General features: G+C 44.2%; 1 protein-coding gene across 1 annotated transcript; it reads right to left on the bottom strand.

Annotated features, from left to right (window-relative positions):
* Positions 1 to 15,291: 15,291 nt before the first annotated feature.
* FNDC1 (fibronectin type III domain containing 1) lies at positions 15,292 to 69,246 on the bottom strand. Its single transcript, XM_075147913.1, has 18 exons — positions 69,108 to 69,246; positions 55,490 to 55,604; positions 54,073 to 54,260; positions 53,308 to 53,415; positions 49,781 to 49,969; positions 46,615 to 48,975; positions 44,761 to 44,888; positions 42,859 to 42,970; positions 41,547 to 41,927; positions 36,730 to 36,795; positions 34,722 to 34,883; positions 32,458 to 32,688; positions 30,955 to 31,063; positions 22,770 to 22,849; positions 20,658 to 20,687; positions 18,215 to 18,376; positions 17,020 to 17,142; positions 15,292 to 15,544 (listed from the first exon to the last, which is right to left on the bottom strand). Exons 1-18 carry the CDS (start codon positions 69,244 to 69,246, stop codon positions 15,429 to 15,431), a joined length of 4,800 nt encoding a protein of 1,599 aa, XP_075004014.1. The 3' UTR covers positions 15,292 to 15,428.
* Between the last annotated feature and the right edge of the window lie 2,843 nt (positions 69,247 to 72,089).

Raw genomic sequence — 72,089 nt, 5'->3', positions numbered from 1 at the left:
GAAGCTTTTTCACCCTGAGGACAGTCTGGGAGATGAACAGGTTGCCCAGAGATGCTGTGCAGTCCAAAGCAGGTTGAGGACAGAGTGCATTCCATCAATGGACCGACAGACTGACAGACAGGCATATTGATAAAGGCTTGGACACAGATGGACCACGTCTGTGCAGTGCCTGTACACTGAGGCAATGCTCATCTCAGGTACAGCAGCAAAACCTTTATTAGCACTGCTTTTGTTATCACTATTTTTTGGGGGAATCATTCTGAATTAGGCTGGATAATTAATTAATTATTATGAAAAGCCAGCTGCTTTCACTGTTCCTTTAATAAGCTGAGTAAATAAGCAAACACCGTCCAACTCTGTGTCTACACCAATTTCAGATCTGTGCAACTTCACTTAAGCTTCAGTGGAAGGGGAAAGGAAGGTACCATGAGCCATTTGCATCTGATCGTGTGCCCATAGTTGACATATGGCACATACATACATCACATACATCCATTGTTTTGTTGCTCCTTTTGCAAATACTTCTCAACTGGTGCTTGCATGATACGTGCCTTCTTTCCCCATGGGGACAAAGTCTTCTGACACAGACCTGAGTGCGGAGTAACACAAGCTTTGGGCCAGCAAATACTTACAGAGTGAATAAAATGTTGCCTTCTGTTCACAAAAGAGTTTTTTTCCCCTATTAATTTAATATAATTACATATCAGAAAATACTTTATAGACTAAGCTTTTAAAATTATCCCTGGGAAGCAGGGATAATATTGGTTGCTAGGGGAACAATGACAGCAGAATCTTCTGCTCTAATTTGTGAAGGAGGGGATGGGTGACCAGGCTGGCCGGGGAACAGCTACAACCTGTGATGTCATTCTTATGGTCCCCAGCCATCTGGCTTCCCTCCATGCTCATGTTATTACATTACTCGATATTGTTAAGGGACCTGGCCTGCCAAAGTGCCTGGGCCCATTCGGCTCTCAGCAAGGAAAATGTTCCTCACTGCTGCTCTGAAGGAAACATTAAATTTCAAAAGTTTTCAGACAGTTCAGCATTTCCCTGTCAGAAAATGCTGAACTCGGATCATGTCTTTGGTAACCAGTTGATTCATGGTGAGACTTAACAGAGATGGGGGAGGTGGGGCTCTGCTGATGGTCGCTGTGCTCCATGAAGGTCTAAAGGGCTTGTTATGGTACCTCAAAGTGCCAAACAGGGTATTTAATGTGGGTCTACGTTTCAATGGGATTCTAGTTTCTGCATTGTATTTATAAAGTGGAAAATGAGCTACGGTTGTAGAAACCGCTTACTTCAGAAAACTTAGCTGTGGCTTCCAGGAGGCAAGGGAGACCTGAACCTGGAATAGCATGTCTCAATCGTGAAGGGGAGTGATTGGCCTTGAAAGCACAGTGTTAGAGATGTCCCGTACCAGTCTGTGTTGTACTGGCAGTACAGAGCAGACACAAACTCATCCTGGCCAGCCATGGTCTGGACGCAACCTGTAGATACCTGCCTTGGAAATGTTCTGGCTCTGTTAGGTCTTCAGACTTTCCACTCTTGGCCCTTTCTTCTACTTCATATGTTTGAGAAGACTCCTTAAAAATGTGGGTGAGGGAGCAGTGCTCTGGCAGTGACCTTAGTAGGAGCTGTGTATTTTGGAATGCCTTCTCAGCACAGGCCAAACAGCTGAAACCGCTGAAACCCCAAACCAAGCTGATGACTTTTCACTTCTTGAGGGATTTCTGTCCCTGTCCCCAACATCCCGGAAATGGCAGGGCTTAGGAATGTAAAATATTTTTTCAGATTAATATTTCCAGGGACTTTTTGCAGTGTTCTTTAGAAAAAAATTGTTCTGAGACTTCAGCGCTTTGAAAGCTTTATTGGTGGGGGGGAAGAGCAAATACTGGCATATCAATAATGTGTGGATTACAAAAAGGGTAAATATAAAGTCAGTTAAGCATTTTTTCTTATCTCCAGCTCACTGTACTTTTGTCTTCTTTCCAGCTCAGCAGAACTTTTAGCTAGCTCAGATGTTTCCTCAGAGACCCATAAAAGTTCTACAGACCAGAGCAAGCCCCATAAAATAAGTAAAACCTCCCAGTGTGAAGTTCTGCCTCCCTCCCACTCAGCAATTAACTCTTATTCTTCCCACTTACATACAAGTCGGCTTCCCACACACTGAATGCCAAGTTTTCTGCTACTCTTCTTTCACACCAACCTCAGGAGAAGGGCAAGGGATTTTTAACCATCTTGTCCTTGGGCTTTGCTGAGTCCTTCTCATCTCCAGGTCTCTCCTGGGAGAGCTGCAGTCTGCTATGGGCCTGTCTCAATTTTCTTGGCCATCGAAGGACACTCAAATCTACTTGCTTTCAACCATTTTCTCGTACGGGAACATGTCTTACCCATACCTATATGCTTTCATATCTCTTACTACCACCTATGCTACCGACTTAGAAAGAAACAAACACTCTGGCTCCTGAAAGCAGAGTTCCGGTGAAGGTCTTGGCATTTGGCAGCTCTTTTACCTTGCTCCAGGAGCACAGAGAGGTTACAGTAAAACAAAGCCCCGTGGTCTCAGGTAACTCCCACATCTCCCTGCGACACAACCACAGCACTGTCCTAGCTCACATCCCTCCTTCTCTGTTGATGGCAGCCTGCAAAACGTCTCTTTGAACATCCACATTAGCTGCCTTAATTTGTTTTTTGCCCCTTTTATTTCCTGGAGGATGAGAAATCACTTCTACTCTCCGTTTTCTTCTCCTTCAACTCTAGATTATACTTACTTACTGTCTGAGCCTGTTTGCTCAGAAACTCTGGAAGTACAGTGCAGTTTGTTTTAAAGACCATTTGCAAGAGCAAAATATCAGATATTGGTAACCGTGCCAACGTTTATTACATGGAGTTCCCCCTGTAGCTAGTTCATATGAAGTATTCATCATAGGACATCATTGCAAAAAGCATGTGACTAATTGTTTGACTGTTTTCAGAAACAGCAAAGTCTCTTCTATAGCTGGCTTCCAGCCCCTCTATAGCTGGCTAGCTCCTGCTAGTTTCACAAACTGGATAAGCAAACACATGTGTCAATGTGGCCTATTTAAGCTCTATATAAAAAGCTGAAAGCACTGGAAGACAAGTCTAAGCAAGCAAGACACGTTCAGATGTGGATGCACCATTCTTTGAGATGCTTTCTGGAGTTCAAGAGTGGGTTAAGCTGTCCATGTCGCCACATTCAACAACTGGAGCATCCGCACAGCAAGGGAGTCAAATGTAAACCTGGCACTGCTCTGTTGGCTTCTATGTGGTTATTCCAGATATTAAGATCCCCATTTCCTACCTAAGTGGAAGAATTTCAATTCATCTGGGGCTTGACTCTCTCTGTCAAACCACGTCTGCGTGTTCTGGTGTGTATTCTTTCCCATTAGATCTACTCAGATCTTGGAGGAGAACCACTTCCCAGTTCAACATCATAAAACACAAAGCAACGTAACAGTAGCCAAATAAACATTTCTCATAAAATAGGGAAACACAGCGATAATATGCATGTAAAGAAAGCCACATTTGCTGTGTGACTAGAACAGACTCCTAGAATCAGTCAGGAATGGGGGAAATGGCAAACAAGCCCTTACATGGCACTGTTCACTCTTTCTAAAATACTAAGTTTTCTATAGTCACTTCCAAACCTAAAAGTAATGAGCCTCATAGGTAAGGCACAACCGAGACATCTCTGCTGACACACCGCATGGGTATATTGTCATGGCTGCTCTCCCCTCCTGGCAGCACACGGAGGCAGAAACTGCAACGTGAGCCCAAACACAAACATTTAGTTTATTGCATCTGCAAACAGTTAGTTGTCCAATTTTATATACCAGTTCAAATTCAAGACCACTAAACGTTCTTCTCCTGAGGCTGACAACTGATGTGAAACCATAATGTGTCCCCAACCCAGTACTGAGGCAACCAACTACTGCTAATTAATGCCTTTTTTTTATAGGAAACCTCAGCTTTCAGAAGGCCGATTTTGCATTTTCAAGAAGTGAAAAGGTTTTCTACTGCAGTCTAGGGAAGGAGGTGGGGATTCATCAGCTGGTCTGAAGCCTCCAGCTCTAGCCTGTTTCCTTGCAGCTGTTAGCAGCTGGCTAACCCACGCCCTGGGTATCCAAATGACAGAGGGACCTGCCATTCTGGCTGTTAGTTGAGGCCCTGAAAAAGGACTACAGACCCATGTGTGTGAAAAGTGTGGACCCTGTACCAAAGTGGCTTTTCACAAAGTTTTTCAGGCTCAGTGACAACGACAGAAACAAAAGGTGGTGGAAAAGACACAAGGCTGAAAACAAGGTCCCATACTGAGGAGCTTTCCCTGTAACTGGGCTTCCTAAACAATGCACAAGTCCCCCATGAGCAGTGAAACTTGGAGAAACCCATGGCTATATTTTGACCCATGCTGAGAAACCCCCAAGATATCTGAGTCCCAGCCCTGTGAAGCATCAGGAGTCAGTGGGGATTCCAGAAGTTACCTTTTATACTTCTGTAATTACATAAAGCAACATTAAGACAAAGATAATATTTATCAGGGGATTCTCTTATACAGGAAAACCCTCAGAGATGGCTCCATTGACACTCTTGCAATCTCCTTCCCTGTTATTCCTTGGTAGGGTGAGATCCAAGAGGACCAAAGCAGCCTTTGTTTGGTGTACTGCTGTTGAATGAAATGCCAGGTGTTGAACATAAGAAGACCTCAGGTTTAGTTGCATGCCAAAGACATATATTTTCATCACAAGGGGACGAACGAGGGAGACATGGCAAAGTCAGCAAAAATCCAGAGAACAACCTGCTATGATACCTATTCTTGCCTTTTTTTCTGTTTGGAAAACAAACGTGTTTTGTTTGGTGTGGCTGACAGCAGCTGATAGCTAAGGAAAAATGAATGCATACCGTGCAGAAGCACACTCCCCTCCCCAATAACGGAGACAACAAATAAAGTCTTGAATGAAAAGAGGCGAATTAGGCAATCTCGCTTGTTTTACACAACAGCTATAAAAATCCCAATATTCTATATGCTCCAGAGATTAACCCACATTTCAATATTTTTACCTCCAAACTGATACATTACACAATTATTTCAAGAAATAGTTTTTCACAAGCCTGAAGCTCTTCTTTGGAGCTGTGACCCCTCAGGTGCACAGAATGTTTGTATGAATGAAAATTTGGATGACAAGAATGGAAAACTGCAGTTAGACACCAGGATTGATAGGAACGCCCCTCAACATGGAGAAACTAGATACCTGTCTTCAGCAGCTTGCTTTTGCTGATGACAGAGCAAAGATCTCTGAATCAAACATGATTGCCTTGGCAGACCATGGTTCAGCCCTCCATTTTTGCAAAGAAAGCCAAGGCCTGGGAATCTCAGAAGTTTGAAGGATCACAAGAAGTGCATCACATTTTGATCACTCCGCTGAACTGACCCCAAGATGTTTGGGATCACTGGCAGTAGTAAGGGACATTGTGCAACCTCTTGAGAGTGTCATGGCAGGTGGACCAGTGAAAGTTTTCCAAATGTTTTCAGAATTTTCCAAGTTCTTGCAACTTGCACATGGGTTTCACATGCACTAAGTCACTCTCCCGCTGTTGGCACTTAGCATATCTTTCCCTTGTCTAAGGAGGTTATTTTTCCTCCCGTTGCTGGGATTCTAAAGCAGGTCCAATAACCTTGCAAAGTCTGCAGAAGTGCATTGTGGTGGGTCTTCAGCATGACAGCAACCCTGTGTCTTCACTCTGTCCTGGGACACAAACTCAGTCTTGGGCAAAAGGTGTAAGCATCATAACTCTTCTAATATATACATAATCCACTTGTTAGAAACATTAGCGTATCACTAAGACTCACGAAGAATTTGCTGTGTAGTACCATGGGTTGTACATCCACTCTATACTTCAGCGCTATATATTTTTCTCCTCAGATGCTATTCAAACCACCCTTATAAAGCTTTTTGTCTCTATATCTTATATGATGGCTTTTTGAAGCAATCCTGTTTTCAGTACCGGTTAATCAAATGCAATGTGATATAACATAGCGATTGATGTATACATTATTATAATATACTCCAGATATACACAAGAATTCAATAACTGTATGAATAAATGGCAGTTGTTACTCTGAGCAATGTGTTTTTTCTTGTTTATGAACCCTTGGACTTTTAAAGAAAAACAGTCCAAGCAGATTTTTCCGCACATGTGATTCCAGAACAATTTTCGAAAGAAAATTTCAGAAGGAAGAAACCAAAGCAGATTTTTGTTTGGAACAAAAGATCTTAAAGCATATTTCTAGCAGGAGAGCTGAAAATCCAGAAAAATAGGATAACTTGAAATGTAAAATGATAGCTGCAGCAGCAGTAAAGGCAACTGGGAAATGGCTGGTCAGTTATAAGAAGCTCCAACCTAACCTAGACCACTTCTGTGCAAAAAGCAAGTGGGAAAGCTGGGAATCACCAGAGGAAGGTTCCCCATCACTTTGAAAGTCATGCCGCATTTGTCGGAACGATCAGTTTTGAGCCTGTGCAGTCAGAGGACTGGTAGAGTACCTGGCAGAAGACCTGGTGGGCTGCAGCATGACCACAGATGCTCTGTGCAGGACCTCAGCTTATCAGTGGCAGCTCTGAAAGGTAAACATTCAGAGCAGGAAAGTACCAAAAAATGAACTGCAGAGATAATAATAACCCACAGTGCTACTCGAAATTAAGGGATGAGTCCTCATTCTGGTTAGTAACTTCTCTGTTTCGGTTAGGTTACACTGCCTAAAGCCAGTGTTGACAATACTATTCATTTTGTAGGTCTTGTATTTTCTCACATTTGGGGAGAGGAAATGGTAACATATTCACAGCTTGGAACCGTCTTCTCTTGTTTGTTCACTGCTGATTAGCAGCATAAACTAAACACGACCTCAGCTGACTTGTATTTACATGCTCTGCTGTTTGGGTAGAGAACACAAAACCACAGAGTGTATCTGCTTTTTGCAGCCTGTGGACCTCTCTCATCTGTATGCTGGTGCCTTTAGGCAGCTCTGCCTGTACGGGTGACCATGTCACACGGGTTTTGGCTCTCACCCTGCCCCTTCCTGGGGGATGGGACTTGCAGAGTGTGCCCAAGGAGGTCTGATGGGATGAGGGGTGCAGCTCTGCGGATGGCCTCTGCCTTTCTCAAGGCTGTCCCAACCAAAAAGCAGGGCAGCCAGGACCCTCTGAGGAGCCATCTGGAGCAGCCCCTTCCCGCCTCTCTGCAGCTGATCTATGAATACCAACCTTCCAAGGCTGCCCAAAATGATCCTCACCACTTAGTTTGATGGCACGTGTGGCCTGGGGAAAGTAGGTGACTCAGTAGTGCCTGAATTCAGCCCATGATCTTGCCGCAAGCAAGAGACGTGATGCCAGCACTCCTGCTCAGGAGGGACACCCATGGGCAGCATAAGAAGGGCTCATACAGGAGAATTTTTGCAGCCTGGGCCAGGCAGGACAGGGGTAAGCATGAAGACAGAAATGCCGGGTGAGCTGGAGGACCAGAGAAGTTTCGATCTCAGGTCCTCTCCTGTCCTTTATTGCCTCCATTTCATTCCCTCATGATGCTACTGACTATAGGGAAGGGGGAAATGCTGCTACTGGGTGGTTTTGGGGAACTTAGAGAGTTGTGGCATCAACATCTGCTCTGTTTATGCAGGAGAGAAATGTGTGGGCAAGGCAGGTTAAGCATCTGCTGGACGACATCGAGTGGGACAAGACGGATCACACTGATGGGTGCCGGGAGGGAACACCAACCTCTGAGTGCATTGTGAAGCATTTTTGGACATAACTTAGACCATACTTTCAGGACAGAGTCAGTGCTTCACTCAGCTCCAAGAAAGAATTTCCAATTACAGAAAGGAGAAGGTCAATGAAGGGAAAAATGGAGGTTAATGATGGAGAATCAGTGAAAGCTAATGGGGATTTTATTAGCAGTTTAAATAAACACAGCCCATATTTTTAATGGATGAAGAGGACCTGCAGCTCACAGAACAAAGACCTTCAGAAGGATGAAGTGTGGAAAGCAATTAGGTGGGCAGAAACCCTATTGCAATTACATTCAAGAAGAGTTTGAAAGCCTCCTGGAAGTAGTCTGTAATGCTTTTACTCCTACTGCAAGATAAACTGGTTCTTGCTGCCCACAGTACTCCAGGGAAAATTACAGTGCCTGCAATTTTAGGAAAAGTGTCTCCTGAGAAAGAACAGCAGGAGCACATTGTGTATTTGCACTTTGTCTCTTTCTACTTACAATCTTCCAAAGCTTTAGACATAACAGACTGCAAGTTTTGCCTTGTGAAAAATGGGTTCTTTCTTAAAGATTCTCTCGAAGACCTGGGAATGCTGCTCCTGAACCAAAACAGTGTTCTCATTAAAACAATTTTCTTGCTCTGTGTGTGCAACGCTGAATGTGCATGCCATCTGCACTCCTGCCACTCGTCCCCTGCTGTAGGGGCCTGCTGCAAGGCCTGGCCAAATAGCATCTCCTGCCATCTAGAGGCTTTTTGCATAACCATGAGGGTATCTCCAGCGCTCACGTTTGACCTGATCCCCCGATGCAGCTGTGAGCTTCCACAAGTCACATTCGGAAAGCATATACAGGAACTACTCACAGCAAGAAACCAAGGTCAGAAATTCTTGACAGGAGCCTAGGAGACTACGCTCCTTCCCTCTCTTGCCCCCACAGCCTCCCTCACTCCCTCACAAACGGTTACGCTTTCCTCTGGAAGCCAGCTTGCAACATCCATTTAGAAAAAAAAAAAGGCATTTTTTTTTTAATGAAGGTGTTTATTTCCAAAAAAGGTGATCCTTCCCCTTTATTCAGCGCTAGTGAGGCCACACCTGGAGTATTCTGTGTTCAGTTCTGGGCTCTCCAGTACAAAAGAGATAATGGAGAGAGTCCAACAAAGGGCCACGAAGATGATGAAGGGACTGGAGCACCTCTGACATAAGGAAAGGCTAGGAGAGCTGGGATTTTTCAGCCTGGAGAAGCGAAGGATCACTGGGATTTATCCCTGATGCAGGGAGTAAAGAAGATGGAGCCAGGCTCATCTCAGTGGTGTCCAGTGACAGCACAGAAGTCAATTGGCACAAACTGAAATACAGGAAATCCCATTTAAACAAAAGAAAAATACTTTTTATTGTGTGATGGTGGTTAAACATTGGCACAGGTTGAGAGACAAGAGAGACTGTGGAGTTTCCATCCTCAGAGATATTTAAAACTTGAGAGGACACAGTCCTGAGTAACCTGCCATAGCTGACCCTGCTTTCAGCAGAGGGGATTGGACTAGATACTCCTCAGAGGTCCCTTTCCACCTCAGCCATCCTCTGAGTCCTTGATCATTTTTGTCCCATAAATAAACCCACTGTGAAAATTTCCTGGAGTTTGCTCTTTGCCTCTGTGAAATTTTGGTTATGGTTTTGTCTGGCTGCATGACGTGGTGGTTGATATTATTCATAGACCTGTACACTTCTTCAGGTTAGAAGGAACCTTTGGAAGTCAGGTCCAACACACTCAAAGCAAGGACAACATCAAAGCTAGATCAGGTTACTCATGGGCCTCTCCAGGCTGATTATGAGCACCTTCAGGGATGGAGTTTTCCCCACCTTTCTGGGCTGCTGTGCTTGATCACCCTCATGATAACAATATTTTCCTAATACTTCATTGGAATTTCCCATGTTGCAGTTTGTGTTCATTGCCCTTCATCCTTTCACTGTGTGTGTCTCCGAAAAGCGTGGTTGCATCTTCTTTACAATCCCATTAGGCTGTTGAAGATCAATTCGAAGCACCACCGCCAGCCAAGCCTTCCCTCCACGAGGTTGAACAAACCTAGTGCTCAGCCTCTCCTTGTATGTCCTGTGCACCAGCCACCTAACCATTGTGGTCACCCTCTCCTTGATCCACTCGTTTGCGTGTACTGGAGAGCCAACAGTACTCCACGTGCAGGCTCACCCGTGCTAAAGAGAGGAGAAGTACCTCACTGAGCCACTGACTGTGACCTTGCTAACGCAGCTCAGTCTGTGGTTGACCTTCATTGCCACAAGTATGTGCTTCCTTGGCGTGTGCCAAGTGGAGGTTCCCCCAGCCCTTCTTCTGCTGGTCAGGCTGTGTTTGGAGCTGGGTGACACAACTGGCACTGAGGAGCAACACAACTGGCACTGAGGAGTTATGGCAACTGTCAGCACCTGAGGACCTGGCCCCCAGGCTGTTGCCATAGCCTTTGACACTTGACATCCCGATGTTGACACCACAATTCTCACACTCGGCTACAATTCTGGCGTTATTCTGCTCCGAGTGCTCACTCCCACCTGGGCCATACTTTTAACCGACTGTTGTGGTGCAGCTGGCACAGCGGTGTGGCACGGGTCCTGCGGGAGTGCTTCCTGCTTTATGGGACACAGAAGCATGATGAGAAAGGCAGCAGCAGCAGAAGGCATGGCTTTGATTTCAAATGTTACCAGCTAAGGGCCCTCAGGCAGACTGGCAGTTCTCCAGGGGTGGGATTTTTTAGACATCCATGGATGTCTCGGGAAGCAGAGCTGGGCTGCTGCAGCATTGACCTCATTCCCTTCTGCGTTTACCTCATTCTCCTCTGCGTTTACCTCATTCTCCTCTGCTGGAGGAAGACAGCTCTTCACATGAGTAACATCTATCTGCCTGGCGAGAAAAAAGGACATGGGTTTTGGGGACAGAAAACCGTATAGTCTCTTGAAGAGCAGAACCACAAGGAGCGTTTCACATTGTTCAGTGGGTTGGGTTACCTCCCGGGAAGGCCTTCAATTATCTTTCCAAGTGACGCCCAATGCTTCCTTCATCACCAAAGAGCTCTTCTGTTCACATCCCGGGTCCACATGCTGGGCTTTGGCTGCCCCCGAGAGCCCCTGGCATTTCTCACATGCTGGATGCTGGCAGTTGTTCCTGCTGCCTTTGAGGCAGAAACCCCAATTCTCACAAAAATATGGTACAGTGATCAGAGATTAGCATCTGGAACTGACCAGGGCCAGACAATGCTTCCAGCGACTTTTTTGCCTGTCTTTTCCTCCCCACCCCTTCCCCCGTTGTGTTTTTCTCCCTTTCTTTTCCAGCTCTACACAATTCCCCACCGGGCAGGGCCCTGGCGTCTCTCTGCCCCGGAGAGACTTGGACCAGAGGCGACGCAGGCACAAGCTGTGTGAATTTTCTCTCTGTGGGGATCCTCCCACTTCTCCATCCCATTCCCTCAAGGATTGCTCAGACAAGATGGGGTTGGTGCAACACCCCTCAGAGCCTCTGACGGGACACGGCATTCTCCGAGCTGGCGCCAAGGGCTTGGAGACGAGATGCAGACGTGGCTTTGCCAGCAAGGGGGGCATCGGAGGAGACCTGATGGAGGGAAAGACCTGTCCCTCTCCCATTAGCACCATCCGGAGCCATGTGATGTCCCCTGACACGCAGCGCCGCCACAAAGCTGTACAGCCGTTTCGATGGGGACAGGGTTTACCTCCGAGCAGGCATGCTGCTTCTCCGACGGTGGCACAGCAGGATTAGTGTGTCGCGGGGACAGCGGGAAGGGGGGAAGGAAAGAGGAAAGGGGGGAAGAGGAGGGTGGCCTGGTGGTCAGGGCACTGCCAGGGCCTTGGACAGAGGATCTGGATGGGGAGTGGCTTTCCTGACCCACATGGCTTTAGTTGCCTCTTTAGTAACACCACCTCTTAGATAAAGAAACAGCAGTGTGGAACAATAATACAATCTCTTTGAGAAAATACCTACTATCACACCAATGTGTTACGCTATGCATGGGGCAAAGGATGCAAATCGGTGTCGATCAGATCACCTTATACAGCACAGAAGACTTATCCAGACCCCAAAGCGAAGGGAACAGACTGCATACCACTGCATTTCACGTATTTCCCTGTTGCGTCCTACTGCTGACTCTGCCTCAGCTGGTTTAGCCTCAGAGGAGATTTACTCTGGAAGGGAACAGTGCGCAGTGCCCTCCACCCTGCCCCCAGAAGCCCCCCAGCTCCTCCCCACTGAGGCTGCAAAAAAAATGATGGCCTCAGCTCCTCACCCGTGATGACATCCCTGAATGGGACTGTCCCACCCCAAGGGTATTTCTAGCAGGGAATGAAGGAACCATATCTCTGCAGATGAACAAATCAAAATCCACCTGTGGTCTCTGCAGGTGAAAATGCAGAATGCATTGGCTGTGGGGAGGTGTCCCGGTTTCGGCTGGGATAGGGTTAAATTTCTTCCTAGTGCTGTGTTTTGGATTTAGTATGAGGAGAATGTTGATAACACACTGATGTTTTCAGTTGTTGCTAAGTGCCCTCCTAGTCCAAGGACAGCTCCCGTGCCTACTGACTGAGCTAGGTACACAAGGTGGGAGGGAACATAATCAGGACAGCCAGCCCAGCTGGCCAATGGGGTATTCCATACCGTGTGACGTCATGCTCAGTATATGAATGGTAGGCGTGATCCAGGAAGTACCGATTGCTACTTGGTTATCGGTCAGCGTGGGTGGTGAGCAATTGCATTGTGCATCACTCATTTTGTATATTCTATCATTATTTATTATCATTATTCTCCCTTTTCTGTTCTATTAAACTGTCTTTATCTTAACCCACAAGTTTTTCTCACTCTTACCCTTCCGATTCTCTCCCCGTCCCACTGTGGGCGGGGGGAGTGAGCAAGCAGCTGCGTGGTATTTGGCTGCCTGCCAGGTTAAACCACAACAGGAGGGAACATCCATCTTCAAACACTAAGCCAAACCATGACTGGTGAAACCAGGCCCTGCTCTTTAGAGTCAGTGGCACAAGTCTCACTCACATGTGCTGAAGGCTGGGCTCTGGGCCAAGTCATGACTTCGATTCAATAAAAGAAAAAGATACATTTTGTTATTGGATGCCTCCTCTAGAATAATAGAAAGTCACTGAATAATTTAGGTTGGGATGGGTCTCTGGAGTGCTCACATTCAATCTCATGCCCACAAGGACTCCCAAGTCCTCTTCTGCAAAGCTGCTTTCTAGACAGTCACCCCAGCCTGTATTGCTGCAAGGGGCTATTCCATCCCACCTGCGGGACTTCTCGCTTCCCTTTGCTGAACTGCATGAGGGTCCCGACAGGTCATTTCTCCAGCCCATCAAAGTCCCTCTGATCGGCAGCTCTGCCTTCCAGCACATCCCCAGCCCCAGTTTAGTATCAGCCACCAGCTTGCTGTCAGTGCACTCCATCCGTGCACTCCATCCACGCGCTACATCCCGTCGCCCAGGTCGTTAGACAATATTGGCCCCAGTACTGGCCCCCGGGGGTGGCACTTGCAACCAGCTGTCATTTGGACTTTGCGCTTTTTTTGATCACAACACTTTGAGGCTCGTGTCTCAGCTAATTTTACATCCACCTTAAAGTCCAACTACCCAAGCCATACCCCACTAGTCTGCCTACAAGCGCACTGTGGGAGACCATGCCAAGCGCCTTACAAAAGCCAAAGTCAATGACATCCACTTTTCTCCCCTTGTGCACAGAACCAGTCATCTCAACAAAGAATATGATCAGGCTGGTCAGGCATGATTTGCCCTTGTTAACTCCACTTCCCTTCGTAGGGGAACAACACACCCCCAACGCTTCCAGTCCCTTAGAAAAAATTGACATCTACTCTCTCCCAAGGCAGACTTTTGAAAGCTAACAATTTGTCACTTTGTCAACTTACTTGACACAGATGACCAGAAAGGATGAAATAGAAATGTATCATAGGTTTATTAGGGAAAAAAGTTATACTTCAAGACCATATATTTGGCACTGTACTGAAGCAAAAGTACGTGAGAACAATTAAAATGTTAAAACCCAAATCACCATGAAAAATAAAATGCTTTTTTAATCACTTTAGTTCCTTCTTTTTGTCCCCATACAATTTACAATAACTACAGGAAGCAACTGAAAAGGTGTTAGACCTACACTCTATGTAAGCTGCAATGAGAGTGAGAGATGGACCAGAGACCAGATCCGTCCCCCAGGTATGCTGCTACTCTCCCAGGCTGTCAGAATGATGGAGTCTTATTAACATGAGCAAAGGCTGTTGAGATGTTACCGTGAAATGGTAAGACCATGAAAGTTACTGAGTAAACCATTAATGCTAGATTGCCCAGAAGGACGACTAAAATCCTACGTTATTGCAAGCTTCCAAATGCCTGCTAAAAAAAACATCATTATACCTTTCATCCATGTCAGCTTTTTCTTTCTGATCTGAATGGAAGAGATTTTGGTAGTATTTCAAATGAACTGTACCCCAATTTGTCCCCAGGATGGATCAAAGTCAAAGGAATTTCCTGCTAGTTGACTCTTGTATTAGTGGCTTGGGCTTCTTTTTGGAGGGCGAATAAGTTAAAAGCGGTTTTCTAATTTGCAAGTTACTCATCCCATGCCTCTGCACAATGAAGTGAAAGATACTGACAAGGAATAAATAACATCCCAAATAAGATGAGAATGGATTGAAGAAAAGTTACACTAAAACTTTTAAATAGTAAAGGATAGAAAGTTTAAATCATGCTGATAAACTGCTGAATATGTGATTTTGCTGGACTATACAGTGCCACTCTAACATGAATAGAGGGATAGATTCCCATTGAACGTCCAGTCCAAAGGCTGCCAAGGAAGTGGGACATAGGTCTTTGATCAGTAATTCAAATGTTAGATCAACAGTACTCAAAAGAAGAATACAGCTCTTTCCTTGGTTAATGTATTGTGCATAGCAATATCTCAAAGAATTAACAGCACCTTTTACATAAAAATTCCAAACATATTTATCTAGTGAACAAGAAAAACTCAGCATCTCTAAGCAGTACTTCTGCAAACGTACAGTACTGTATTTATATAGATGTAGATATATATATCTCAAAGTGAATTTACACTGTGACCTGGTGATTAGTCCAGCAGCGGGCAAACCCACAGAGTAAGTCTTCAGGAGAATATATTGCCTTTAGTGGGCAGCCGGTTATGTGGCACGATTGCATAGGGGAGCCCCGGCGGGCAGCAAAGGACAGTTTAGCATCCCATCAAGCAAGCACAGCATGCTTAGGTCGTTCCTGCAAGATATAAGAAACTTCCAAATTTTCATGGCTAATACAGTTCTAGTTTTCACAGGTCGCGCACATGGCAACCGCCTCTCCGTGCCTTAAAGACCCAGAGGAGGAAGGTAGGACACCAAACTTCTGCTTCCAAGCAGAAATCAAGCAGCACCATAGATTTAGGCTGGTAAAGCGGGGACCATGTTTGGCTTCACGGGGGTTTCTTGAGCAGCTGGTCTTCACTGGTTTGCCTCATTTCTCTTTTTTTTTTTTCTTTTCGGAATCAGTTGCTCACAGTCCTCTGGTAGAAATAATTTGAAAAGCATGGTCTGCCTAAGTCAGGAAAGCAGACTGCTACCATTTCCCTGGGATGGGCACGCCGCACTCATACCAGCCCACGTAGTAGTAGGGTGTTGTGTGTCCAATGCGTCCAAATGATACAGGCTCCTGGCGGTACTGGCGGTAATACCCTGTTGGGAGAAAAACACCCGTTTGCATTTCAAAACAAAGACATAGTAATTCAACAAAAGTAACAGACACAGCAAGAGTCAATCCCACAGCCCAAATGAAAACTTAGAAGCTGTCTGGTAGGGAGTTTTGTCAAAATGGTATTTGCTAGCCCTGGTATTTGGCCTAGATCTTTCTTGAATGATTTAACTCTGGTCCTTTATATTTCTTGTAGTTTTGATTGGTTTTACTGTTCAAAATCTGTTGAACTATTGCGTAATGCTGTGGTCTGCCAAAGGGCTTCTGCATTTCACTCCAAAAGGTGGCTCTATTTCAGCTGTGTTTATGAAGTTTGCAAGTCAGTTTAAATATACGAAGGACTCTGGGGCAAAAAATACCATCAAATCGTATTATCTCATAGGGCTCAAGAGACTATCAACAAACATCAGCTTTTCACAAAACAAAAGGGTATCATTTCACGCAGCAAATGTGGAGTTAAGCCCTTCCTCCCCCTTATTCTTCATCTGCAGAAAGAATGTGACTGCTTAAAGCATTAGGAGAGGTGCAGCATTCTTCTCCGCATAGCTCGTGCACTGGAACATCTGAAACACTCATGTCTTGTGCCAATAATATAATTTCTGCATGCTCTCTATCTCTGTCTCCTAGACCTAGTAATACACATCTGGATTAATCATCCCTCTTTTGAACTGAGAAATGCAGTACTTCCCGGTGATATATGAATATCAGTGACTATTTCAGTTTCTTCCTGGTAACGCCACCATGAAAAGAATATCAACAAACAACTTAACATGGAAACTATTAAAGCCAACTGAATAATTTGAATAAATTGACGTATTGAAAAGACTGGCTGACTTTCATGATTGGGTTCATTTTGTGGAGCAATCCCTCTCGGCTATGTGAGCTGAGCTGTTTACTCAGAGGAACTCCTTCAAGGTGAGAATTTTCACTTGGAGGGAGATATCTACCAGGCCAGAATAAAAGTCCTGCAGTCCGACCTTAAGTCGCTAGACATACTCCTATGTGTTTTGCATTGAATGGACTGGTCAAAAATCATTTGCAAAAGCCATATTTGCAAAGATGCAGCTGGTCCTTTGTGGCGTGTGGAAGAGTTTGCACCTCTATTCAATGAGGCATGTCTTGTAATTGGGAGAAAGGTTTCATAGACCTATACAATTTTTTTCTTTCTGCTTTTGCATTTTGTTCCTGTAAATTATTCGCATCATATGCCCCTCTCTTTTTTTCTTTCTTTCTCTCTCTCCCTCTCTCTCAACAGACACAAGTCCTTCTGGGACTTTCATAACCTGTTCGGCTAGGCCTGAGCACAAGACCATCTCTCCTACTGCATCAGCAGGACTCCTCAGAGAGCTGCCAGCAGCCATGGACAAAGAGCCCTGCTCTGTGCCCCGCTCCCTACCCCTTAAACTTACGGACGGGATTACAGGCACCTGGCCAGCACCCCACTCCCACGTTGCCGTACCTCGGATGGTGGGCAGGGCTTCAACGTACGACTGAGGTCCCGTTCTTCCATCCAGGTGTGAATCCACAAACTGGCAGTGGTCCTCGCCCCTTCCCCAGCTATCCCCGATGCTGTAGAAGGTGTCTGGAGGGTGATACAGACAGATTATTTGACTCAGCATTATTTTTGTTTGGGATGCTCTTTACCACCAGGAAAACAGATGTGGGAGAAAGCAGGAGAAGTACTACAGTGACAAACACAGTATGAGCAATGAACAAACAGTGGCTGAAAAGAGGGAGAACACGACCTTCGCAGTATGGAAGGAGAAATTATGGAAAAGAGAAATGGGTTATAGCTCAGTAAGGGATAGTCCCCATTTTGCAAGTCCATGGACACTGCACCACAGGTAACAGGTGGAGGGAATTTCAACCGAACCAGTCATTTCAATATGTCATGAGAAAGTAAAAACCACTCAATTTGTCAATACCATCAGTTTGACTGCAGTATCAAACGAAAACTGAAAACTGTGGAGCGCCCTCTCCAGCAGATGAGGTGGGTCCTGCCGCCCTGATTGTTTCTTATCGCATATTCAAACATTGCCTTTAAACTATATAAATGCATTGCAATAAAAATAACGCATCAGCATAATCTGAAAAGCCATTGAGATAACCCCAGTACCCCAGATCAACAATATGGAAAGTTGTCTTCATTATCTCTCAGCAAATAGACGCGTGTAAGAGCTACTGTTAACCCTTAGGAGTACTGCTCACCCCCAGTCACTGTAAAACCAGTCTTTCCTCCACCATTCCCCACTTCGATCTGCCCTGGGGCTCTCCAGGGTGTCTTGCTCTGTCTGACTGCGTGCCGCTGGGGCTCACCCGCCTATGGAGCAAGCGTGGGACTGGCCAGGGAGATGTGCGGGGAGCAGAACTTTGTTTTCACAGTACAAAGCACATTGCTTTCTCAGGATACAAAATCACACAGGCTTTTCAAGGGAAATTTCGTCCTGTCCTCTGTCTAAAGAGCTCTGCTTGAAAGCTAATGCCAGGGCACGAGTGCAATGCAAAAGCAGGGCAGCTCGGCTATCACATCAGACCTTCTCGAGAGAAGGACTCCCAGGCAGCCGTGACACAATTCTTTCACAGACGAGATGAAGAAAGCGAGAAGATGGAGATGACAAGTAATCATGTATCAGGAGATTAATCTTGGTGCCTACCTTTCAGGTCATCGCTGAGGTAAATCTTGTACCTTAAGGAGTTGCAAAGAACCACTCCTACAAACTTGCGGTACCAAGTTCGTTTCACGTACTGCTTGCCGCTGCAGTCTGAATAAGTGGGGTCATATTTAAAAGTGAATGGGATCCAGATAGGCTCACCACCTTGGAGAAAAAAAAATTCAACATTAAGGACAGACTTTAGCATTTCAGTCTGAGTTTTGCTGAGGTTAACATCTGATAATATGTTTTACAAGAGATGCTGCGGCAGATTAATGCACGACTTTTCTATATCCAGAAAGACTACTTCAAGAACAAATACTACAAAAAAAAAAAAATTAAAAAGCAAGGGACTTGATTAAATCCCTTCTAGGCAGTAGACAATAATAACTATTAAAATGATAAAAAAATATGATTTCATGTACTGAACCACAGTTTTAAGTAAACAAATAGTCTCACTGTTTTTAGTAAGACATCTTCTCTACCTCGTCATACTCTCCTTCTTTTCTAAACAGAGCCTGATCTTAGGTCTGACAGTGACACTGTCTAAATACAGTCACTTGCATTTTAACACTAAGTACAAAACTTAATCCTTTTGCTAAAAAACAGATGTTAAAAATTCTGCAGTGAGTAACAGTCTGTGATGTGAATGAAAGTCTATTCTTGCTATTCAGTTAAAAAGATCAAATCAGAAATGTACTTTTCTGTTTTGTTTTCCCACATTACATCAAAACAGATGAGGTTCCAATAACAGACAAGCGAGACCTTTCCTGGGGAACTCTGTCCAGAGCACTGCTGCAGAGGAGACTGCTTAACTGTATCGCAAAAGACTAAATATTCCTACTGGCTTGCCTAAATGTTTGCTTTATACTAACCAAGACAATATAATTTCTTTTGAAATTGCTGTTGTAATAATGTATATATAATTACACAAAAAGCTTCCAATGTGATAACTGGTATTTTTCTCTCTAGCCACAGCACAAAGCCCTGGTATTACTGTGCTATTTTGAGGTGGTTTACAAATGAGATTGAAAGGTTTTTTTGTTAGTCATTCTTCCTCCCTCTCACTAGGCACATGGACCAAATCCTGCAAACACTTGCACGTGAGAAGCAATCACTGATCAGCAATCTTCAGAACTCTACCGGTTTGGACACAAACGTAATGGGACAGACTTTAAGCAATCAGTCACATGGTGAAAGAATTGCAGGATTTTGGTCACAGCTTTCTCTTTAGAATAAAGCAATACACTATCTATTTCTTGAATGCAGTTTTATTGCTGTGAATAGTCTGCTTTTGTCCATCACTTTTGCCCACCTCCAAAAATCAGGATTTTTTACAGGACTTAGCACGTCCTGTGAGAGCTGCGCTGGATGTTCAGAAGCTCTTCATTTCCTCAGGTTCCCAGAGCTCTGCCACCTCTTTCTGGTCTATCTTATCTCTACCACTGCAGCTCCACAAAACTATTTTCTCTTTGTCCAGTCGAAGCAGAAACTACAAATGAAAAGCCATCACCTTCCAAAACCTCCTTTCCGTGAACAGACCCACAAAACAACTGACAGCAAAAAACTTGAAGGTGACCAGGGACATGGGAAGGCCACCACTCTCAGAGGCCTCCCACACTGACTGCCAGAGACATAGTGTGCTCGTGCTCTCCAATATCTGTGCATCATCAGAGACATCTGAGAGGACATGGAAAAAACAGACTAACAAGCTTAATAAAACGTAGAAGGGAGGGAGACACTGGACATTGTTTGCATGAACAATGTAGTCAAAAAGCCCCAGAACCAACCATTCGAACTTCTTAGGAAAGCTGACAGAGCGTAACAACAAAAGAGGTCTTTTTTCCGGCATCTCTTCCAAGAGCATGTGCTGCCTGGGATTACCCTACCAATCTACATGTCAGCAAGGTTGGTCCCAGCACCAGGAAATCAGCTCTTCTGATTAGGGGCTGAACTGGCTTATTGCAAATTTGGAAGCGCAAAGCAAGCTCAGCAGCTTCATGGCATATCATTCAGGTCAGTAACAAATCCTTGAATTTTTTAGTATTTATAAGGGCATGATGATCAGTATAAATGAGCATAACAGCTAGAGATAGGAAAATCTGATCCTGCTGTTCAAGCTATGCTCAGGCAACTGAAGGACACAGATACAGAAGCAATATAGTTTAGTGCTTATTACTAAGCAATTAAAGCTGTTGTACCAGGCAAAAGATGGGCCAAAATCAAGTGTTTATTCTAACGTATCTTTACAAGATTTCTTTTCACAGACCAGAATAAGGGGTCCTAAGACAGAAAATGTTTTGTGAATTAGCACAATGAATTACTACCTGTTCCTGCTTAAAACTGTAACTTAAACTGTGTATTACTATGCTTCTAACACCTATATTGTAACTGTTTTGTACAGGTTTTATGCACTTCATGAAAGAAACAGCAGAGTAAGACTTACCAGGTGGTCTGACAATGAGGAGGGGATTGTCTAGAAGAATGAAACAAATAAAAAATTTAATATTTTGTTCCAAACCTTGTTTTATAATATGAAACACACAGTGTCACTCAAGAGAACGCCAGTTGCAGAGTACCTGCCTTTAGCTACGTTATGAATGTGGGATTTACATGCCTCGTCAATTTGCAGAGCTAATGAGTGTTTGTTATTCCACTGTTTTTCTCAGTTGATGAAACTTGCCACAGGATTGTATATGTATTCTGATACTGTAAAAACACTACTGAGATCAGTACCAAAGTTCAAAGCCAGCTTTGAAACAGATTTCCTCTTCTCAGAAGGTCCTCAGAGCAGGAGGACAGTTTCACTGTAGGCTTCTGAAAATATAGTGTAAGTTACACCTGCAGGCCTACCTTCCAAAGGGAAACATAACCTAGCTCTTGTATGTAAATCTCGGTCTCAGACATCCATGATGTTTAGTACGGTTGTTTAGTGGTCTTCATAAATATGTGAAATTTATCATTTTAACTCTTTTTGTCATAGTGACAGAATTTTTGCAGGAGTCCCCTGGGCAGTGCAGGGTGTTCTGTCCATACCTCAGGAGCTTCTGCTCGCTTGAAATATTCTCTTTTTTGAAGAAAGAAGGATGGAATAGGTATGGAGTAAGGATAACAAAACAACACGATCTAATGCATTAGCTTGTCTGTATTCACTACATTGCAGTTTCTGTCATCTCTTAACTAAGCCTTATTGTGCACAAAATACCTGAAAAAAACCCATGGTACTTGTCTACCATGGGGAAGAAAAATTCCAGGGGGTTTTACATTTGATGAAAGAGAACAACGGTTTTCTGTTCTCTTCAGTGGGTTACCAGGGGTAAGATCGAACATTTTCAATAAGCTGCTTGATCCTATGATGGCATTCTTTATTGAATATTTTCATCAGCTCAAATCTTTCAATTGCACTAGAAGACCACTCTGAACAAACAACTTCTGTCTCTTCTGACCGACTCCATCACTGTAACTATACCATCTGGCTTTAGATTTAGCAACTGCTTTTGTACTTGTGCCAGCTGGAAAGCCACCTTTGGCCACATGACAAACGAAAGATCAGTGCTGCCAATAAAACTTTAAATTTGGTGGATTTAACCTGTTAAATAAAGCTCACAAGGGAGCTGATTTTGGATAGGAAAACGAGGCATTCAGGCCCATATACTGGCAGCCAGCTAATCAGCACAACTCCCTGCAAGACACAGCATGTCCAACATTAAACATTATGCTTGGATTTATACTTGAGCTTCTTACTCCTTTAAAAAAAATCTGAATATGTTATGCAGGACCATTTACTTATCTTGCATTTTTGTCTCCTTACTGTGAAGACTTACTTCCATGGTTCTTAATGGAGCTTCTGAAGCAAGCACTACAGGGTGAAGTCAAATGAGCAAAGGCAGAGACTGCTTAAACCCCATGTCATCAAAAGGGCAAAATTCGCAAGAGACAACAGACCTTTCGCTCAAGTAAAGACTGAAAAATTTGTCCTTTATTATTCAGCCGAGTCACTGGCCTCTAGCTCAATGGAAGAAGAAGAAGAAGAAATGGATAAAAATAGTTCATTTAACGTACTATTTTTAGAGGGGGTGTTGCTCTTGAACGCACTATTAGCCCTGAGCAGCATGCCTTGTCAAAAAAAGAACGGAGAACTTTGCCCGCCTGATGGAACAATTGTTTCCTATATTTCTTCCAGAGACAACTGCTTCCAACTGTTCAGCTGTTCACAATTAGGAAGCTAATTTACTAAACGTTTGGTCAATCTATCAAAGACATTAAACTTCCCATTGCTTCTGTATTGTTGAACATTAGTAGTCTTTTGTATTTTAAATTCAACTTCCTGTTCCCCTGAAGCTCACTTTAATGTCATTTATATTTTCATAGTGGCATTAGGAGTGCATATTATTTTCCTAGCTTTACTGAAAACAAATAATTAACCTAAAAAAAAAAAAATCTCAAAGCAGCAAGTTCATGATAATCACCGTTATTACTGTGCTGGTTCCAGTCATTGCCCTGCCACATCTGTTATTAGGAACTCAGTTTTGAGATGAAAATAAAAAGCAAAACATACCAGATTCTGTGATAAATGAGACTGAAGAGCTAACGGGTCCATAACCAAAGGGATTCTTTGCTTGGACTTTAAAATAATACCTGAAACAAAAAGAGAGGGAAAATAAGATTAAAACATTGATTCCACTGCAATGGGTAAATTATAAATAATACTAAAACAGGGTGAGAATCAAACCAGCAGAATTCCACTGAGTTTGGGTGTCCTTTGCATTAAATGGAGTTGAATACTGAGCCAGAGTACGAGCTGGCTGTTGTAGACAAATTTCTCCTTTTTGCAATTGCTCTCATGCATATTTTTGGATCGTTCATTTATATCATCCCTTCCAAAAACCACACACAACTACATCCACTTTATACAAAACAACCAATAGCAATAGACTAAAAGAAAAAGTTGCAAGGAAATTAAATTCTGATCTCAGGAACAGTTTTAAACCAGATTAACTCCTACGAAAGCAGTGGTGTAAACTGCAAACTAAAACTGGATCAGATTTATATGAGATCAGAAGCTAAGCTTTTGACCTTTCTGTAAAGACTCTAGCAGCATTAAGCTCACAATACTTGAGTAATATGAGAAACCTTCACATGTTGCCTTATTGATTCCCCCAAAGTATTTAAATCACATGCTTAACTCGAAGCACGACTCGCCACTAGAACTCCATTCTTTGCTTGATAGAAGCAAAATTATCCACACCCTTACAGAAGAATATGTGTAAGCACATTTCCAAATACAATGATTTTTAGTTGATGCCTACCCTGACTTTTTTTTTCCCCAGATTAATGTTTTCTTCCTTCCCTTTTATCTTTGTATCCAGTCCAGCAGAAACCAATTAGAATGGAAGATTACTGTAAAAGTTTCCAGCACAGGATTTTTAAAGTGCCTGACTTTAGGTTTTCCTTTCTTGCCTGCTTGCTCAATTTCGTTCTTGTAAAGAAATTAATAAAAGAAAAAAATTACTGCGCCTCTGTAATATCCACATAGCATTTGGATTCTGATTTAGCCTCTCAGTTTATGCACCAAGCGTGGACACCATCCACATTAAAAACTTCACTCCCCTTTCCTCCCTTTTGTCCACAAGAGATGAGAGTAGACCTTGCAACGCAAGAGTGTAACATGGTTTAATGCCACGTAAGATGCTCATGCTTTACAGCCTACCAGGCAGCAGGAAAATTCAACACAATCCTGTTGCGAGAACTTTGCTGGTTTTATTCTGCCACTCAATTTTTACTGCGTGCCATCAGATGTATCTGTTCCTTAGGGACTCAGCCACAGAGCAGGGCCTGGAGGTCGCTCCGGAAAGGACCCTCCCTGGCCTAAGCACCAGCTAAGCTCATCCAAAACTATTCACAATGATAAACCAGAGGGGACCCGGTTGAACCAGCCTTTGGCAAAGGTTCAAAGGCTGAAAAGGAAAAGGCTGAAAAGATGTGCCAATAACATCCACTTCTTCAGCAGAAGGGTGGCAGTCACGTGAACACTGGGTTTTGCTGTGAAGCAAGCTGGTTATCTCCAGGGTACGTGCCAGGGCATCTTCTTGTTCACTCTGTAAAAATTACAGGTGGGTCCTCTAGGTGAGATCAATGTGGAAGCCACAGGAGTTGAAATATTCTGGGCTTCATCCGTGGCACGAGCTTTACCTCCTATCTGTGCCAGACCTGGAGCACATGCATGGTCAGACCCTCTGCGGGACATGCCCCCCGACCCTGCTGTGTCTCACAGCCGACACCAGAAACCGGCTCCACTCCTGCTTTCTGCAGCCAATTCTGCCTGTAATTAATGACTATACGATGCTCACAAACGACTCACGGCTTTCTTTTAAAAGACACAAACACTGTGGGAAAAAGAAGCCACGTTAAATAGTGAAATTTAGCAAGGCTGTGCTTTTTGCTCACGCCTAGCACAATCCTCTTGCTGGCAGAAATATTTGCCCGTGGTTTTAACTATTGACCTTGATTTCTTGACCACAGCTTCTGAGTGTTTAGCATGGCTGGAGACAGAGAAGATGGGAGGCAAAAAAGCCCCCTGTGTGCTCCTCTACTTCTGGCCACCCGAGCAGAGCACGGCAGCCTGAACACTGCTTTAATCCCCTGAGTTGCCAATGCTCTCGTGGGACACCTGCATCCATCCACACCTCCTTCACCCACTTACACCTTCTCCACCCGGATCAGGGCAGGGGCCGGCCCACAGGGATGGGACACAGGGCAGCGATTCCTCACGCTGGCTACTGAAATGGCCGCAATACAGCACCAAGCTGTACTGGCTTGGCCCAGCACTTGGTGTAACTACTTCAGAAGAGCAGGAGCAAAATGTTTTCCAGCTCACATCTTTTCCGTAATGCTTCAAAGCACAGTGAAAACATCTGTATGGATACCTGACTTCCCACTGCTTCCAAAGAAGTATAATTAGATACCACCTTTGCAACACAGTGGCACGTTCTGAGCAACCCTTTCAATGCACTTAATACGTGTGTATTAATGCTAGCTTCAAAACATTCCCATGAGATACGTAAGTGCGATGATCCACATCTGAAATAGGAGAGAGCAGCCCAAGAACCTCGTGCACCTGTTCAAGTGGGGAAAAACATGCAGTTTTGTACCTAATGCGTAATGCGTAGGAACTGATTACCTACGCGATCAGGGCAACTGTGCATTCAGGTGTCCTGTTATGTATACAGAAGCCTGTCTGGGACACATGATTGCTCAAGTTGCCTGCCTGACTGTCTGGAAAAAAAAGCAATGAAGTTATGAGTACATTTTTCTTCACTAAATTGGAAAACTAGTTCCGAAGCCTTTATATACACGAGAAGCCTCTAGTCGTGCCAGAAAGACAGCCAGGTCTCATGACTTGCTGACCTGTGATTTAAACATAGATGATCCTATGATTGCTATATTAAGAATTTCAATAAAATAACGCAGTCAGGATATATTTCTTTCTCAGACATGACAAATAAAATAGAAATTGCCAAAGCCTTTCTAGATCCAGGCATCTGACATTTTCATTAGTCAGAATCCTTCAGCTGATGAATTTGCCAGGAAATCTCAAGTCAGTATAACTCAACTGTTCTTTATCACATAAATACATGAACAAAATTTGTAATATATAAGTTGATTGCACTTTGATTACACTTTGCTTAGGTAGAATTGCAATGAATTGTTACCAATAGGCACAGAAGAATCACAGCTGCAACAGATGCAATACCATTCGCTGTTCATTTTCAATACAGACAAGAAAAAAGCTTTTCCTCCTAAGAATAAACTTCCTTTGAGATTTTATATATTACTTCTACTGACATGTCAAGAAAGGACATAGTAAACTATAATAGGGTAATGAATATGTAATATTTTTATTCATTTAGACTATATGACTAATCGTATCACTGTACCTGTCACTTGGAGTAAACCAATTTTATGACTTAATTCAAGGTGTCTCCCTTCTGTTGGAATTAAGCAGCTGGCACTCGCAGCCACGAAGTGAGATAATCAGTCAGCACGCTAATTAGAAAAGCAGCTGTTTTTTAAAAAAATCAGTTAGCTGTAAAATCCTTCTTCCAGCCTCTCTGAAGGCATGCCTCCATGGACCCCCAGCTGCGCGCCCCATCCAGTGGCAGGCTGAGATGGAGGGATGCCAGCCAGCCCTGGGACGCACAGCGGCACCGTCCGCACGTGCTGCAGGTGGCAGGGCGGGAGCCATCGCACCGCGACCGCGTGCCAGCCACGGGGACGGTGGGATGGCTGCTGCTGGACCTCCATCAGCACTGGGTGAGAGCCAGGGTGGACATGCAGAGGGCACACACAGAGCAGGCGGCTGCTGCCCGCGGGAGGGGAACCGGCATGCCCGACCCCGTGTCTGAGAGGGAGAGACACGTGCTGCCCGGGAAGGGCAGGGGACGAGCCGATGTGACAGCACCCCACAGACCCACCGCCCAGCAGGACCAGTGGATGAGGGGGAAAAGAGGCCGGGAGGGGTCGGGAAGGACAGGCAGGTTTCCTCCCACCAGCACGTGGAGAGGGCAGCAGGGCCTGAAACCCTCCTCCTACAACTGCACAACCCTCCAGAAGAAAAACAAGTAAATCAGCTGCCTGCAGGTTCACAGGCTAGTGCAAGGTGTCTCCTTCCATCAGAAATGGCCTAGCACTACATCCGTCATGAATATTTACAACAAATATTATAATAAGACACTACAGCAGAGCTGGAAGAGGAGGTTCCTACACAGCTGGTGTGAGGTAGGTATGTGCCACACAGATCTACCGCTTGCACAGGACAAGGGTTTCATTGACATCTTACCTCTTTTGCGCTGCTCTGGTGACACACAGCAGCCAGCTGTGGCTGATGCTGCTTGTCGGACATATTGCGGCTTTGCTTTAACAGAGATACAGAAAGGAAACAGAAATTTTGGGTGCATCTGGCCCCCAGAGCCAGAAGTTCCAGGCTCTGTTTGCAGTTGTGAGCCCTGAGTAAATGTTTGAGAGCCTCTTGTGAAATGCTCTGTACAATACTGGAATTGGCAGCAGGTACTGTGGGATCAAAATGTCCCCGGAGGGAACAAAAAACAAGTGGACAGGGAAGAAGATTTGATGAGACGTGGAGATACGGTGGTAAAGGACGGTGTTTTAAATCATGAGACTATCTAGCCGCTCCCATCAGGCACTGACACAGTTTTCCTGCAAAAAGGCAGGAAAAAGCCTAACCATGTTCAAGAAGGAGATTGAAATGTTCATCACGAGGATTATAATGTTTGTGACTGCAGGAGACTGGATTTAGTGGTTGAGTGGATGCTGTCCAGCCCTTCGCATCAGTCTTCTGTGACAGCCGAGAATTAAAGTTAGAGAAGGGACATTGTCAAGACTGCCGTTTTTAAGATTTAACAAGGTTTAAAGTCATTTTAGTGTTTACAATCACATGTCACAAGGAAGCAGCTCCTGTGCCCACTGAAGCTGACCAGAGTTTTGCTAATGGAAAAACTTCCATTTCTCAAATGGAGGTTAGACCAGGCCTAGGAAGAAAACTTATGACACTAGTTAAACATAGACTTCCGTTTTGTTTGTAAAACCTAAACACCAGGCAGATGTTTTCCAGGATATGTTGACAGCTTCAAATCTTCTCTGGGGCTATGTTCTGCCAAGATGCCAACCCGTTTCTGATACACTGCGCACGCCACAAGATTGCACCACCAATAGCCCCTCATGGGACACCCAGCCGTCAATAGCATCTGCATACAGTAAATCCAACTTAATCAGAGATTTCTCAAAAAATGCTCTAACAATACAAACGCAACATTTTTAGACTAACTTCAGATTTCACGCCGTATTTTCTTAGTTAAGCATGGGGTCTTTTCCCAGTGGTTAGGGAGTTATTTTTAAGACAAAAAATATGCAATCAATTCAGTCTGTGGATTTGGAGAATGTAAACGAGATTGGCCGATACACACAATTTCTCTGTTGTAAAAAACCCTCCTTCTCCACCACAGACCCCCCATGAAGCCTTTATTGCCTCCACAGAGTGAACAACTGAGGCCAATGGATTATGCCATTCTTCAGTAAGATGCTGGGGAAATAATATGCTTAAAACAAATAGCACTTGCTCGAATCTCCCTACTTTGAAACAGAACCTTAATATTCGACATGGGAGTTACTAGGTTCATGGACATGCGTGAACCTATAACCTTGCTGTTCCTATAAAACTCCATTCAAATACAGCCAAATAGTGACTTTCTGAACCCTGGAGTTAACGTATGTCTCAGCAGATGTATCACAGGTTGGCAGCTCAATTCCCACTAATTCCCCTCACGGAGCGTGGCCAGGACAGCGGCTGCAGGGCTCCTGGGGGCTTTCACTGCAACCGCTCTTTCTGGCGACCTTGAGCCCTTGAGACGTTGGGCACAAGAAGCAGAGAGCTATCACTGGCCTTCAACACTGTCCTTGGGGCAGCAGGAGAGGGAGACTTGACTGAAAGACAGTGAAGAGGCGAGGAGCTGCGGCTGGAAGGTGCAAGTGGCAGAGAAGCAAGAGACAGAGGAGCCCGGCCGGGGGAAGCTGGGACATACAGGCAATGCCTCCCTGGCCTGCATGGGGGACCGGGTGAGAGTGGAGGAGCGAAAACTGGTAAAGGGGAAAAGGGATGTACAGGAGTCTGGGATGTGGAGGCAGGAACTAGGACTAGTGGCAGGAGGAGAGAGGTTTAGGGAAAGCGTGTCCTCAAGTCACAAGGACGTGGACGTACAAAGGCAGGAGGGTCTGCACCCGCTTCCCTCACTATCTAGGAACAGAGTTTAGGAGATCTTGTTATAACAGGTGAAAACCATACCTGCCCCATACCTCCCTCCATACATTTGTAACAATGATGTTTTATAACAAGGGCACTAGCAGATGCAGAGCATACAATTGCAGCTCTCTACTGTGCAAGTAATATTGCTTTAATGCACCATGAACCATTCTAAAGGACTTGCACTGAGGTCTAGATTATTAACCTTCAGAATAGGTGGCCTTTTTTTATCTCTTGTATTCGTAAGAAAAAGCCTCATGAAGTGTGTGACTGACAGCACTGTAGACAGAACAGGAGAGGATAAGATGGCACAAAGTTTTTCCTGTATCATCTTATTTCTGTTTTTCTAACTCTTTCGGTGTCCTGTGTGTGCTTATCCTACCTCTCCATACACCTTTTGCTTGCTAATTTCCCGGGTCTTTGACGCTACAGGTGTCCTCTGGTGGACGTGTCCTTGGTACACCTGCCTAAGGAACTGCTGCTGAAGTTGCTCTGGTGCTGGCTCTCCCAAAAAGATGCCATGTCCTCAGAACTCTTTGACTGGAAGGAAATCTTCGGGGAGGAGACAGGGGAGCAGCACCCCCTTCTTAACACATACTGTGATTTCTTGGTGCTTGGATGTTTCAGGGCCAGCAGGAGCAGCTGCAGCGGCAAGGTGTGTGTGAGTCTATGCTGAAATCAGGGCTGTGCAGAGGAGCACTATAACGTGGTCAGAAAAAATATGCCTGGTCATATTTGAGACCCAAATGCTACACTGCACTTATGAAATTACTTTTCATAATTTATTGATTTTATCTTATTTTATTATTTAATCTATTAAGATTTTAGATGAAGGTTTCATATACAAAGATGAAGATATACATAGATGAAGATTTAATCTATTAAGATTTTAGATGCTCAAACAATTCTCTGTTTTCTAGGTTGAGGTTCCCAATTCTGCTTTTAACCCACAGAACCTTCCCTTTGTCTATAAATCATCTTGGAAAGAAAAGGTACTTTAGGTGACACCGTTTCTCTCTTCTGTGTTGCCCTGGCACAAACACTATGTGCCTGTTCTAGGAGTGGATGTTCTGATCTGTAGCTCGTCATCAAGTGAGGCACGCTAGTCCCAGCCCACAATGCCAGTGCATCTCCCACGTTACCAAATATGTGAGCAACACCTGCCGCCAGTGTCTAAGAGACTGTAGTCATCAGCACGTGAAGAGCAATCACCTAGCCCAAGGCAGCACTGAAAATATTTCAGACTCAGAATTTGAGAAAAAAGTATGAGAGCCTCTGTCAAAAGAAGTAATTTTAATGTAATCCCTTTGTGGCCATTTATTTCCCACCCAACTGTCATGAACTGTTCCAATATCACGCAAAGCATGCATTCTTGTTCTGCCATTTCAGCGAGATTTTTTGCAAGATAAAGACCTAAAGTTCCTGCCAAACTGACTTCTGAGCAACTGCCATGGCCTCATTACATGCCACCAAGCCTTCTCTTCCAGCACAACTCATGTGAACAGATAGCAAAAACAGACCAGAGAGTGGCACCTTTCCCCACCAGTCCCTAGGTATCGAGTCTTGGCCACACCAGTGTGTGGTAATGGGCACATCACATGACACCAAGGGTATTCCAAATTTAATTCAGTTATGCATAAGACTAGAAAATGCATTTTTAAAATAAGATTTTCTCTCCTACTGATAAGTGTTTTTATATACACAAACATATATACACGTACACAGAGTCATCTGCTCCAGGGTTAATATAGTAAAGGTATCATGTAAATAGCTGTGCGGTTTATAAAACAATTTGCTGTCAAACAGAATGAGTAAAATCTAGATCAGATATAAAAATTTATACTAAGGCCAAGAAAAACAATTGACAATTCTCAAAATTTGTTTTACTTCCCTAACAGAACTGAAAAAGAGCGGATAAAATCCCTACCGTGTGTTGGGCTTCAGGTTCTCAATTGGCAGATGAGTAGTCCCTGCAGTCCTGGTTGACCACTTATTCTTTAAAAAGTCATCGTAGGATGCACTGTAAACCAGATAGCCTGTAAACAGGAAAGACAAATAGTTGTGAGGATTCTAAATAAATTTTAAATTAATTATATCCCTAGGTGTCATGGTAGATTTTATGGGTTGAAAGGAGTGGAATCATCTTTGTATATGAAAGTGATTTGATGCCTAACTCTCCTGGAAAATCCGAAGCTACAAGAATTGCCTGTCATTAGCTAATAAAGATGGAGCATTACATTAGAGGATGGTACCCAGGTGCGAATTCTGATTTAAAACACAGTGAAGGCAAAAAGATGACAGAGGCAACTCATTCGCTGTTTTAAGTGATACCCTACTGTGCAGAAACTAATATAGTTAGAAATACCACGGTTGCTTTGGGGAAAAAAAAAAAAAAGTTATGCAAACTGCGCTTGGTAAGGTACGGGATCAACAGCCTTGAAGAACAAAACGCTGTGGGACAGACACCACATAGCCTGTTCAAGTGCCACCTTCTCCCTTCCCAACCATTATCGCTGCTTCGGCTCCGCCAGCTCCCACCCCTCTGCCATGGCTGCTAACTGGACGTTAGCACCAAAGTGGTGGCCTTTTCCAACGCTTACTTCAGATCTTTTGGGTCCACTGACAAACAGGGTTTGATTAATTTCTAAAATATTTTGGTTATTTACTCCAGTGTTTTTCCAGCAACTTTCGAGATACGTTCTGGAAGTCAGTTGAGCTTCTCCCTGACTCTCAAAAGGTCTAAAGACATTAAAGGAGATCTAATTTAATACATTTGTTTAACATATTCCCCATCCCTGAACCTCACTTGTCAGACTGATATTTGAGCAAAATTTCAGTAAAACAAGGTAAGCATAGCCTGGGCCACAAACTCCACTGCAGATAATTGACTCTGATATTCATTCTTTTCCTACAAAAAAGCAGATTAGAAGACTGCCAAGCCACAAGCCCCTCTACAGGCAGACTGCTCCTGTAGCCATGCTCACAGCCAGGCAGGACCCAGACCGGCTCCAGCCATGCAGTCAGCTTTGCTCGGAGCAGACTGAAGCCGAGTGTGAAAGATGCTCCCAAAGCAGGCTTGGGAGGTGCCCGCAGTGGAGCTGAAGGCACTACCTGGGGGCAGAAGTGCTCAGTCGAGCAAAACGCTATCACAGCTACCATCCAGGCGAGAAGTGGTGCCTTCAGAACCACTGGCACAAAATCAGTACCAAAATCTTGAGATATCTGGACCAACATGGGCTGGTCAGTCTGGCACAGAGGGATGACAGAGGGACCTTCCTCGCTCCTCAGAAACTAGCTCACTTCCCTCAGAAGATTGCAGAGGAGTGAGAACTTCATGAGCCATTGGCTTAGTTTAAGGTAAAAATGGTCATTTAAGAAAACCTTTCCCTTCCCCACTAACCCATCAGGAGAGCAACCCTCAGGAGAGTACCTGTTACCATGTCTCCTCGAGCAGGTTTGGCCCAGTCCACGATGACAAAGGAGTGACAGCCTTCGACTGCCACGACAGTGATGTTGTGAGGGGCTTTCAAGGGATGCAGATCTTTCTCTCTGAGGTCATTAGGGATGATTTCATCGAGGCTCTCCACTTGGAAGTGCTCCAGGGCCTCTGTCAAAGAGCAGGGGGCTGCTGGATCTTTATTGAGATAGGTCACATAAGGAGCTGGAAGAGACAGGGAAGGGTGGTGTTTAGTTAGCAGTTCGTAGGTACCACAGAGTAGCACACAGGCTGGCAACTTCCTAAAAAGAAGAGAGTCAAGTTTTGTGATGCATTTTAAAATTCCTCCCCTTCGAGCCCAGAGACGGTTCACTGCTGCCAACAAAGCATGGCTCGCGCTCAATTTGATTGATGAGCACGGGGAATGGGATGCCAATATTCAGGTCTACCCCACACTCGCAACTGTACCCAATTATGCAAAGACAGAAGGATCGTCTTCGCTACGAGAGGCAGAAGAGAGTGGTCTGACTGCAGGACCCTCCACACGCTACCTCCAGCTGCTCTGGAAGGAGGACCGAAAACGTCACTCAAACTCTCAGCCTTTCCACACATGGGAACAGATCCCTGCCAGGGCCGTAGATGGTCTAAGACTTCACAGGTCTAAGTGGCTGGTTCTTACACAAACATCCTGAAGCTGGAGTGAAACAACAGAGGGAACAAGAGTAATTCCAAGGTGAAGTCCGACCAGGTTAAACGAAGGCATTATTGCTGTGGTCCCCTGGGTACTAAGGGACAGGAGTCATGAGTCCCTACCTTCCACACATGTGCTCCCAACCTCTAACTTCTATTTTTAAAAGCTTTATACTGATTGGACTTGCACTTCAGTTCAGGAAAAGATTAAACCATCTCTTTATTGCCTTAAAAGTCACCGTAACATTCAAAGTAAGGACTATAAAACTTGCTTTGGAAATGTTTATTCAGTTGCAATAATACAATTCATTGAAATGGTAATATTATTTCCCTAGTGCCTTGAAATGTTCATAAACCAACATTTCTTGGTTTATCTTATTCGATTTCATGCCCTAAAGGGATTTTTTCCATATCTTGCAATGAAGTTAATTTTAGCCTCTCCAGCTAAATGAATCAAGAAGCACTGTCAGTGAGACAGCCAAATAGAAACATCATGAAATTGTTTGGACAGGGAAACCGAAGATGCACTGGAAAAAGTCTTGGCATATATAAAAACAAATCTTTTACTCCAGCAGAAGAGCTCCACTCTAAGCCACGTGAAGCTTGTGGATATTGGAAGGGAAGGCAAGTCATGAGTCAAAGCTGATTCTCCATCCCCTGAACTCCCATCTGAAATGCCAGGTGAGCCAGCAGCTGACCTGACCTCAGTTCAAATGCCATGTAAAGGGCTGTGGGGGGGTCACCAGTCTGGGGTGGAGGCTGGAATGCGGTGCCCCACCATCTCCAAATCCCTCCGCTCTGGCCCCCAGCTGCTTCTCTGACAAAGAAGCAGAGCAGCTCTGGTCAGAGCTGCAACACCTACCTACACACTTGAATGGCTCACTTACACAGGAGCCAGCCTCACGGCTCATGTCAATGTATTGGGGGTTCCTTCACCAAGTTCCTTCTACAGAGTAAAGATACGAATAGCAAAGTCAAATTTATCTCTATTAGTTTTACTTTTTTGAAAGTTCATATCCAAAATACCATTCATTCATTGACTTTAAAGCATTTGACATACATGCTTGTGCAAGGTAGGTGAAATCACTGGGGTTGCATGGGTCAGTGGAAAAGAATTAGGTCCCCCAGCGGAAGACTCACACCTACTCACACGTACTTCCCCCAGAGGAAGACTCACACTTGCACTGATTGTACTGGTGTGAACTTAAAATGACGCAGTTGAGCTGAACTGAGCACCAGAGTAGACACTCTTGCTCTCTTACTGACTTCAGCTAAATCGAACACAATGCAGAATACAAAGCAGAGCACTTACACTGAAAGAGTATAAAAGAGGTTTGCACTGCTTCAACAAAATCAGTGTGGGTCCACACGTAGACATGCAAGCATCGAAGCTATGAACAAAGTACCGCCGTTTGGGTTTCCCAGGTGGCAGTCCTTACAAAGACCACACACTAGTCTAGTCTGTTGGACCTATTTGTGCAATGGTCTCAGCTTAAGGGCTGACCTGGCTGGAAAAGAATTCTTTGCAGCAGAAGTAGTAAGCTACATAAACCAAAGGACATCCTTACCAGTGAACCGTTTCTTCCCAGCAATATCATATTCTGACACAGGGCCGGTGCCAACAACACTAGTCTCCGGATAGACAGCTTCCGATTCTGTCGTTGTAGAAGCAGTGGTGGTGGTGACAGCAGTTGTGGTTGGTGGCAAAGTGCTCTCAAAAAACTCGTAGTCTTTAGAGGAAAGATAAGATGAAAATGTTAGCTTTCTTCGTGTTAATTTGGCTTAACTATGAGAAGGGAAACATTTCTGTCACCAGCCAGAGGTGAGTCCCAAAGGTGCCACGCACCCTGCCCGAGCTGCCGCACGCTCCTTACGGGCCTCTAAGTCAGGGTCGGTCACACCTCGGCCTTGCAAGGGTTTCTACCAAACTGGTAGACAGTGAGCACAAAGTCTTTGCCTTAGAATATTAGTGTCATTGCTGATTTAGACCTCGCTCACATGGGTAGAAGGGATGACAATAAACAAATGTATTCATACAGCAATATCCTGAAGGCGCTTCGTCTGCCACCTCCCCTCACAACCCCCAAGAGAAGACAGCATAGGAATGGAATCCCTGGCCACAGCTCTCAGATGCCAAAGGAGATAAGGGAGTGAAAAAATGGCTTTTTAAGAAAACTGTGTGTTATTATTCTAAAATGCTAGAGCTGGTTCATACTGCTCTTAAACCTTCCTGCAACTTCAGAGGCATGGAGTCTTGTACTTGCCATTCGTGGTCCCATTAGGGCCATGAGGGAAGGCAAACTGGCCCACATGAATCCCGTGATATTCAGTCCTATTAAATCCAGTGCTCTTTGAAAAGCTACTGCGCTACCAGATTGACACACAAAATGAAGGGAAAGAAGCAGTTGGCATCCCTGCCATGTCCTCATACAGGCTGTGGGACTCGGCTCACGGCTTTGAGTGTTTTCTGCTTAAACTGCTAAAGTATTTGTTTTCTGCAGGTGACCTGCACCTAGGAGGAGGCCTCCAAAAGACTTGTGCACTGAGGATATTCCGCTTTCATGGGGATGTAAGAAACATGGGATGTAGCAGCTTTTAGTTCATCCTCTCCTCCCCACATTCTAAATGTTGGCCTCAGTATGAAGTGATCAGAATAAAAAGCACAAAAGTCTGTGATATCTTCCTCCCAGCTGCTGCACTCTCTTTTTAAATGCTTTTCTGTTGTTGTTGTTGGTGGTTTGACTTAAGATCCCAGCACTGCATCCACAAAGAAAAAAACTTTTATTATTCTAGAGCCATAAATTCTACTAAAAAGCTTTGAGTTTAACAGAGGTCTGTACTTATCCGCTTGAGAATTTGCATTCCCGGTGCAAACCTGTAATTGAATGCTGGGACTTGAGGCCTCCTCTTCAGCTAAGTTTTGTGTGTCCTGGATTATAATATCAAGATGGCATGAATATAACTCTGCAAAAATCTTTCCCCCTTCTCCTTTTATCTGATTTCAAATCTCTTTGATTTAAATTCCACATGAATTCAGCAGATTAATTATTTTATATGTAGGTGATCTCATTCAGTATGAGCATGTTTTATAGTCTAAATGCAGACTACACATCAAAAAAAAAAGACAAAAAAAAATATTCACAGTGCTGTAGAGTGCTAAAAACTCACTACGGTATTTCAAGCTTCCAGGGCTCAGATGTTACTCGGATTTTCTATTTTAGAAGAGTTCGTTGACTTTGACTGGGCTGGAGTTAGAAGTTGTACCGGAGAAAGTAAATCGAGGATTGAAGTGGTGACTGTATGACCCAGCTCTGAACGTAATTTATTTCCACAATAGGTTCCTGTTAGATTGCAGGACTGATAGAAAGGGACTTTCACGTCCAGAAATAGTTGCCTTTGCACCCTTGCTCTTCACATGTGACGCAGGACTGTGGAAAGCTTTTCCAGTTCACCACTGCTTGCTTAAGCTCCCACTCACCAACCTGCCCCCTCGAGCCCAATTCCAAAGAAAGAAGACAGGGAAAAAATCAACCCCAAACATGCCACTTGCAATAGACTTTTACAGTTAAACAGTACCATCATCATATATCACATATGCCTCTGGAGTTGCTGTCACATCTGAATCCAGTCCTGAGAATGTATCTATTGAAGGAGAAAGAAAAAAATGCTATAAGAATTCAATGGTCTCATCCCTACCCTCCTAGTAAAATACTTCTGGAGTAAAGTTTAAATTAAAAATCTTTAGCCAGTTGATTTGTAAAGAAATAAGATAACTGCCTAGTTTCCAGATAACATAGTGACAGTCCGCTCTGCATATTTAGAATAACAGGTGAGCAGCCAGGAGTTTTGCTGGGGGAAAATGGGTTCAGGGTTGCTATTCAAAATGGAGAGCAATGCACCTTCCAGGAGCTCTGCCCCAGGCCCCAGCAGCTCTGGAGCAAAGGCAGGCTGCCAGCAACCGCATAATGCTCAGGTCAGGATTTGACAACGTTTTATAGTCTCGGGAGCAGCAAATGTGAGAAATTTATACGCACAAAAACAACCAAGCAATTCAAATAAACTGAAAACTTCTATTCAAATATTTCTGCAGAGGAATAAAAATCAAACAACCCACAGAACCATGACATTTACAGACTGCATCTATGCTAGCAAGTAACGCAGCCCAAAAGGAATGGATCTGTAGAATGAAGTAATTGGTGCTGGATTTTCCGGGGTTTTACTTTGCATTAGCTCTAGTGTGATCCTGTGGACTGAATGCCCATTACAGGTTGGGGCACATACGTGTCACCCTGAAGCACCGCTTCTGCTCTAGTTTCATCCAGCAGGAATTCAGTTTGTGCACACCAAGATTGCTCCATGATGCAAACAAAAGCATAACAAGAAGAGATGATTATGAGGTGCACATCAAAACCACTCTCCCGATCCACCCCAAAACCCAATGCAAATGCACCCACAGACTTCCCAGATGCCTATCCCTACATATTATCTCAATATCTCTGCAGATCATGTATCCAGCACCAGATGCATCAACCATCAAGTACCCCATCTTGTGAACCCTGGAGGCTTCCCTGCACACTCTGAGAAATGCATTTCTTCACACGTTATTCAGGGAAGCCAAAAAGTGTACAAAGCTCAGATTAGCCATGAAAAGCAACGCAAACAAAGCAAAAGCATTGTGCTGGAACCCACTGCAGGTACAATCAGAAGCCTTCAATGAAATGCTGGAGCTGGTGAGAGGCCAGTGGGTGAACAAAGACAAGAGAAAGACAGCTTTGACCTCAGGATACTACACAGAAACTGGTAATGTTCCTGTAACACTTGATATGAAAGCAACAATGTTATTTTTACTAAGTCAGTAATATGAACAATGCAAAATTTCAACTGCCAATGTCAAATAGTTCACAAATATAATCTGAATGATACATTTTCATTTTGCAGGGTTTTTTTTATTTAGAACCAACCATTATTCTACAAGACCAATTTTTTCCTACTACAGTAAGTTTCTTTTAAATACACAGTAGTGATTTTAATGTCAAAAAAAGCTTTGAAAACACAGGAAATGGGTTAATTCTTGTCAGACTTTCATAGAGCAAAATTCGACATTTTCTCATGGTAGACTTCCGCAGCCACTCTTCAGGAGATCCACTTGGAAGCCACTTGACTTCTCTGAGGGTAGTCAGTGACAAAGTAGATCCTTTGTTGAATTCTGCAGGTTTCTCACCACAGCTAGCCAGCATCAACCAATGTCTATAATGTATGCACTTACCTTTGACTACATCCAAGTAAACAAGAGGCTCAGATATGCAGAAATTTGAAGTCCTTCATGGGCAGATTTCAACTCATTCAAACCTCTTAGCTAGTCAGCCTTTGGCCTACATGCAATCCAGCAGAAACAAATTTTATTTTCTATTTTTGTTCTTGTTCAGTCTCTTCTACTTCACTGTCTGTGCTTCTTTAGCATTAGCTGTGGCATGGCGACGATAGGGGTACTTCCCAAAAGACCTCTCACTTTATAATTTTCTGTACGCACACCAGCTGCAGTTCTCCAGCTTGCTCCATCACCCTTCGCTGCAGCTCTTCAGTGAACCCTGCCTGTACCAAATGAGGCTAAGTTTTGCTATGACCACTTGCATTAGTCTTTTGGCAACTGTAAGGACGTGGACTGCGCAACCATCACTTGATGTTATCACACGTAACACATGGTTAAGACTCCACCTTTTTTTCCTTGTGAGCTCATGAAAAAAGTTTAGCTGGTTTCACCGACAAATCATGCTTGTGTGGCCAAACTCCGTCTTGAAAGTTAAAGACTGCTGAATGTAGTGAAATGTTGACAATAAATTCTGCTGGGTCAAGCAAAAAACCTGCCAGAGAGTAAGCGAATTTGCCAAAGCTTAAGCAGAACGTTTGGCGGCGGGTTTTGGCACTTGCAGCCCCCGGCTGTTTGTGAGTAATGCACTTAGCAACAAATATCAAGCTTTGGCAGAAAAAGTATTTCATTAAATGATCTGGAGTATTTTCCAGACTCAGATTAAAGGAAAAGGCAGCATAAAAATATGATTTGGAAATGGTGAAGGGAAAACTGCATTAAATGTTTGATAGTTCAAGTAGTAGTTGTTTATCCCTCTTGAAATAGACACTGCACTTGTTAAACAAAACCAGCCATCATTAAATAAATACCACAAAGATGCTTTCTTTTCAAGCAAGTTCCTCTGTGGAACAGGCAGGTTGATTTGCTGCATTTGTCAAATGACCTGTTGAGGCAGGTCATCAGGATGCAAAAAAAAAAAAAAAAAAAAAAAGATGATCAAGAAAATCCTAATAATTACTCTTCAGAGAAACTTTCATAACTGCCAGGTAGGGACTAATATTGCTCAAGCTATATAGCAGGTAAGAAGTAGAAATCCAGCACCATCTTGTCCTTTCAGTCTTCCACTGTGATGCATTTGCAGACATACTGCCAAAATGCCAGACAGTTTAGGAGTGACTTAAGGGCCATTCTCATTGAACACGCAGCCTGTGTAAAAAATTAGTTTTCATTCATGCCTCTAACAAAGTTCAAGGATTCAGCAAGCCCATCTGGTAGAAGGCAAAAAACCCAAGCAGAATGTTTTTAAATGTTCATAAAATCACACGAAAATTCCCCAGCCCAAAACTCTGCTAAAAATAATACTGCAAAGCTTTTTGTTGTTCAGCTGGTGGAGCCTACGCTCAGATTAACCCAAGCCATATTTCATGAACTCTTACTGTTCTTATAATATGTATTCTCAGAAGAGGTCTTTCAGGCATCAAATAGCACAGAGAGGAAATATGGCAGCATATAAGCAACATTCAAGGTAAGCAAAAGGGGCTGGTGGGAGTGGGAGGGACTCTAACTCTACCAAAAATCATGGTCTCCTTTAGGCAACTTTGAAAATACTAGGGTGACCATATATAACAATATTTGTAACACTTTTGTAAATACAATTAAGAACAATGAAAGCACCAAAAATCAAAACCAAAAATCTTCAAAGAAATATTTAACAATGATCGTCATTTTTATATACATATGTTTGTGAGTGTACACGTCCATGCATATGTACATATGCAAGCACACTTCTATAAATACACACTGTCAAACATGGGGCTAATTGTTAGATAAATATTAACACTATAAATCATTGTAATTCCACCTGTACAAGGCGTTAACATCTCTGGCTCATTACTTACCCAGGGTAGCTGGTAAGGGAATTTTCAGTCTTCTGCTTCTGAGATCCTTTCCAAAGATGCCATCCTTAGACTCACTGTGAGTTGCTGAAGCCACGTCCTCCAATATCTTTGCGCTCTTCAAAGCACTAGTTCAAAGCTTCCTAGGCCACGGTTACATGACCTACTTGTAAATCTATTTTGGCTTCAGAGATACAGGTGCATGGGGGAAAGGTAAGGGGGTTTCATTACCCATTAAAATTGGCTACTGCAGTTGGCAGATGTCTGACTGCCAACCTGTTGTTTAGGTTATGGCCACGCTGCTACTGCCCATTTGTAGACTGAATTGGGGATTACCTACAAATGCAAAGGATAAGGACTACCATGGTGCTCTCTGATCTGGTTTTGCAAAATAAGCAGCTAACTGGTTTGCAATGCAACATTCAGGTGATGAATGGGTAAAACGTGGTAGGAACAGGCTCAACGCCCAAAGACTCTAGTGTGTTTATATTTGTTTACTTTGGATTTCAGTTCAGCACCACATCCTAAGCTTGTATAACTGCAACAGGGAAATAATGACACGCATTGACACTGTTTTATATTTTCGGATGAGAAAGAAATTAGTGTACAACTCTGCCTTATCTGTGCAGAGCCAGGGTTGTCTTTCCCCAGCTTCATCCGTGCTGTGCTACATTCCTGCTAGACGATCTCTATCTCCGAGGGCTGGCCAGAGAACAAGAATCTCATTTTGCAAAAGCTAGTTCCACCACGGCTCAAAAGAGAGACTTTTCAGAATTTATTGTGAGAAATGAACACAAAATAGGCAAAATGTATAGTGCCTTCAGGTCCTTCCCTGGCCTGAACTGGAGTGAGGACTTCCTTATATGTGAGTGCGTTGACCACAAAACTACTGCCTATACTTGTGCTCACGTGTGTGAATATATGTGACAAGACTGGATCCAACACAAGGTAAGAATTTTGCTGAAATCAACATACCTCCATGGAAAACTTCAGCTTTGGGGAAAGTTAACATTTTCCAATGAAAAACCATTTAACGCCTAAACCCTTCTTCAGCTGCTCTAATCTCAGCTCCTACCTTATCACATGGACCAAAATCTTCAGAGACAGATTCTTTCCCGCTTTTCATTTGTGTAACTGCGCTGTACAAACAACACAACCAAAGAAGTTCAAACAGCACAAAAGGAAATTACCTTCTGCATTGCACTCTGGCAGGCCATCGAACCCCAACAGCAAGTTGCCCTCGTCATCATACTGTCCATAGGTACCCGGAGGACAGGTTGGGGGTGGTTTCTCAGTGGGTGGTTCAGTGGTGGTTGGTTCAGGAGTGGTGGTGGTAGTTGTAGCAACAGTTGTTGTAGTGGTTGTAGTAGTTGTTGTGGTAGTTGTTGGGGGTATTGTTGTAGTAGTAGTTGAGGGAGTGGTTGTTTTCTTAATCATTTCAAGACCAATCAGAGGTTTCCCTCCAAGGCTTATTATTGGTTTATCTTGTGCATTCGCTACAGGTTTACTAAATCTGCCATGTCCAAACAAAGGTAAGCCATCAGGACTCACCATTGGGGCACCCTTTTCATCTAGGAGAGAAGAACAGAACCAAAAAATCTCACCATTAATCCATTTCATGGTATTTATCAACAGTAGATACTGCAAGAGGATTGAGAGGGTGATTACAGCCTCCTGTAACTAAGCTGACAGAGAAGGTGGTTATTATCTAAGAAATAGCCATGGCTAAGGAAGCTGGAAAATGGTTCTGAAGAACCTCAGATAAACCACAGTGGTGTTCACTTTTATCAGCTTTTGATAAACACTTCTTGGGAAGACTGCAGGGAGGTTTCACTTCAGAATCACATCATGCAGACAGTGCCTGTATTTAATCTAAGTCAGTCTCGTAGCTGTTGATGAAAGGTATGATGAATCCATATTCTGCTCCCTAATGTCAAATATGTGCAAAGAAAAACTGGGATGCTGTCACCGCAGATAAACTTTTGTGCCAAATTCTGGGTACTGCAAATATTCATAGTAATCAATTTAACAGCAGGCAATGAATTTGCATTGAAGAGATCAATAGAGGTGGACTGATATGCAAACAGCAGTGTTTTCACAGATCACACACAGGGCTTTTTACTATTTGTGGTCAGTTTCAGAAAAAAAAATATCACATACATATGGCTGGTACAGTGCTAGTGGTGGGGAATAATTAATTCTATGTATACAAAGATATAAACAAGCATCAATCCTTATTCTGGCTCAGTTCTGCAGTCCTTTCTAGTGCTGATACAAGTGAGATGGACGTGGGTGATTCTTGCTGCCTCGTACTCAGGAGCCCCACAGGACCTCCCCAGGTCCTGCAATGTTCTGACTGCCTGATGCAGACCTGAGGTACAAGCAACGCCAAATGGCTTCCATGGGACCTGGGGATACCTGAAGCATTCAACAGCTCAAAGACTTGTACCATGTGCACAAAAACTGTAGTTTTTTTCCTGTAAGAAGGAAACTGTCACTTACCAACAATTGTACGTCCATCCCCTCCTAATTTCACTCGGAGAGGGTTGCCTTGGGAATCTTGGAGGTATTTTCCTTCAACATTTAACACTAGCCCTCGGTCAAGATCTACAATCTAAAAGTAATAGATGGACTCAAGTTTAGCTAACACAAGAAGAGGTGAAATGAAATTTCACAGCAACAGAAATCCTGGGGAAATTCAGATGCTCAGTGTGATGTTCAGGAATAGCTACAACACCCACAGACTTTTAAAAGTGAGTCACTAATTGTATAGTAATCACTGAAAAATCACTGCTGAATAAAGCAAATCCCCAGGAGCTGGGCTCCAGAGTTGCACAACAACCATATTCCTATTGCCTACTGTAGTTCTCATGTGCAAAGGAGTGACTCCCTTGATTTTCTTGGGCTGCGCAACTCCTAAGGTGGATTCCTGTAATACTGATTTGAGTATGACCCTGAGTTCTTTTGAAGACGGGATTTAAAAGTATGTCTACTAATCAAAAAAAAAGGAAAAATTAAACGAGTTAATTTAGATTGAAACAGCAGTGAAAACAAAGTAGCTAAGATTTTAATTGGGGTAGGAGACTGAAGAAAAGCCTCTGTCTCATAAAACAAATCTGTCTGAGAGCTTGGATTGAATTCAAGAGGTAACTGCAGTTAAAATCCAGTCCTCCTTGCTATTTCAACCCAAAATAGCTGAATTGTATACTGTTTTAACCTGAGGTAACAGACACTGAGCCACAAAAATGCAAAAGGTGTTAAGTGCTGGGAGGAAACTGGGAAGAGGACATGAGCACCAGTTCCAGGTTGGCAAGACAGACTTATATTTGGTGCTGGGGAAAAGACTGTACTGGTAGGTACAGGAGGTACTGTAGATCATGAGATCAGTCTCTGAAGCCCTCCAGGCCCCAGATGTTGACATAGATCCTCTTGCTTTACAAGGTGTTTGTCCTGCTTGCAGCAATGCCCTACTCTCGTGGGGTAGAGAGAGACACCCCACAGCCTCCCAAGGACCCTTCTAGCCCACTTTCTGGGGTCTATTTAAAGGCCTTTGGGCATGCTTTTCAAAATGCCTCCCTTGAATGTGACATACCTGATGCACCTTTTTATGCTCCTCTAATGCAAATGGTAAGATTGAAGTGGCCATAAAATGAAGTGGTCTTTATGCGTCATGCTGTGTGTGAGCAGCTCTACTGACGCCAGGGAGGCTGGTCACAGTCTCCTCCTGCTCAGCATTTGGGCAAACACACAGGAAACACCAGTTCCTTCCCTGTGTTGGTTGGTTATAAACTCACTGCAAAGGATTTTAAAAGACAAGGTCTGGGCATGTAGGCACCTAGTGGGGCTTTCCTATCAATGGCATCTGAGCTCTTCTGAAAATACCACTTCAAACATGTCTGTACAAATGGCAAAATGCTTAAAGATACCTACGTATGGGCATTTAAAGCACTGTGACACTTATGGAGTAACTTTACATTTCAATACTTTTGCTCATGAGCTTCTCCCTGGAGCGCGAGTCTGGGAGAAGCATTGCTGAACACGTCTTTCACAGCAGCTATCCCGGGCAGTCTCCACTCACACTGCACGGCAGACAACCCCTGAGTCACTGGGGAGCGTAAGTCCCACTGACTTTGAGGAAAAAATGTTTCACTAAATTTATGGGAGTAATGTATAGTTGAAAATTCAAGCCATCAGGCTTTAAATCAGACATTTAAAATGCTCAAATAATGAAATGCAGAATTTGTCATTAGATTTCAATGAAACAGTGGAAACTAGATCACTAAGTATAACTTCACTTTACAGCTTCATTGACTTGAGGGCACTGTTCTCCTTTCTTTTCTTGATGAAAATGTAAGTACAATAAAAGGCCAAAGCATCTTGAATTTGGAGAGAAGGTCACCCTACCCACTTTGTTCCTTGAGGGCCATTGATTACTCTCTGTCCACTTGGTTTTCCATTATTACCAGATATTATTTTTCCATTTCCATTTCCATTTCCATTTTTCGTTGTAAGATTAGGTCTGCCATTGTAACCTGAAACAGAGACCAAAACACACTATTCTGAAGAAAGCTGTGCAACCTACAAATCACATTTTAAAATGCAAAGAAATGTATTTTCTAACCGATCTGGACATAAATGGGAGCAGAAAGAGCCCTCACCACACTCGGCAAATCAGGCATTTCATTTCTGCTTGGAGCAACTTGTGACACTGTCAGATCCCCGCAGCTGACACAAGCATCTGAAATGGTTTCTTCTGAAGAGGTTAAACACTCATGGTTTGTTTCTACCATGTTTATTTGGTCTCTTTATTCCCTCTTGTTTTTTCAAGAAAGCAGGGCAACATTTCTAGACAGCACTACAGCCATTAAAATGTTTGTAATCTTTGTAAACGTTTGAGGAGTGGGGTGAGGGAAGAAACCATTATTAAACACAATCACTTGTTCAGTCCTAGCCTTATACAAATCTGTAGTGACGAACTGAAAGGAGAGGGGATGGGAATTACTTCTATTTTTTTAACCTGTAAAAAAAAGGACTCTCCTTCTCTAGCTGAAAAAACACTGCTACACAGAGGCACACTCAGCTCAGAAGTGGAGAAGCAGTGGCACTGAGCTGCAGGCCCCCAGCTCAGAAAGGGCAGCAATTTTCACATCCTCGCTCAGATACCTGCCTCCAGAAAATTATATATGAAAATATATACATATATTAACTGAAAAAAAAAATATATAATCTGAACACTCCTCGGCTATTAACTTCCCAATTGCATGGCTAGCAGTAAGCTGGTATACAACTTCCATAGAGAAATCTGTTATTCTTTCATGCCATGCATCTCATCCTCCATGGTATTATTTAAGGTCCTCCCATCTTAAGGCTCTGCAAGCTGGTTCCTCTACACAACACTGAGTCTGACTAAAGCATACTAAATACAATAGCCCAGCTGCATGGTCCTCACTGTATAACAGTGCATCCACATCGTTAACTACATATAGCATAGAAGGTATTTACTAAAATAAATAAATAGAGAGACTCAGGTCACTCAATAATATTTTGGATGTCCATGGGTTGGAGGGAGAAAAAATATTTCTACCTAGCAAAGTCACTGAGACTGTCTGGGATTCTCCCTAGGTGACATGGGAATCAATAGGTGACATACCTTGACATCTAGTGGACCCATTGTTCCACTACCCAGTGTCAGCAGATACTCTGCCAGAAAGCAAGCCTCTAACATTTGGGGTAAATCACAGCCATAAAGGTATTAGAGGGCCTCAACAGGAATGTGCAACCCTGAGCTGTCACTTAGAAAAAAGAGGAAAGTGGCTTAAAAATTAATTAGAGAAAACAGAGAATGCCAGGACAGCATGAGGAAACACCTTACTGCCTAGGCGCGGGCAAGGCAGCACTATATGACCTACAAAAGCCTTTTAGTAATCCATATGATGAAGAGCAATATACCTGAGAGGTTGTCACATTCTGAGTACAAACGTGCTTTCAATTTTTTCCAATTTAGTACCTAACTCTGTTATCTGCTCTGTGGGTCATGGGATCCTGTGCACATCAGACCACAGGACCAAAGGACTGGGCACCACATTACACTGATTAGGCAAAGTTCTCAAAAAATGGGCTCCCTCAGAACCACCAAAATAAAAAGTAATACATTACACTAAATAATTGAACCTGCATTCTGATGGAGGACTTTTAATCTAAGTGCTAATCTTAGGAAAAACACAATTCAGTGAGATTACTACAACAAAGACAAGATACCTTGTCTATAAGGAGGTCTAACAAATTGCCGTTGGGAAGGGCTTCGTAGCCTAGAGTTCAGTAGTCGCTGGCGAGGGGACAAAGTGGAAGAAGAAACTGCTGGAGAAACAGTGTGTGTGGTGGTAGATGCAGAAGAACGTGGCCAGACAATGCTTGGTTTAGATGGGGTGTGCTTGTTAGACGACTGAGTAATCCGTGATGCTATGGCAGAGCTTCCTGCTGATTCGGAAGAAGATATTTTTAATGTTGGAGTTTTTTCCTTCTCTTCCTCTTCAGAGCTTACTTTGTGAGGTAGAAGAGTGTCCATAGATTTCCTTTTATTGCTAGTAGTGTCATCGTATGTGTTTTTGTTACCTCTAGAAACAGAAGGAGACCATTTTGCTGCCAAAGATGTGGGATCCTCTTCCACTTCTTTTTGATCATATTCACTGTAGTAATCGTCCTCTTCGTTAGAAATTGACTGACGAGATTTAGATGAAGAGGAGGAAGGAACTTTTTGAGGAAGGTCAGCTTTGGACATTTTTGAGGGCAATAGGCCATATTTTTTCTCTGCTTGGGACACTGTTCTTGCAGCAACCCTTGAGCGAGTAGGTAATGAAGGACGAGCTTGTCTCGAAGAAGTGGATGACAACCTTGGATTATACTGGTTGTCTTTTGCTGTATCACTGGCAGAACTGGAGTCTGGCTGAGTAAGTTTTGATTTGTAGGAAGGTACCTGAGAACCTGGCTGCTGTTGCTTTGATAGAGATGAACTTGAGCTTCCCTGAGAGAAAGATGCAGACAATCCCCTAGAAGAGGACACCTGTTTAGGAAACACAGAGCGGCTGCTTGCTCTGTCGCTGCCTTCTGTCACATCCTCATCCTCATCTTCCTGTAATTCTTCGTTACTCTGGGATGAGATGGGAGACGGGAGGCGCCGGCCCCTTGAATGCAGTAAGGAAGGACTGGTTTGTGCCCTCTGTGGAGGCTCTGAGCGGGAGGTCTTCTCCAATGGAAGATGAGAGGGGAATGTCTTTTTAGGCAAAGATACACTTGGTTTTGTTCGAGCAAGCATTTCTTTTACCTCTCGACTGTCCTGCTCTTCAGGCTTATGTTTGGAAAGAGAAGACTGCAAAAGAGAATGCTTTTCTGGAGCAGTTGCTCGACTTTGTTGTTCTTCTGAGTCAGAGCGGGATGACTTTTCACTGTGTGCCTCTCTGGTGTGAGAATCAGAATCGACCTGAGGATTTCTTCTCTTGGAATAGATTGCTGAAGACTGCCTGGAAGAGGGTAGAGAAGGAAATAAGGGGTTTGCATCTTGTGAGTCCTCCCTATAATTCTTATCAACATCCTTTCCATCGGATTTGGCACTGGTGGAGGAGCGAGACTGAGGTGAAGCATGACCAGAAACAGCAGACCTCGATGAGACTGCCACCGCAGCTAATTTCGAATCCTTCCACGTGCGAGAACTGGAGCCTGAGGGAAGCCTTGTTTGCTGTGACCTAGAACTGGGCTGTCCTGCTCTGTCCTCTGCTTCTTCACTGTCAAACTCATTACGGCTATCACGAGCATGGGAATCTGCTGATTTGGAAGAGGGTTGATGTGAATGACCTAGAGAGTCAGACCTACTGGGATGGCTTGTGACAACCTCATGAGAGATAGCAGACTGCCGATTTGATGGCAAAGCCAGGCGACTAGGCTCTGAAGTTTTAGAAGACACTTTCACCAGCATGGGGTCTGGCTTTCCTTCCACATTACCCGCAAGATCATTATTTTTGGCAGGCAGAGGATGGGAAGAAGTTTTAGAAGGCACATTAGCGTTGCTTTGCCTCAGTTGCTTTGTTTCATTATCTGTGTATTTAGGAATAGATGAGGCAGAAGAGTGTTGTGCTGACAATGGTAACAGTGCTGGTGGCTCACGTTTCTCTGTGCTTGTCTGCCGTGATGTGTGGGTTCGACCAGAGGTCCTCCCTGAGGCAAGGACAGGGTGGACTGGCCGACTAGGGGACAAGGGTCTAATATTCCTCCTCTGATCCTGGGCTTTTGGTGACGTCGTCGGAGTTTCTTGGGAGGAATCGCGATCATCTGTTACCTCAGTGGATTGGAGATTAGGTTCCAGCTCTCCTGTCTTTCTAGAAGGTAACTGAGATTTACTTAGGACCCCTCGAGTCAAGATTTTATTCTTATATTCAGAAAGAAGACTCTTTTTATCACTAACATTAGGTGAACGAACAGACGACTGCTTAGAGGAAAGCGATGGCTGGACTTTTGAAGAAACAGAAGAAGTTTGAGAAGGAGATGAGCCAGCATTCCCAGTTTTTTTAGCCTCTGAATTATCTTGAATATTTGTTTGTTGCTGAGCAACTGGATCCTCATGAGCAGCTGTGAGGGAAAAAAAAGTGTTTATTCACAGCAATAGAGGAAGCACAAAAAACTGACCAAGAGAAGAAACCAGCCAGGTAGCAAGAACAAAACAACTTATGAGAATATGAGACAATAATTATTTCTGTATTAACCAGCCTGTGGAGTCCGGCTGAATAAGTTTTGGTTTGTAGGAAAGTACCTATGTGGAATTATTGTAGCTTGGGTAAAACTTAGAGCAATTAAAATCAAATATCTAAAAGCAGGGACTGCAACATTCTATCAGTGGAACCAAATCTTCAGCAGAACTTAGTCATGTTGATGCCATGGTGCTGCATTATCCCATCTGAGGTTGTGGCCCACATTTTTAGTTAACTCAGCAAATCTTCTGTTCCCACAACAGCATCTTTTGGCAAGATGCAAATGCAAGGAGTACTATCTGAGTAAGCCACTCTAAGTGAATTTCAAGAGCGGGAGTTGTCAGGAATAGTGCAACCAAAGACCCAAAGCAGTGTATTCTTTGACCTTTGGATAACAAGAGCACATAGTGTTTTCATGCAGGAAATAGAGTATGGTATGCATTTATTTAAGATGTTAAAATGTCCATAAAATGTCCTTTTACATGCTGCAGAGCGACAAACGCTTATCTACAAGCACCTCTTTGGACAATATAGTGATGAAAAGAGATAACAGAAAGAGCATGAAGGAAGTAAAATCCCATGGGTTAGATGGAGTGCAGAGGAAGCTAAGTCAGTAAAAATTAAAATAAGTGGGACCAAGGCAAGAATGGGTGGACTATGCAGTCGGTGCATGGCTTGGTGCTCACCTGCTGGGATGGCGACACTGAAGGCTTTAGACTGAGGACCTGGTCCCCTCCTGTTTGCTGCACGAATTTTGAAAATATAGCGCTCCCCGGCCTGCAGACCATCTATTATGGCTGATGTTGTAGCTCCAGAGTAGGTGATGGACTTTGCTCCAAATGGCTTGAGAGCCGGGGCGTATGAAAGAATGTATTCTGAAATGATTTGGCAGACGGTTGGAAGGAGGAAACTGAAAACAGTCCTGTTTCCAGCGGACAGACTGTATGGGTAGGATGAATTAGAACGTGCATTACTAAAATTAATACACTAGCAATGCACGCTGAGTCAACAGCTGGAGTATAAAGACATGAGAGAGAGAGATATATACATATATATGTAGGTAAGTTGAACATTTCTTATCTTAACAGACAAAACCAAATCACATCAATGACCTAATGACTGAGACAGAACACGTTAGCTATACCTTTGTAAAAATACATAAGCAACAATGCCCATCAGAGTGAAGCGTCACCAAGAAGAGCCGGGCGACAGCCATGCGCACTTCCAGAGAAGGTGTGGGGGACATGAGAAAGTTACAGCACCAACTACTGCACGGTTTGATGGGCTGCACCTGGAGACCTTTTTTTGTTTCTGGACACCAACCAATAAAGGGAAAAAAATGAGTCCTCTGAAAAAATTAACTGCCCTAAATCAGAAATAACAGAGGAAACCTACAAAGAGAAAATGCACTGGAGGCAGAAAACATGTCTGAACATGGCCAGGAAAATATGCACCTACTGCTTGTGGAAATCTAGTCTGAAAGACTGTGCAAATGTTAGGTAGTGTGGATCGCTACAATCAGAACACCTGTGTTGTTATGGCTGACGAACCACCAGCCGATTTTAGACTTCCCAAGAGAAAGAGAAATTTTGAACTTCCTGATTAGCTATCAAGATATGTGCAATCAACAACGCATGATCCAGAGAATATTCTTCCAAAATATAACTTGCTCGCAATGGTGGACAACACACAACTGCATTGCTGACTGTAGCTATGTCCACAGCAAATAAGAATGTTAAAAAATTTTCTTCCCCACAAAAATTATTTGGAAGAAGAAGAAAATGTTGTATTCACATAATTATTGTTCAAGACATCAATATTAAAATCAGGTGACGTTATTCATTTAGGTGACTATTGTCATTCATCAGGTGACTATTAATTACTTTCTTATCCTACATTTCCAACAGAGCCTTGACACTGTACTTTAAGATACAAAAGCAGCTCTGCCAGTCCACTGTGGTGAAACTCTACCAGCTCCAAAGTCCATATACTCATTCTTCAGCAGTGCTGGAGCCTGAGGGGCATCCCCATGAAAACACCAAAGCACTTACTTTAATCTTGGAAACAATATTACTGCAGTCAAATATAAGTGTTTCCAGCTGAGTCTTTGCTTAGAGGGGTTTTAGCTGTAATCTACAGGCCAGTAGGTAAAATTCATGCCTGGATGATTGAGGTTCTTATTCAGAAAAGATACTGCTACCAGGAAATAACAGCACTGCATATTGCCAAAGGGTCGCAATAGCACGCCTGTCCAACAAAGTCAAAGTCTCTGTGCTCAACTATAGCCAGGGCCAAACACCACTGCAGAGAGAGCAAAGCAAGGTCTTGCTGCCACTTAAGAAACTCACCCTGCTCTCACCTTTCAATTTAGGATTATTATGGTACCTGTGCTCTCTATTAGTTTCTGTATTGAGAGAAATTTCACCCCTATAGGAATAATTGTAGGCATGACGAGGAGTCTTACTATTACACTCCCAAGGAGTGCAGGTAAGATCTCAGCCACGTGCAGGCTTCCTTTTCTTTTCAATCCTCTGTAAGAGGTATTGGGTATTGGGGTATTGGACCAAAACAGAGTTTTGAAAATAAATTCCAAGAGCTGCCAGTTTTCTCTCTCTACACAAAGAAACACAATAATACTTGAGGAGTCACAATGCCATAATAGGAAAACTCTAGAACATAACGCCTTTGAAAACAGGAAACTTACTTAATTTTTTCTGAAAACGAGCCCATATTTGTTGTGTTAAGCAACAAGCCATGTATAGGTCATTGAAATCAAGAAAAAAAAACATCAGTATTTTATATGTAAATGCTTTTAATGCTCAATTGAAAAAAAATCAATGTATTAGAAGGCATGGTAAGCTTTGGATTGGTTTTTTTTTGTTGTTTTAAGATACACAGGAGTTGCTTTAATTGCAGAGGCACTGGTGTAACTCCTGGTAACTCAACTCTCAAATGGCTACAGGACAGCATTTTCTCCTATTACTTTAATACGTGATATAAATATATAAAAGGACAGGGTTGAAAAACAAAAGGACCAAAAGACAAAAGTTCCTGATTACCATGTGCTATCAGAACGACTATGAATTCAGTGATTTCTTTTAGCCAGTATAAATATCATTTTTATCATTTATTTAGTTTAAAAGTAAGACCTCTCCTGTAATACTTCATACTCGAGAAAAACAATGATATATTAGACACGTATAAGCGTTCAGCCCTGGAATATCAGGTATCTTTAAAACGATTGCCTTGGATGAATCATCTGAAGATCAGCAGACGAAAATGGACAAAGGGCTACAGACTGCTCAAAATTAGGAGCAGATTTGAAATTTCAGATAATGTCCCTGCATGACCCTACTTTAAGAAATAATAATTCTTGGACACAATTTCAGCTCCATTGGAGCAATTGGCAAGACTCCTACTGACTTCAAAGAGGAAGGAATTCCACCACTGCCCTGAAGAACACATAAAGTAGGTCTTGTATGCAGACACGGCACACTTCCCTCCAGGTCAAAGGTTTTTTAAATCCTGAGATGCTACAGTGCTGATAAGGCACCTCCAGAAACTTGTGTAACTCGAAAACACAATCCCGTCAACCACTGGAGAACGGGAGAAGCCAAAAAATCAGTCCGTTCATTTTCAGAGGAAAAAAACGAAAAAAAAAAAATCGCAGAAAGCTTTTTTTTTTTAATCCTATGCAAGTAAATAGTCACTGACAAATTAGTTTTATGACCATGTACAATAACGCTATAGTACACAAGACTTATGCGTGATACTTGTTGAAATGGTTATTTGCGCTTGCTTCTTAAGCTGAGGATTTCCTTCTGCGATAAACTAGAAATAAAACACAACATAAACCCACTCACTTTCTTGGCAACTACCCAACTTTTCCTTCTTCACCTAACTGTTACAAATCCTTTGGGAAACTTCCTTCTTGAGCTCCGTTTCGACCTGCTTATTAACGGAAGAAGAGGTAAGCATGGACGTGTGACACGCCGGGGAGCTCTGTGACATCCTAGCCACATGGTGACGATGGCTTCCCAGCAGCGGTGCAGAGATGCTGGGCTGGAAACAAGAAAATCTTGCTCGGGTATAAGCCATTAACAAGTGAAAAAATCCTGGTGCAGTCAGCGGTTCCAGCTTGCTGTGGAGCGGCAGTCTGGCTTCGAGAAGACCAGCTCCTTGAGGGGGTTAAAAACTGACAGTGATGACTTACCTTTGACTTTTCCTTCACTCTCTGGGAGAGCATCCCAGGATGCTGCTACAGAGGTTGGTTTCCCCTTTAGTGGCCAAACATCCAAATTTTCAGGTGCGCTGGCAGGAGCTGTGAAACAGCCATACACAGAAGAGGCAAGTAAGAAAAGTTGCCCTACCCAGCATACACCTTTTGCTCCTCCTCATAGCAGAAATTCCTATACGGCCATTTCAAAGATAAATGTGAAGCACACACATGGCTCAGGTCCACGCGTGCCTGTATTACATCTCTGTATCAGACTCCTGTCATGAAATTTTATTCCATACTTTTAGGAACAAGCTGTCTGCATGAGACTGCTACTGTCACTTAGCTGGAACAATGTAGTAATTTGGTTGTTATGGACCACTTCCCTGTACCAAAGGGGCCCCACCGCTTCTCCGTGGTGGAGGCAGAATTTAAATTTGCTGCCCACAGGGAGGGACACCAGCCAGGCTGCTCCTCCCAAAGGAAGGGGCACACCCAGATGCAGGGGTCCAAGCTGCTGGCCCGTCCCCCAGAAATACCCAAACCACCTCCCCCTGTTCCCGTCACGCCACAAGAGCAGCCCCGGCGTGCTCTCCAGGGCACTGCTGCTGGGACACAGGCAGCAGGACCGAGGCTCTTCCCGTGTTCCTGACCCTCTGCTGCCCCAGGCAACCACTTATTCTGGCTTTCCCTCAAGTCAGCCCTATTTCATAGCTCAAACCCTAAGACGTGCGTCACCGCAAGGACCTTTTGAATACATACCCGCCTCCGGGGTCCGTTGGTAAACAGACACACTCCATTTGCCTTCCTTTTCTCCCTCCAAGATTTGGACCGCAAACTCATACATGGTGTCTGGCAGCAGATTCTCCACTAGCGCCCGCCGGTTGGACACCTGCTTGTAATCCCACCTTGCTGACTCCCCCTTTTCCCGATAGCGAACACTGTATTGCCTGGGATTAGAAGCACACAAAAATAAAAATTCACCTGTTGAAACCTAGCATTATCAGAATCAGAGAGAGACGAGGCTGCTTCCCCCTCGGCTAGCCTGCTGGGCTTACTGGGGAAACTACCAACTTGCAGACAATGAAGTACTACCACCACCAAGAGCCAGCATCTTTTAAGCATCTGCCTTCCTCTAATGGAATCTGACTGCTTTTGCTCCAAGGGACAGACCACTTCTTCCAGTCTCTTACTCAAAACACCTCCTGCCCCAGGGGGAAGCCTCAGGGCTTTCCGAACCAAGCCAGGCGTCCCGGGGGGGCTCTACGCCACCATCCCACCACGCCACAGCTGCGAGCATGGCCGGACGGCTGGGAGCCCCTCGCTCCCAGAGAAGCGTTGGCGGCTTGGTTCCCACGTGTCTGCCCAGATAATCCACCATGAAACTGAGAACATCTAAAATTACCACTTCTCCTGCTGTGCCCCTCGGGGTGTTTCAGCCCCGGGTTGCTTTGCTGTTCCCAGGCTGAGCAACGCAATCCAGCACTTTCAGACCTTTCGCAGTTTCCAGCCTGTTTCTCTGTTTATTTTGGTCTCCAACTGCTGTGGTATGCTGCTGCGAGCCAAGCTCTCCTACTCACAGGAGACCCCAACCTGCTCAGCCTCAGCTGCACACCAGGTTTCTGGAGCATCAGCAGATGCATGGGACACTGACGGGCGTCTTTCCTATTGCAGAGCGATGCCTCCTTCACTCGCAGTATGGTCATCTCGAAGCTGTAGTCTGTTCTGACAATCCAACTCAACACCCTGCCTCTGCCTCTCTGCGGTCTGTGCCCCATCCCCACCCCTCCTCTCCCCACGCACGCATGGGGATTTGCCGCCCGTCGTGATATACCAGCAGTTGAATAGCAAAATATCCCTGGTTGGTACTGACAACATTCAGAAGGGATCTAAACCCCTGCAGTCCAGTACTTACACAGACCTCTAAATACTAGAGACCCGGGTGCAGGGAGGCAAGGAGGGTACATCATCCCACACCCACTGTGTCAGGTTTCTAACAGCTTCTCTGAAGCATCCCCTGCCAGCCACTGCCCTAGGTAGGGATATGCAAATCCCTACTCCCTTAGCTAAATTAGCCGCAAAACCAACTCTAATTAAAAAATGCAAAAGCAATCAGTAGTACGTTGGCAGCAGTTCACCTTCAGTACGCATTCAGAAAAGAAAACACAGGGCTACCTACCTATTTGCTGCAACCTTCTGTTTTTCATAGAGTGGGTCTATCCAAGAAACGAGCACAGACTGAGAGGACATAACTCGAACAGTTACATCTTGAGCCACCTCCACCTCTTCCTCCTCTGAAATGGCAAAACAAAATAGCGTATCAATAACAATATTGGAGTTCTCATAAAAAACAGTAACTGTCTTCAACTGATGTTATAATACACACACAGCACAGATGAGTTACAGCAGTAGTTATTGAGTACATTGATTACTGATGGTATCCCATGGAAATCATTTCTTCTGTTAGTTGTCTGCTTACAAGACCAGAGTACTTGTATTCTGACTGTATATTCTACAGTCCTTCAATATTCTATCAGTCCCCAAACTGTTACTTACAGCAAATGTCTTATTAACATATTGACATTCATCATCTCTAGCAAACGCTAGAGCTGCCTGGAGAGCAGAAATTTTGCCTTATGAAAAACTTTGAGGTTTTAAAATTCTGTTTCATTTTGAAGGGCAATAAAACCAGGGACTGTCAAAAATTCTTTACAAGGGAGAATTCCTGCATATTTTACTTTTTTGAGTGCTTCAAACAGGTTGTTTGAATTCAGCTTTTCAGGTTTTTATGGTATACAAGGCAAAAAAAACCCCAAAACATTAAAAGAAAAAAAAATCATTGAAGTGGGCTGTTTTGACATATCAGAATATCTTTTCCAAATAATTTAAAAAACTTTAAAATTAAGTAAAACTAATTTGATTTTTTTGAGGTTTTTAATTTTGATGAGGCTCCTTTTTCTGTCCATCAGAGTTTTTCCAGTGTAGTTTACCTACCACCCGATGAAAGATTTATTACTCTTCCTATTAGTGTCAGAGCAACCATTCCCAAGTCTCCCAGAGGCACAGAATGCACAAGGCACAACTTTCCAGCCCAAGTTTTACAGAAGAGTCACATTGGAAAAATACTGATGTCTCAGGGAAGGAAAAGGACCAGTAAACTCTGGAGTACAATTTCATTCTCTAGGGACCTTACTCATGTATGACTGAAGTCCAGGAAAAGATTGCCCTTCTCTTCAGCGGGTGGCACGTTACCCCAAAACCCAGCACTGCCCGCACAGAAGGCAGGCGGCAGGGAAACATATTTCACTTCTTCCAATCAGGTTTTTAATGCAAAGGGTTCTCAGACAATTCCAGGTCTTCCAAGCCAAACAGCTACTACACAAAAGTGGCTGAGAGGACCCATCTACTACTCACAAGTGGCTTAGGGGACCTATTCGCAAAGTTTTGCAATGGGAGCGCCTGAAGAGAGAAAGTGAGCATGAGAAGTGGATGGCAGAAAAGGTGTGAGGTTGGATTTCAATACACCAGGTTCCCAGTTCTGACAAAGGTGTTCTCCATCACCATCAAAATATCCAAAACACTCTGCCACCCCCATGGCATTCTCATTGCAATGCGATGGGGTGAGAAAGAAGCGCTGGCATGGAGATGACTCAGAATCTCACTCATCCTTTTTAACCTTGGCAGTATGTAATGCCTTCTTTCCAAAAGAAAGTGAAAACTTTTGCTGACCAGGTTTAGGCTTCTGGAAATCAACCCTTCAGAAAAGAGGGCGAAGATCTGACAAGAAGGCATACCATTGTGGAGGTCCTGGTCTTGATTTAATCAAGTCTTCTCATGCGGTTACTGCAGTGCATAATATTTGCCAATAGCTAGAGGGGAGGAGATTAAAAAAAAAACAAAAACAAAAACAAAAAACCCAACAACAGAAACCCAACCAACCATGTTGCACAGTTGTATCATTTCATTAATCCTGCTTGAATCAGAGAAGCAATCGGAGACATCCATCAAGCTCTTTAATGCACAGAATAAAACCTAGCAGCTCCAGCACCAAAAGACTTGCAGTCTAAAAATCACAAAGCTATCTCATTGCGTTCAAATGTCTCCATGAATTGACAGCAGATATGAAAGAAACATACCTGTGACTTTTCTTTTAGTTAAAGATGACCTATAGACAGGTTGGCTCCGTCCTTGGGAGCTCCTTGATGGCAGCGAAACAACATGAACTGACTCAGAGGCTGTACATGCAGGGGAAAAAACAGAGACTTTCCTGTAACCTTTTTCACTGAAAAAAAGTTTTAGTCTTTTCAGGCAAAACTCTGTTTTATTCTTTTCCGAGATACAAAAGGAGAAGCTTACTTGGAAGTTAATTTACTTAGAGTCACAGCATTTATGTCAGAGAGTTCAATATGCATGCAGTAAGAACAGTAAAGTTGGTATTTTAGAAGCAGGAAAGCAAATTATTAACATGAAAAGACTATTACAAGAGTCCTATATTCTAGGATTGAGTTCTTCTCCTGATAATTTGATTATTTAAACAACATTTGTTCTCCCTCTTTAAAAAAACATAGTATAGAAGTAATGAAAACAAGAAGTAAATGCTCCAAACTATGTTACACAGTATTTCTCATCAAGATTAAGTTTGTTACTGAACTCCCACTAAGTCCATGACAAGCTTTCCATGGACTTCTGTACTGCCTGGACAGGCTCTCAACCTGCGGAGCAGTGGTACGTGCTGGGCATCAAACAAACAGGAGAGCGTCTCCCACACGTACGTGTCTCGACCCTGTCACCTCGGCACAGACGCCAGACTGTCCCCTCTGCGAGCGGTGCGTAGGAAGATGAAAGGGATGAGAAATAAGTATGAGATTCCTGTTAGGAAAAGAGGGAATAACTGATAAAGGTGACTGAGGAGTTCTCTCTCTTTGGAGAAACGGAGATAAAGACGTGCGTTTAATACAAAACCCACAAAGCAGAAGGAGAAATATATTGCAAAGCCAGGAATTCTGGCAGCCACATCTGATTTTGGAATCATCACCCATTTTGTAACCCAAGACCAGACTATCTGTGGGACGGGCTTCCAGCCTACAGGAGAGATTGTGAGAGAAAGAAGCCTGACCTCGAGCAAACACACCCGAACAGGACAGGAGCAAAGTAAGACTCCTGAGTGCAGACCTAGCGCCCGCTCGGGCGAGAGGAGCTCAGGCAGCAGGACAGAGACAGGTCAGCCACGACACAGGCAAGTGACACAAACAGCGCAAAGGGAAATGCTCAGCCCCCCAGGAAATAAAACTGTTGCAAACCCCATTGATGGGAAATCCTTTAAATCAAGGGCAGGTGATCTAGGGCACCAGTGCAAACCATCACAGCACAGCAGGGCAGGGAGCACAGAAGAGGCCAGCCTGACTGTCTCAGGAGCTCTTGGTGACCAGAACCTCATGAAGGAACTGGAGAGAACTGGACACACGAGTGTAACACTCTAGTATGGAGCGTGGATACATACGTATGGTAAGCGAGGATGCATTTAATTAAAGCATTAATTTTTTCTCCACTGGCCTGAAACAATGTAGGGACACAAAGTGTAAGAAGAGGACAAGAAACAATGGATTTCAGAGCGGTCCCACCACATGCAAGGAGAATCTGAGCTATGGCTCTTCTCCCCAGCCCTTCCCTCTGCTATTAATAAGAGTAACTCGCACATGGTATCTCTTTAACACAGCATCAAGTTCTGCTACACTTTCTATCCTGGTCATCATATTTTTCTGTTAAGAACATGTTACAGAATGCAATTATAGCGAGTATTTTCATTTACAGGAAGAAGTCATTTAGATGGCTGCAACAACATGTGGTCTGTGATCGCCTAGCAGCCACAAGGGATTACAGAAGTGTGCTAGCTCAGCTAGATGCTATCAGGGAAATCTGACTCACCTAGTTTTCTTGCTTCCTGGTTTTGTCGCTCTTGCAGCAGCGGAGCATAGCTCATCCTTCGGCCGCTCTCTCCATACCCACGGAGGTAACCTTGGGATCTGCTGCGTGGACCCCTGAAGCCTGCTCCATAAGGTGGCTTCCACCGAAAAGATAACTTGCCATCTGGAGACTGGGCACGCACTCTCAGAGGTCTGTTTGGCATGTCCTTCTCTTCAAAAAATAAGCAAACACACACACACAAAACCCATCACAGTTATTATGAAGCACGTGACACGTATAGCAGCCCACATGCATCTGTTGCAAGCACATCTATTAAATAACATCAGAATAAAGGGCATAATTTTATAATTTTTTAAATTTTGCTATAAAGCCCAACTGCAGTAACAACAAGCTTTCCAAGCGGGATGTACAATACTCAATAGCGTCTTTTCCCAGGCTCTTCAGACAGACTAGTGCAAGACACTGAAAGTGAGAATGTATTGCAATACAAGGACTCCTGCCAGAAACTGGGGATGTCTTGTACCTTTCCTGTATAATCTTTTCCTTTTTTTTTTTTAAATCCCCTCTCCCTAGTTCAGGCACAGCAGTACATTATTTTTTTGGCAAAAAGCACAGCACCGTTTCACTATTTTTAAACTTTCTTTTAGAAAGCAATCCACATTAAAAGCAGGTTCTCTTCTCCTAATCCCATCACTAATGGTTCTGCTCTCTGACAGCCTCACATTTATCAGGTCTGTTCTGCACATGCTTCAACTCTTGACTTCCCAAATTCCCATTATACGATCCCTTGAGCATCCAGAACTGTAACAGGTACCTTGTGCAAGTCATTTATTTTTACATTTGCTGGCAAGTTGGCAGTGTTCTTTTAAGAAGTGACACTGATGCAAGGATTACTCAAGCAACCATTTTGGTTGCTCTGAATGGCAGCTCCAGTTTTCGTGGCATCCTCCATTGCATATGACCTGCACCATGCTACGGCACAGGCTGCAAGCAGAGCACACAGCAGGAAGAAAAGTGCTGGCAGCACCAGCCAAGACTGAGATCTCCCACACTTGTAGCGATTTTTTGCCTCTTATCTTTTACATTTCGCACTCAGAGCAGGTCTCTCTCAGTCTCTTCTAGCAATACCATTCCACCAAGCACAAGGGTGCGTGAACCTGCCAGCACAGAGGTTACACACTGTATTCAAACCCCCTCGCTCGCTGGCTCATTGCAATCAGAGCAATGTCAAGAGAACAAGAGACTGGGACAGCAACAGCTGCCAGAGACCTGGACAGACAACAAAAGACAATGCACCAAAGTACCCCTTGTCAGAGCAATAGCGAGATCCTCTTTCCAGCACCAGTTCAGGAGCTCAAATTTATTCATTACAGCATTTAAACATGTTACTTTAAGTATGTATTGATGTCTGCATGTCCCTATATACAACAAAAGCAGGTTCTTTTCCAATATTTCTGCTCAGTTACATCTTCTATAACCAAACTGCTCACTGGTCTTTACCTGCTGACAAGGTTGCATCTTCTTACACACTCCCAACAAATGTTCTTCTATTAAATTACCCTTTGGAAGGGGTCATAGTGACTCTCAAAGCTGTTTGCAGAGCTTCTCTTGAAATCCCTGTCAGAAATGCAAGGTTTCAGTGCTGATGAGGTGTATAACATATGCAGAGAACCGCACGCTCCCAGGGAACTCTGCTTTTCTACTGAAAGACTGGGCAGCTTAGCTTGGTAAACCTTGCCTTTTTATTTTGCCCATAAAGAGACAGATCATCAGTTTAAACACAGGGACTTCAGCAGCTTCTCTCTTCTGGCTGCTGCTCACCACCCCAGCAAAACGAAGCAGCTATAAACCCAGATTAATCTGCCAATTAAGCTGGTTTTACAGACACTTTGTGTTACCGGAGCAGTGTATACTACCTGGACCACAGCAGTGGATCCAGTCCTAAGTGTTTAACAAACAATAAATGCTTTTTGCTATACAATAGATACGGTTGCTTTCATGAGGCTCCCTGACCACTTTTCAAGGAACGTTCTCAGTCACGCACTCTATTAAAAAAAAAACCTGCTCCCACACGGTTTCTTTTTCTTGCTCTCCCGAGCAGTTGCTCAACACAGATTTCAAAACCCTGTTAGTCACTGATCATGTAGGCACACAGCCTTCATTCACAGCACCACCATGGAGAACTGAAAGAGGGCAAAATTCAAGTTGGAAGGGACCCCTGGAGGTCTCTTCTCAATCTCCTGCTCAAAGACAAACTACCTCCAACACTGCATGAGGCCAGCTCTGGCTTTCCCTAGCTCAGTCTTCGAAACCTCCCAGGATGGAGATGGCGCAGCCTCCCTGTGGACCTGCTCCAGTGCTGCACCAGCTGCCTAGGGTAAAAGCTTTTATCGTAGAATCATAGAATAGTTTAGGTTGGAAAAGACCTCTAAGATCATCGAGTCCAACCGTTAACCTAGCACTGCCAAGTCCACCACTAAACCATGTCCCTAAGCACCACATCTACACGTCTTTTAAATACCTCCAGGGATGGTGACTCAACCACTTCCCTGGGCAGCCTGTTCCAAGGCTTGACAACCCTTTCGGTGAAGAAATTTTTCCTAATATCCAATCTAAACCTCCCCTGGCACAACTTGAGGCCATTTCCTCTCGTCCTGTTGCTAGTTACTTGGGAGAAGAGACCAACACCCACCTCGCTACAACCTCCTTTCAGGGAGTTGTAGAGCGCAATGAGGTCTCCCCTCAGCCTCCTCTTCTCCAGACTAAACAGTCCCAGTTCCCTCAGCCGCTCCTCATAAGACTTGTGCTCCAGGCCCTTCACCAGCTTCATTGCCCTTCTCTGGACACGCTCCAGCACCTCCATGTCCTTCTTGTAGTGAGAAGCCCAAAACTGAACACAGTATTCGAGGTGCGGCCTCACTAGTGCCAAGTACAGGGGCACGACAACTCCCTGCTCCTGCTGGCCACACTATTTCTGATACATTTTCCTAATGCCCAACCCAAACCTCCCAAACAGCAACTTGTGCCCGCTGCCCAGCGTTACAGCATTACCTGTGGCCTGCCACCACCAAGAAGTGGCTTCCTTGCAGCCCCCAATCAAGTAGCAGTTGCCTGCTGTGGCATGTCGCCCTACCCTCCTGTTTGTCAGACTGGGCCAGCTCCGCTCCTGCAGCCTCTCCTTGTAGCCCACGTGCCGTAGGTAGTCACCACCTCCCAAGATCTCAACATCTCTCCTGAGCAGCCCAGCCCTGGCCGGAGGGGAGTAACACCTCCCCTCGACCAGCCACGCTCTCCCGCGTGCCTGCAGCTTGCCGGGCTGCGGTGCAAGCACACCATTCGGGTTTTGTCTCGGTGCCAGGGAGCACCAAGAGCCCGCTGGCCCAGGGTGGCTGGGAAGGATGCTGCAGCCCACCAGCTCTGCTCCCCCAGTCAAACCTGCAGCTTCCAACTGGAATTAAAACAGAGAGTTGTACGGGACAAAGGATACAAAAGGAACCAGTCCAGCGAGAGAGCCATATGGAAAGTATTCAATCTAAAACAAATGTGGCTTTAGGCAAAGAGAAGTTTATCGACCTGAATGCAGGGGATCAGCTGAGATTTTAAAACTGGGGCTTTCTAAGGCTTCGATTACTTTCCTCATGGTAGCACCACACTTTACTGCCCATTGTTCCCATTTCACTAGTTAGCTCCAGTTTCTATTTATCTTTCCTTGTCACAGTTTGACCAGCAGGAAACTGAAGGCATCCAGAATGGAGCTATCAGAGAATGGTTTAAATGGCTTTGCTGGTAACTGCTGATCCATCAAAACCTGTACACTTGTGTGAAGTCTGTGCCAGGCTTGACAAGAAAGGGGTTTCTCATTAAAAACAAAGAGCAGCAGAAGGATCTTGCCCACCCCGCTGTAGCCCACAGCCCGGGAGCCATCAGCCTGGTCTGGGATAAGGCTGAAGGTCCTGACCTCAGCCACACAGAGGAAGAAGGTGAAGCTGGGCTCATGCCACCTCGTACGAGCACCTGCAGGGCTGCTGTCCCACCGGGCTCAGCCGCGCCGTAGGGCCAGCGCTCCCCAGTCAGGACATTTCCCACTCCTTAAGTCCCCCATGGGACAGCAGGTCACTGCCTCCTGCTGTCACAGCCCCTGCACCTGAGCACTCTCCTGCCCTGGTCTCCTCCTCTCATCTTAGCTCCAGGAAATAGCCTGGATTTCCACAGGGAGGATAATCCTAGGACTGTGGAGGTCGAGCAACAAGAAAAGCTCACTGTGTCCTAAGGACTAGAGTTTGTCCTGCTGGCCAGGCTCATTCATCTTCAAAAAAAAAAGAAAAAAAGAACAAAAACATTGTCCTAAACAAGCTACACTCATCAGGGAAGGGGTGGGAGGAGGAAGAAATAAATCCCATGCATCATTAAAATCATTCAATTCCCAAAGTAGCCCCTTCCTGTGGGGACACTGAACTCCCCAGGAACAATAGTCTTGAAGAGATCACAGCTAGCAAAAAAAGAATACTGAGGTCACCACAGGTCAAGCACTATGAGGACACATCCCATCACCTTCCTGCATCACTAGGATCCCATTCACTGCACATCTAGGTGCCGGATGTGAACCTGGAGATGGCAAGATCTGAACCTGCTCAAGAGACTACGCAGTGGATTTTTTTGCCATGCTGGGCTAAAGTAAGCAAAACCTCTTGAAAAATCAAGGCATCATTTCAATCCTAGACCAAGGGAGACAAGAATACGTCCAAGAAAAGGGATGTGGAGAGGAGGAGTTGAAACAGGGAAGATCAAAGTCAGTGAAAGAACTACTATAATAATATTAAAAGTGACACAGAAATAGGAACATACATGGAAATCTGATGCAGACAGGGAAGAAACATAGTGCTGAAACTGAGAAAAGGCTAAGAGTGAAGTAGCATGGGAGGGAAGGCCTAGACAGAGCTATAGCCTCTGGATGCTGGGCTTCATCCACCTTCAACAGGACCTTGCAAAAATCCTCCAGCCTCCTCCAAACAGATTAATGTGACAAAAAAAATTGCCCTCACTTAAGCACAAACATCCACTAGGTATACAAGTACACCAATCTCAGCAACAGCGGTGCGGAGATCTGTAAATAAACCCTCATCCTTCCAGAGGGAGGAAAGACACATCAGATTGTATCTGGGAGTTTGCACTCCCAGTGATGCAGGAAGTGGTAGATTTACCAACAGGAGGACCAAGCACAAACAGAAACCCCAATACCTTGCTCACTACCTGGCATAACACATCCCCACATCACAGGATGGATACATTGCACTGCTGCTCACTCCCAGCATCAATACCACAGCTCCATCCAGGCCAGCTGAGTCCAGCCCAGATAAATGGGCACCCAGAAACGGCCCAGGACACCGGTCACTTTTAGGGCCCCTGAGCGGTGGGGAACATTTCCACTGCTTCCCTGGGCTGCCGTCTGATCCTGCCAGGCATCTCTCCCTACCTCTTGCAGTGGTCTAAACTTGGGCAGGTTTAAATTTGGGCAGCCTGAATCCTCAGGCCCTAACAGGTCCCAAGACAAGATTTCGGATCAGCATGAAAGCTGCACAGCTGACAGCTACTACAGTGCCTGAGGTTTCTCCTATCAGAGACAGTAGATATGGCCTTTATGAAAGCGTACAGGACTGTAGCTGTCTGTTCCCCATTTAACACCTACTCTGGCACACCAGGAACTCAACTGGATTTCAGCAAACTCTGCATGAGGTCCCAAATCAGTAGCAATGAAAAAGCTAAAGCTTCAGATGCATTCACTCCCAACCCCTTTTTTTCTAATAAATTTTGGGAACTGCTACCAAGTGCTTGATTGAACCGAAGGTTGATTTTCCCCATCTCCCCACTATTTGCCCCTGTAAATATCACTAAGGTTTTTTTCATTTTTGGTTCCAAAACTGATTTAACAGTTTTCTGAACCTCCGCTCTGGCCAAACTAAATCAACTGGTAAACATCTTCAGATTTCACCTAAAGAGCTACCTGCAATTAAAATAAAATCAAATCCTTTTCTATGTTCTGGAAAATGAGAGAGAGTCACTCCCTTGTGCTTTCTTCAGTGTAGAAATCCAACATTACCTACAGCTGCAGGAATTTGTGTATAATATCTTGGCCCCAAAAATGCAGGGCTGATTAAAGCCTCGGTATTGACTTTTCGCAGTTGAAATGTCCACTAGTATTGCCAAAGTTTCTGTGCGTGTCAGGACTGTGGGAGAACATTTTACAAATTATATAAGCCCAGAGCATGAGGTCTAAGCTGAGGGTAAAACATCCTCTAAACAACCACACAAGGAGGCAGCTTGCACTTGCCAAATCACACAGGTTCTTCAAAGGGCCTCATCAATTATCTAGCGAAGGAAAACACAAAACAGCTCCAGAAGAAAAGGGAAGTACTGACCCCTAGTAATCAATCTATAACTGTGGGGAAAAATATCCCAAGCAGCTCAAACCTATTAAGAAATAAGTGCAAAAAAGTAGTTGAAATAGGAGGTCACAAAAAATCAGGCACTTCAATTTACCACCACAAGTCTAGGTACAAAATGTTTCCTTTTGCCTTCCCTAGTCAGCAAAAACTTTTCTACATTTTCCTTCTATGTGCCATTACTTCAGGACTGGAAAACTGGAGCTATAAAATGTGTTCTGCTGCAGAGAGGACACATATTTGGCACAGTCAGTAGACAACATTCATATAGTCTATAAACATCTACCAACCTCTCTTTTCACTTCAGGCAGAAGTTTGGGAGGCTAAGCACAATGACCCAGCCATGGGCAAAATAACAGTTTGAAGGGAGAAGTTGTAGCTGCTTAGAGATAACGAACCCATCAGAAAGTGACCAACTGCCTTCATTAGAAAAAGCCAAAAATGCCAGCTGGCAAATGAAATCCTGTCATGGGCAACTTGACCAAAAATCATCATAGTCTACACTGCAACAGCAAACTGATGGGATTTTTTGCTTATTGTTTTGCTGGGGGTTTTTTGTTTTGTTTTTTTATTATTATTTTTATTTTAAAAATTAAATTCCAAGCATCAAATGAGACTGATTGACTCTGTACCCTGGATTTGAGACTACTGCTGCTTTACTAGACAAAACAGTACGGAAGATTAAATAAAATGTGCCAAACTGCTCAGTCCATTCACCCTCCTCAAAGAGTAGATCACTGTCTTAAGAAGTCCTTAACTGCTCCCTAAGCACAACCAATTGTCCTCTGAGGTAATAACCTTGCACCACTGCCAATCTGCAAGAGCAATCCAGTTTCAGTGCTGAGCAACGTGGTTTACGAACACCCTGCAGCGTCCCTCCCAAAACCCAGCACCAGGCCTAGAAAAGTACCTCAGCCAGCTGTGGTGCCTAGATCTCTGAGCTATTTCTTTGGGATATAACACTCCTGTATACCATGCACTGTCATAAGTGTCTGAGCCCTACCACCATGAAGGTATCAGCTGTACTTGTAGCAAAAAATGACAGTGAATAAGTGAACAGAAAAAAAGAGGCACTACATTTTGATTCTTCAGCTGGCAACTCTAAAATTTATTCCATTTGTGAGGTAAGACCCTTTGTAAAGCATCCACATTCCTAAAACTTATTCCGTCGGCCTCTCCTAAATGCAATTGCTTGAGCGGTGATGCTCAAGTTCATAGCACGCATGGCAAACACATCCTAGGGCACCTCTACAATTGCCCTTGTTTGGCAACTTGTGAAACCAGGACAGGCATCTGCCCAGCGGTGCAGAAAGACTGAGGGACGCCAGCCCCGCAGGAGGCACCAGGGAAGCCAGTGGGGGAAAGCCCCGCGCTCAGGTGGCAGTGTTCATGTACCCAGGGCTGTATCATGGCCAGCCCCTCGCCAGGAAAAAGAGTTCATTGTTTTCAAAAATACTTTGCAACATGATCACCCATCCCTTCTTCATGCCTGCAATGGGTATTGTTTTCCACATGGTGCTCTACCATCTTCCAGCAAGTAAATCACCTTGTGCGTTGGCTTTAAGGGTTGGGATAATTCCGATACATCTTTTTTTTTTTTCACCTGATTTGAAATAGATTATGAAACAGAGCATATTTGAAAAAGGAGAAAGCAGAGCTTTACTAGCAGAGCCAGGCGCCTAAAGCTCTGTAGTCCTTTGTGCAACTCAAGGCTTTCAGTTGTTATTCATGAACAGGAGAAGAAAAACGGCATTTTACCATAACTGAGAGGCACAAGGGAAAAAGAACATCCCACCTTTCAATCCACACAGGGGCGGCTGCTTTGCTCCTCGCTTTCACATACTCTCACTGTTACCTATCTCCATACAGCTATCTCAAAGCCACATCAGCAGAAAAGTAAAGAAGAAAGAGGACAGACAAAATACCACAGAAAGATACTTGTTTTCCACCCAAAAATTAATGCACCATGTCACTTTGGCAAAGTATTACTGGATTTTTTTTTTAAGGTTTGATCCAACCTCCGTTGAGAAAATGGAAGCAATTCCACCAGCTTCAATGAGGGCTGGATCAGTGCCATCCCAAGAAGAGTTCACTCTGCAAAGATATTTCCTGCAGTCAGTGAGCCAGCTCAAACAGTGCTGATGTGGCCCTCTGAACTGGGATGTGCTGACTGCTCTAACTCCAGAAGACTCCAGGCTCAAAGATTTACTTCAGACCAGCCATGGCACAGAGCATAGCACTAGGTCTAGTGGGGCTCTTCGTAGCATTGCAGCAGTTAATACCTGTAAAAGCGTAAGTATACGATCGGAGAAAGTAGGACTGAAATGGGAGAACAAATCCAGCCTCAGGCTTACTGGGTTGGTAGGTCCCCCAGCATTTTAACACGCACTGTCAAACCTGTCCTTATGTGGGCTGATCAACTTTTTTAATGCCACTAATTTATGCACTCAGCATCAGATCTCCTCCTGGAAATAAGCCAATCAGTTAAGGCAGTGGAGGCAAGCGACACATAAATCCTTTATTTCTTGCAAAAAAACAATAATCGCTCAGCACATTTCCACACACTTCTGCTTGGCGCAGAAAGTGGGGACTGGAACGCTTTAGTTCCTGCAAAGCACAATGGAAAGTGTGCCATAATTCACCAGGCTCCGGCCAGAAGTTTTGGGCAGAGGACCAGTATCCAACGGTAATGTCTGATTTAAGCAAAGAGATTCATTATACATCTGTAGAGGAGTTACCTGGCATCCGGAGGACATTCTTTAAATTGACAGCATCAACAGAAGTTTCCAGGGCTCCCTTTGAAGAGCCCTCTGAATGCTAAGCACAGTAGAACTAGGGCATTTTCCAAACTCAACAACGTATTTCTACACTATTAATACATGTATTATAACTTAAGAACAACCAACAAGAGTTATTGAAGGCTTCACGTTCTCCCGCTGATGTCCACGCACAGGTTTCCTTCTGCATCAGTGCCCCTTGAAGGGAGCCCACTGAGCCTGGGCTACCCTCTTCTCTCACACCCGCTGCCTTTGGACACCTTCCATCTGGGCTTCTCCAGTGACCAAACCACCACGGTGGTAAAAACCCCCAGCAACCCCGAAGGGGCTGTGAGAGCACACGGCAGCCATGGCCCTGGTCTGCAAGCCTCCATCTGGGGTGTTGTCCAACACCTGCCTCCTCACTGAGTTGGAAGAAAGATGGTACTGGAGTGACACCACTTTTGGGGGCTCCTTGCAGGGACAGAGCAGGCGAAACCATCTGGTAAAGGTGTGGGGATGCCCTGACCGTGGCTGACCTCATCACTCGGGCTGAGCTGGGGGATTAAGAAGCACTTCTGCTATAGGGGCAGGGGGCCAAAGGGGCTGCAACCCGTTTATTTCAAAATACTTCCCATCGCAGATCCCCTTCTCGCACCCCGACCCTGGTCATTACCTCCATTCATCCCATGCACGGCAGAGCAATCATGTTCAAATGTGTCCTCCTCTGCAAGCTTCACGCCTCCATTGTCAAACACATACCCTAAAGCGAGATGTTTTCCTAATGGCTTGACATCAGTAAGCTTGGAGGACATGTCAGAAGACCTGCAAGCGCTACAGCTCTGTGGGATGCCACAGCATCTGTACGGACAACAGCTTCATCCCTGCCTTTCCTGACACATCCAAAATGACAGATGTACATATTTTTACTATGATACTATCTACCAGCAAAAATCATTCCAAATACTATTCCAGACCATGAAAAAAAGCCTGGTAGCTGGTCCATAAATCATAATAACAATTTAACATTTACCCTCAGCTGACTTTTTGTTTAACTAACCGACCACATGAACAGGCGTCCATGAGCTCTGCTGCAAAAGCAGTGCTGGGCTGTTCCCTCTAGCGCAGGTCAAGGACTCAACGTTCCCAGCTCCTCTGGGACAGACTTCAGCACTGCCATGGGGACAAGATTGCAACTTTAACTTGGAGTTTCCTGAATTTCTATTGTTTAAGGCTTTTTAACACTAACATCTGTGAAAAATAAGATATACATATAATAATAAAGACATTCTAGTAATATGCATGTGCTTGCAGGCCTAACATTTCTGTCATATATCAAACACAGATATATGACACTCAGATGAATTTTAGAACAGACAACACACATTGGAAAAATCAAAAAAAGACACCACAAAGAAGTAAATATCCAATGGAGAATATCATGGAAAGCAGTAGTATTCAAGACAAGGATCTGGTGGTTGTAGTTGCTGACAGATTAACCAAAATAACAATGTGATGTCATCCAAAAAAATCAACATAATTCTGGCTGGATCAGTTGGAGATTGTTCTACTCTGCTGTGCAGTGAAAACTCACCGCTGTAAGAACTGTGTCCCATAGCCAGTCATTATGTTTTAAGAAAGATACAGGCCCACTGAGGAAGGTCAAGAGGAGAGTTATAAACACAGTAAGAGATCTAGAAACATGACCTCGGAGCTAGAAGAAAGGAGAAACATCTCAGCACCCAGGCACAAAGGCACTATGGGCTGTCTCTGAAAATGTAATGCTAAATGGATGCTGGAGTTCCCATGAGGAGCACTGACAAAATCTTTGCAAAGAGCACTTCCTATTGAATCCACATATTTTCTGAGGAGTTACCAGCAGTCTTCCACCCTATACAACACACCCTATTCCTTAGATCTCCTAGGCAATGTAATGTATTCAGGAAGTTACAAAAATATCTTTCCTTTTCAACTGCTTGTGTTTTGATTTCGTATTATCTACCGACAATAAGTTCCACAGACACCCTATGTGTTGTATAAAATCCTAAGTCTTCTCATGGGTTCCAAAAATACAGTTTTCCACTTAAAGAGTTGGTCCTCTCCTTTGTGTTGTACAGGGGTAGTTAAATACAAATTATTTAGTTATGCTCTTTACCATATCTGCTATTGGTGACTCTAAGCCTCTTCATTTCTTTCCTTGGTAATTTTTTGGGAGATTTGCCCTTTTTCCTCTGGAAATTCTCTGCTTAAAGATTATAGCTTTCCAGGCTTACCGAAGATGGTCTGTATCTCAAGCTGAATATGATTATCTCATGATTAACAACTAGCATCTCTCTGAGCTAGCAGAACCAAGCTGGATCCCAAGGGACAAGCACAGGAGGTGTCAGATTGCTCTTCCATACTATGTCCTACAGGGACCTGGAACTGACTTATATGCAGTGACAGAGAAGTCACTCCTTTCCACTGATTTCATAGAATCATAGAATCATTAAGGTTGGAAAAGACCTCTAAGATCATCGAGTCCAACCATCAACCCAACACCACCATGCCCACTACACCATGTCCCTAAGCGCCTCATCTACACGTCCAGGGACGGTGACTCAACCCCTTCCCTGGGCAGCCTGTTCCAAGGCCTGACCACTCTTTCAGTAAAGAAATTTCTCCTGATGTCCAGTCTAAACCTCCCTTGGCGCAACCTGAGGCCATTTCCTCTCGTCCTATCACGAGTTACTTGGGAGAAGAGACCCACGCCCACCTCGCTACAACCTCCTTTCAGGTAGTTGTAGAGCGCGATGAGGTCTCCCCTCAGCCTCCTCTTCTCCAGACTAAACAGTCCCAGTTCCCTCAGCCACTCCTCATAAGACTTGTGCTCCAGGCCCTTCACCAGTTTCGTTGCCCTTCTCTGGACACGCTCCAACACCTCCATATCCTTCTTGTAGTGAGGGGCCCAAAACTGAACACAGTATCCGAGGTGCGACCTCACCAGTGCCGAGTACAGGGGCACGATCACCTCCCTGCTCCTGCTGGCCACACTATTTCTGATACAGGATGCCATTGGCCTTCTTGGCCACCTGGGCACATTGCTCACTGTCCCTGTCTTCCAGCTCAGGGGGCTGAGTACCCTGAGGCAAAGAAGGCGTTGAGTACCTCAGCCTTATCCTCGTCCTTGGTGGCAACGTTCCCCCCCGCATCCAATAGAGGATGGAGATTCTCCTTGGCTCTCCTTTTGTCATGAATATACTTGTAAAAGCATTTTTTGTTGTCTCTCATGACAGTGGCCAGGTTGAGTTCTAGCCGGGCTTTTGCCTTTCTAATTTCCTCTCTGCACGACCTAATGAGATCCCTGTACTCTTCTTGAGTTGCCTGCCCCTTCTTCCAAAGGTGATAAACTCTCCTTTTTTCCCTGAGTCCCAGCCAGAGCTCCCCATTCAGCCAGGCCGGTCGTCTTCCCCGCCCGTTCTTCTTGCGGCACATGGGGACAGCCTGCTCCTGCGCCTTTAAGTCTTCCTTCTTGAAGAACACCCAGCCTTCCTGGACCCCTTTGCCCTTCAGGACTGTCTCCCAAGGGACCCTCTCGACCAGTGTCCTGAGCAGGGCAAAGTCCGCCCTCCGGAAGTCCATGGTAGCGGTTTTGCTGGCCCCCCTCCTTACTTCACCA

Source organism: Calonectris borealis, chromosome 3, assembly GCF_964195595.1.
Source record: "Calonectris borealis chromosome 3, bCalBor7.hap1.2, whole genome shotgun sequence".
NCBI lineage: Eukaryota > Metazoa > Chordata > Aves > Procellariiformes > Procellariidae > Calonectris > Calonectris borealis.
This window is presented reverse-complemented; position numbering and strand designations above follow the sequence as displayed.

Excerpts from the sequence above, each read along its gene's own strand:
- FNDC1 (XM_075147913.1), bottom strand. The coding sequence starts at position 69,246 with ATGTCCTCCAAGCTTACTGATGTCAAGCCATTAGGAAAACATCTCGCT. Across the intron at positions 31,064-32,457 it reads TCGAGGAGACATGGTAACAG|GCTATCTGGTTTACAGTGCA; the intron begins GTACTCTCCTGA and ends TCCTGTTTACAG. Across the intron at positions 22,850-30,954 it reads AACCTGAAGCCCAACACACG|GTATTATTTTAAAGTCCAAG; the intron begins GTAGGGATTTTA and ends TTTTTGTTTCAG.